The 72,089-nt window shown below is 45.9% G+C and overlaps 2 protein-coding genes across 2 annotated transcripts; both read left to right on the top strand.

Annotated features, from left to right (window-relative positions):
• Positions 1–37,866: 37,866 nt before the first annotated feature.
• Positions 37,867–38,883, top strand: LOC119849070 (olfactory receptor 52R1-like). Its single transcript, XM_038385708.2, has one exon. The coding sequence runs from the start codon at positions 37,885–37,887 to the stop codon at positions 38,881–38,883; it is 999 nt and encodes a 332-aa protein (XP_038241636.1). The 5' UTR covers positions 37,867–37,884.
• Positions 38,884–61,411: 22,528 nt separating this feature from the next.
• Positions 61,412–62,464, top strand: LOC119861233 (olfactory receptor 52R1-like). The gene is given in 3 exon segments (XM_038416074.2): positions 61,412–62,155; positions 62,157–62,372; positions 62,375–62,464. Coding segments are annotated over 3 exon segments (999 nt in total). The 5' UTR covers positions 61,412–61,462.
• Positions 62,465–72,089: the final 9,625 nt, after the last annotated feature.

Raw genomic sequence — 72,089 nt, 5'->3', positions numbered from 1 at the left:
CAACTTCTGTACCCAATGACTGGAAGATAGCTAATGTAATGCCAATATTTAAAATGGGCTCTAGAGGTGACCCTGGCAATTACAGACCAGTAAGTCTAATGTCAGTACCGGAAAAATTAGTTGAAACCATAGTAAAGAATAAAATTGTCAGACTCCTAGAAGAACATAAATTGTTGGGCAAAAGTCAATATGGTTTCTGTAAGGGAAATCGTGTCTTACTAATCTATTCGAGTTCTTTGAAGGGGTCAACAAACATGTGGACAAGGGGGATCCAGTGGACATAGTGTACTTAGATTTCCAGAAACCTTTGACAAGGTCCCTCACCAAAGGCTCTTATGTAAATTATGTTGTCACGGGATAAGAGAGAAGGTCCTTTCAGGGATTGAGCACTGGTTAAAAGACAAGGAACAAAGAGTACGAATAAATGGCAAATTTTCAGAATGGAGAGGGGTAACTAGTGGTGTTCCCCAAGAGTCAGTCCTAGGATCAATCCTATTCAACTTATTCATAAATGATCTGGAGAAAGGGGTAATCAGTGAGATGGCAAAGTTTGCAGATGATACTAACCTGCTCAAGATAGTTAAGACCAAAGCAGACTGTGAAGAACTTCAAAAAGATTGCACAAAGTGGAAGAACCAACTGGAGGAACCAACTAGGGGCAGAGCTCTTCTTGACCTGCTGCTCACAAACCGGGAAGAATTAGTAGGAGAAGCAAAAGTGGATGGGAAACTGGGAGGCAGTGACCATGAGATAGTCGAGGTCAGGATCCTGACACAGGGAAGAAAGAAGAGCAGCAGAATACAGACCCTGGACTTCAGAAGAGCAGACTTTGACTCCCTCAGGGATCTGATGGGCAGGATCCCCTGGGAGAGTAACATTAGGGGGAAAGGAGTCCAGGAGAGCTGGCTGTATTTTAAAGAATCCTTATTGAGGTTACAGGGACAAACCATCCCAATGTGTAGAAAGGATAGTAAATATGGTAGGTGACCAGCTTGGCTTAACAGTGAAATCCTTGCTGATCTTAAACACAAAAAAAGAAGCTTACAAGAAGTGGAAGATTGGACAAATGACCAGGAAGAGTATAAAAATATTGCTCGGGAATGCAGGAGTGAAATCAGGAAGGCCAAATTACCCCTGGAGTTGCAGCTAGCAAGAGATGTTAAGAGTAACAAGAAGGGTTTCTTCAGGTATGTTAGCAACAAGAAGAAAGTCAAGGAAAGTGTGGGCCCCTTACTGAATGAGGGAGGCAACCTAGTGACAGAGGATGTGGAAAAAGCTAATGTACTCAATGCTTTTTTTGCCTCTGTCTTCACGAATAAGGTCAGCTCCCAGACTGCTGCACTGGGCAGCACAGCATGGGGAGGAGGTGACCAGCCCGCTGTGGAGAAATAAGTGGTTCGGGAATATTTAGAAAAGCTGGACGAGCACAAATCCATGGAGCTGGATGTGCTGCGTCTGAGAGTGCTAAAGGAGTTGGCAGATGTGATTGCAGAGCCATTGGCCATTATCTTTGAAAACTGATGGCGATCGGGGGAGGTCACGGACAACTGGAAAAAGGCTAATGTAGGGTCCATCTTTAAAAAAGGGAAGAAGGAGGATCCTGGGAACTACAGGCCAGTCAGCCTCACCTCAGTCCCTGGAAAAATCATGGAGCAGGTCCTCAAGGAATCAATTCTGAAGCACTTAGAGGAGAGGAAAGTGATCAGGAACAGTCAGCATGGATTTACCAAGGGCAAGTCATACCTGACTAATCTAATTGCCTTCTACGATGAGATAACTGGCTCTGTGGATGAGGGGACAGCAGTGGACATGTTGTTCCTTGACTTTAGCAAAGCTTTTGACACGGTCTCCCACAGTATTCTTGCCAGCAAGTTAAAGAAGTATGGGCTGGATGAATGGACTATAAGGTGGATAGAAAGCAGGCTAGATTGTCAGGCTCAATGGGTAGTGATCAATGGCTCCATGTCTAGCTGGCAGCCGGTACCAAGCGGAGTGCCCCAAGGGTCGGTCCTCGGGCCGGTTTTGTTCAATATCTTGATTAATGATTTGGAGGATGGTGTGGATTGCACCCTCAGCAAGTTTGCAGATGACACTAAACTGGGAGGAGAGGTAGATATGCTGGAAGGTAGGGATAGGGTCCAGAGTGACCTAGACAAATTGGAGGATTGGGCCAAAAGAAATCTGATGTGGTTCAACAAGGACAAGTGCAGAGTCCTGCACTTAGGACGGAAGAATCCCATGCACCGCTACAGACGAGGGACTGAGTGACTCGGCAGCAGTTCTGCAGAAAAGGACCTTGGGATCACAGTGGATGAGAAGCTGAATATGAGTCAACAGTGTGCCATTGTTTCCAAGAAGGCCAATGGCATTTTGTGAACTATAAGTAGGGACATTGCCAGCAGATCGAAGGATATGATCATTCCCCTCTATTCGACATTGGTGAGGCCTCATCTGGAGTCCTGTGTCCAGTTTTGGGCCCCACACTACAGGAAGGATGTGGAAAAATTGGAAATGTCCAGCGGAGGGCAACAAAAATGATTAGGGGACTGGAACACTTGACTTATGAGGAGAGGCTGAGGGAACTGGGATTGTTTAGTCTGCGGAAGAGAAGCATGAGGGGGGATTTGATAGCTGCTTTCAACTACCTGAAAGGGGGTTCCAAAGAGGATGGATTTAGACTGTTCTCAGTGGTAGCAGATGACAGAATGAGGAGTAATGGTCTCAAGTTGCAGTGGGGGAGGTTTAGGTTGGATATTAGGAAAAACATTTTCACTAGGAGGGTGGTGAAGCACTGGAATGGGTTCCCTAGGGAGGTGGTGGAATCTCCTTCCTTAGAAGTTTTTAAGGCCTGGCTTGACAAAGCCCTGGCTGGGATGATTTAGTTGGGGATTGGTCCTGCTTTGAGCAGGGGGTGGGACTAGATGACCTCCTGAGGTCCCTTCCAACCCTGATATTCTGTGATTCTATGAATCTATTCTATGAGTCTATCATTGGGCAACAAAATGGCAAAAAGAAATTTAATGTGGATAAATGTAAAGTAATGCACATTGGAAAAAATAACCCCAACTATACATACAATATGATGGGGGCTAATTTAGCTACAACTAATCAGGAGAAAGATCTTGGAGTCTTCGTGGATAGTTCTCTGAAGATGTCTATGCAGTGTGCAGCAGCAGTCAAAAAAGCAAACGGGATGTTAGGAATCATTAAAAAAGGGACAGAGAATATCTTGTTGCCCTTATATAAATACATGGTATGCCCACATCTTGAATACTACGTACAGATGTGGTCCCCTCATCTCAAAAAAGATATACTGGCATTAGAAAAGGTTCAGAGAAGGGCAACTAAAATGATTAGGGGTTTGGAATGGGTCCCATATGAGGAGAGATTAAAGAGTCTAGGACTTTTCCGCTTGGAAAAGAGGAGACTAAGGGGGGATATGAGAGAGGTATATAAAATCATGAGTGGTGTGGAGAAAGTGAATAAGGAAAAGTTATTTACTTGTTCCCACAATAGAAGAACTAGGGGCCACCAAATGAAATTAATGGGCAGCAGGTTTAAAACAAATAAAAGGAAGTTCTTCTTCACTCAGCGCACAGTCAACTTGTGGAACTCCTTGCCTGGGGAGCTTGTGAAGGCTAGGACTATAACAAGGTTTAAAAGAGAATTGGATAAATTCATAGAGTTTATGTTCATTAATGACTATTAGCCAGGGTGGGTAAGAAATGGTGTTCCTAGCCTCTATTTGTCACAGAGTGGAAAAGGATGGCAGGAGAGAGATCACTTGATCATTACATGTTAGGTTAACTCCCTCTGGGGCACCTGGCATTGGCCACCGTTGGTAGACAGGATACTGGACTGGATGGATCTTTGGTCTGAACCAGTATGGACATTCTTATATTCTTTTGAAATGGTAGACTGTTTACTGGATATGAGTCAGCAGTGTGCCCTTGTTGCCAAGAAGGCCAATGGCATTTTGGGATGTATAAGTAGGGGCATAGCGAGCAGATCGAGGGACGTGATCGTTCCCCTCTATTCGACACTGGTGAGGCCTCATCTGGAGTACTGTGTCCAGTTTTGGGCCCCACACTACAGGAAGGATGTGGATAAATTGGAAAGAGTACAGCGAAGGGCAACAAAAATGATTAGGGGTCTAGAGCACATGACTTATGAGGAGAGGCTGAGGGAGCTGGGATTGTTTAGTCTGCAGAAGAGAAGAATGAGGGGGGATTTGATAGCTGCTTTCAACTACCTGAAAGGGGGTTTCAAAGAGGATGGCTCTAGACTGTTCTCAATGGTAGCAGATGACAGAACGAGGAGTAATGGTCTCAAGTTGCAATGGGGGAGGTTTAGATTGGATATTAGGAAAAACTTTTTCACTAAGAGGGTGGTGAAACACTGGAATGCGTTACCTAGGGAGGTGGTAGAATCTCCTTCCTTAGAGGTTTTTAAGGTCAGGCTTGACAAAGCCCTGGCTAGGATGATTTAACTGGGACTTGGTCCTGCTTTGAGCAGGGGGTTGGACTAGATGACCTTCTGGGGTCCCTTCCAACCCTGATATTCTATGATTCTATGATTCTATGATCTGTGCTTGTCAAGGGTCAGCCAGAAAGTGATTGATGTATTACCAGCGGTATATTTTAATGCAGTGTTTCAATCCTGTACGTGAAGTTAACAATAATGCTTCTGTTTATTGTTGCTTGTGTTTTAACAAATATTTCCTTGAAAGGAGGCACCCCCTCTACTCCAGCCAGGCGTCTCCACCAGATAAGAAAGAGCACAAGACGGAGCAAGGAAGATATGTTCCGGGAGTGCGTCAGCACTTAGAAGCAGAAAAGATGGAAAGCAGGAAGTGGATGGAATATGACAAGCAGGAAAGAAAAGGAAATGAGGCATGCCCTATGGATGCAGTGGAGAGGCTGATAAAAGTTATGGAGTAGCAAACCAACATGCTGCAGTCCCTTGTAACCCTCCAGACTGAGCAGATGTGTGTCTGCCCTCCCTTCAGCATATTCAGAGCTTTTTCCCATGCCCTCCCCGAACTCCACCCGAACACTACTTTCTGATTTCTGGGACTTCACACTTTCCCCTACACTCTACCCCTGCAAACAGCTTTTTAAACGACAGCTGGAAGTACGCTCAGCTCTAAAATCAGTCTTCCCCTGGTACCTTCCCCTCCTAAGAATGTGAGTTTGTCTCTTTGTGTATGCCTGGTATTGTGTTTTTTGGCAATAAAAAACATAGTTATTTGAATAATAAGCACTCTTTATTTCTTTCCATGGACGTTATGATAGCAGATGGCAGCAGTAAACAAGCAAGCGAAAGCCTCCCTGATTCAAATTTTCTGCCGTTGTGCCCTCTAATAGCCTTGGTGTCTGGCTGCTCAAATCGGCAGCCAAGCATCATGTCTCAGCAGACCACCTCTGTGCAAGCTTTTTGCCCTTTCCTTCACAAATATTATGCAATCTGCAACACATGACTACGACCATGGCAATATTTTCCTCATTGAGGTCTAACCTGCCAGAATGGCCTCGCCAGCATGCCTTTAATCTGCCAAATGCATATTCCACAGTCATCCTACACCTACTCAGCCTATTGTTGAAATGCTCAACAGGTTTCCCATGTACGGCTTTCATAAGTCCTGGCATTAAGGTGTACGTCGGGTCTCCCAGGATCACTATGGGCATTTCGACAACCCTATGGGGAACCTCTGGTCTGAAAAGAAAGTCCCCTTTTGCAGCTTTCTGTAGAGGTTGGTGTTCCGAAAGATTCGTGAATCATGCAATTCTCCGGACAACCCTGCGCTGATGTCAATTAAATGCCCACGGTGATCCACAAGCACCTGTAACACCATGGACAATTACCCCTTATGATTGATATACAATATCGAAAGGAGGTTTGGTGCCAAAATTGGAATATACATGCCATCTATCACCCCTCCATGGCTAGGGAAACCCATTTCTGCAAAGCCATCCACAATATTACGCAACCCCAAAGGTCGATTTTCCGACCGCAAACTGATTTGTGACCAACCGGTAGCAGCCTGGAGTCATCAGCTTCCACACTGTGGTTACCAAGTGCTTCTCCACCAAAAGGGCAGCTCTCCTTTGAGTGTCCCTGTGCCACAGGGCTGGGGAGAGCTCAGCACACAGTTCCAGGAAGGTGGCTTTCCTCAATCCGAAAGATCTGCAGCCACTGCTCATCATCCCAGACCTGTGTAACGATGCGATCCCACCATTCAGTGCTAGTTTCCTGAGCCCAAAAGTGATGTTCCACCATGTTCAGCTGTTCTGTGATTGCTAAAAGCAAGCTAATGTTGCTGCTATCCATGTCAGACAGTGTGTCAGACAACAGTGACCCCCATTGCCTTCGGAACTTCAAGATTGATTCCCCTGCCATTCGCGATGTGCTACTGACAGCTAGCAGAGCAGTGAGGGATCCATTCTTGTAGCTAGAGGTGGTGGGCTGAGCAGAAAACAAGGGACGTTAAAATGTGCCATGAACCGGAGATGGGAAAACATGGAATGCTGGGACAATGCATCATTGAACATTAAGCCTGAACCCATGATGCGCTGTGATCCACTCCACCTTCCCACAACACCTATTGGCACAAGACGGAGAGCTGAACTGTGGTATAGCTACCAACCGTGCATTGCTCTCACTGTCGCTGCGACCACCCCATATGTGGACGCACTATGCTGAAAGATAAAGACAGTGTGAACATGCAACAATGATTGGTTCTAAAGGCTTTTTGGTCATTGACCAAACTTTTGGCAAAAATATCTGCCAATGTACACATTGTCTTAATGCAATGAAATCCAGGCAGGACAGTACATGCTCTAAGGAGTTTCCTATTCGCCTAGTTACTGAAAATCTGAGAGGGAAAAAAAGCCAAACCTTTGCCAAGACATGTGCCAAGGGAAAACATCCCAACTCGAACACATCTTAGGGGAAAGTATGGGCATCATTGATAGCAGCTAAACAGAAACTCCTGCTTATTTGCAGTAGTGGCCAAAACCGAGACAATGTTTGGTTGCCTAAGGAATGGGATGGCCAATAACCTGCTCTGGATAGGTTTCAGAGTAGCAGCCGTGTTAGTCTGTGTTCGCAAAAAGAAAAGGAGTACTTGTGGCACCTTAGAGACTAACAAATTTATTAGAGCATAAGCTTTCGTGAGCTACAGCTCACTTCATCGGATGCATTTGGTGGAAATGCATCCGATTATGTGAGCTGTAGCTCACGAAAGCTTATGCTCTAATAAATTTGTTAGTCTCTAAGGTGCCACAAGTACTCCTTTTCTTTCTGCTCTGGATAATCACTCAATGTTTTTCACCAAGTCTCTAACAGATAAAGCAGACAGAAAGGGGATTTCCAAGACAGGCTCTCAGTATGGGGGGAGGCTACCATATGCGGACTGAAAAGTCTGGGATTGCTTAGTTTAGAGAAGAGACAAAGGACGGAGCATATGATAGAGGAGAACAAAATAAAAGAATGGAACTGATTACATTCAAATAGACAAACAGAGAACAGTTGCCAACCATTAATAGCTATCTACAGATACAAATAAAAAGGGCTAATTCCCCAAAGCTGAGGAAATTTATCAGCAAAACTGATTGGGAGGAAAATATTAGAAAGGAAAATGGGAATGAAACTTGGGAGTTCGTTAAGAAGAGTTTATTGAATAGCTAAAAAGTCACGATTCCACAGTCAAGGAAGTGGAGAACTTTGGCTAAAAACCCTTTTCAATGGCAAAGTGAAGGCAGCATTTATGTTGGAAAAAAACAATATATACAAATGTGGAAAAAAAGGAAAAAGAGATAGCAATCCATAGAAATGGGAAGTTATGAAAATTCATAAGGGATGTTAAAGACATCAGGGAAAAATCCATAATTGGCAGAGCTAAGGATAACAAAACGGAGGTTATTAAGTGCATTAAGAACAAAACAACTTAGAAAAGGTTTAAGCCAATTCCTAGAGAGAGAAAGGAAACTTCTTAATGTTGCAAATAACATACATGTGTTGCAGAAATAGTTTTGTTCTGCATTTGGAATGAAGCAGTATGAGATACTTATATCACATGAAGTGAAGAAAAGTCTCCAGTCCATTAGGTGCCAAGGAGAATGTTATACATCATCTACAGTAGAACCTTAGGGTTACAAACACCAGAGTTACAAACTGATGGATCAACCACACATCTCATTTGGAACCAGAAGTACGCAATCTATCAGCAGTAGAGCCAAAAAAACAAAACAAAACAAAAAAAGTAAATACAGGACAGTTCTCTGTTAAATGTAAACTCTTTAAAAAATGAAGGGAAAGTTTAAAAAAAAGAGTTGACAAGGTCAGGAAACAGTGGAAAAGCTGGTCTGGGATTAGTTCAAAAAAAAGTCTAGGAATAAAATTAATGCCAGTCAACAACATGGTTTATGGAAAACAGGTCTTGTAAAATAAAACTGATTATATCCTTTAATGAGAGTGCAGGTTTGGTTGATCAAGGATACTGTGCAGATGCAAGAAACTTCAATTTCTCTGATGCATTTGATTTAGTAGGGAAAGACATTCAGATGAACACTCCACATTATGGAGTCCTTGTGGCACCTAAGAGACTAACAAATTTACTTGGGCATAAGTTTTTGTGGGCTAAAACCCACTTCCTCAGATGCCTGGAGTGAAAAATACAGTAGCAGGTATATATACACAGTACATGAAAAGATGGGAGTTGCCTTACCAAGTGGGGGTTCAGTGCTAATGAAACAATTCAATTAAAGTGGGCTATTCTCAGCAGTAGAATACCAAAGGAGGAAAAATCACTTTTGTAGTGGTAATGAGGGTAGCCCATTTCAAACTGTTGACACAAAGATGTGAGTAATAGTAGGGGGAAAATAGATTTTGTAATGACCCATCCACTCCCAGTCTTTATTCAGCCTAATTTGATGATGCCCAGTTTGCAAATTAATTCCAATTCTGCAGTTTCTCATTGGAGTCTGGTTTTGAAGTTTTTTTGTTGAAGAATTGCCACTTTTAAGTCTGTTATTGAGTGACCGGGGAAATTGAAGTGTTCTCCTACTCATTTTTGAATGTTATAATTCCTGATGTCACATTTGTGTCCATTTATTCTTTTGTGTAGAGACTGTCTGGTTTGGCCAATGTTCATGGCAGAGGGGCATTGCTGGCACATGATGGCATATATCACATTGGTAGATGTGCAGGTGAACAAGCCCCTGATAGTGTGGCTGATGTGATTAGGTCCTCTGATGGTGTCACTAGAATAGATATGGGGACAGAGTGGGCAATAGGGTTTGTTACAGGGATTGGTTCCTGAGTTAGTGTTTCTGTGGTGTGATGTGTAGTTGCTGGTGAGTATTTGCTTCAAGTTGGGGGGCTGTATGTAAGCAAGGACTGCTTGCCTCCCAGGGTCTGTAAAAGCGAGGGATCATCCTTCAGGATAGGTTGTAGATTGTTGATGATGCATTGGAGAGGTTTTAGTTGGGAGCTGTAGGTGACAGCTAGTGGCGTTCTGTTACTTTTTTTTTGGGCCTGTCTTGTAGTAGGTGAATTCTGGGTACCCGTCTCACTCTGTCAATCTGTTCATTCACTTCACGAGGTGGCTATTGTAGTTGTAAGGATGCCTGATAGAGCTCCTGTAGTGTTTCTCTCTGTCTGAGGAATTGGAGCAAATGCGGTTGTATCGTAGAGCTTGGCTGTAGACAATGGATGGTATGGTGTGGTCTGGATGAAAGCTGGAGGCATGTAGGTAAGTATATCAGTCAGTAGGTTTCCAATATAGGGTGGTGTTTATGTGACCATCACTTATTAGCACTGTAGTGTCTAGGATCTCTTCTGTGGACTGGTCCAGGCTGAAATTGATGGTGGAGTAGAAATTGTTGAAATCCTGGTGGAATTCCTCAAGGGCTTCTTTTCCATGGGTCCAGATGATGAAGATGTCATCAATGTAGCGCAAGTAAAGGAGGGGTACTAGGTGACGAGAGCTGAGGAAGCGTTGTTCTAAGTCAGCCATAAAAATGGCATACTGTGGGGCCATGCGGGTACCCATCACAGTGCCGCTGATTTGAAGGTATACATTGTCCCCAAATCAGAAAACCATTCTCAAGGGGCCAGTCTCAGTAAATGGGGCCGTTCCCAGTGGGGTTCTGCAGGGATCAGTTTTAGGTCTGAGGCTATTCAATATTTTCATCAAGGATATCGAAGCACATAGAAAATCACTGCAGATAAAATTTGTGAACGACTCAAAGATTGGCAAGGTGGTTATAATACAGTCAAATCAAAAATGATCCACTCGGAATGGGGAACGCAGGCCCGGCCCATAGACTAGGGCACTGTATTATGGAATGCAGGGACCCTGAAAAGGATTTAGGGGTCTCTGTGGACGCTAAACTCATCATAAGCTCCCACTGTGATGATATGGCTAAAAGGGCTGATCATAGAATCATAGAATCATAGAATATCAGGGTTGGAAGGGACCTTAGGAGGTCATCTAGTCCAACCCCCTGCTCAAAGCAGGACTAATCCCCAATTAAATCATCCCACCCAGGACTTTGTCAAGACTGACCTTAAAAACTTCTAAGAAAGGGGATTCCACCACCTCCCTAGGTAACCCATTCCAGTGTTTCACCACCCTCCTAGTGAAAACGTTTTTCCTAATATCCAACCTAAACCTCCCCCACTGCAACTTGAGACCATTGCTCCTTGTTCTGTCATCTGCTACCACTGAGAACAGTCTAGATCCATCCTCTTTGGAACCCCCTTTCAGGTAGTTGAAAGCAGCTATCAAATCCCCCTCATTCTTCTCTTCCGCAGACTAAACAATCCCAGTTCCCTCAGCCTCTCCTCATAAGTCATGTGTTCCAGCCCTCCAATCATTTTTGTTGCCCTCTGCTGGACTCTTTCCAATTTTTCCACATCCTTCTTGTAGTGTGGGGCCCAAAACTGGACACAGGACTCCAGATGAGGCCTCACCAATGTTGAAAAGAAGGGAATGAACACGTCCCTCAATCTGCTAGCAATGCCCTACTTATACAGCCCAAAATGCCATTAGCCTCCTTGGCAACAAGGGCACACTGTTGACTCATATACAGCTTCTCATCCACTGTAACCCCTAGGTCCTTTTCTGCAGAACTGCTGCCTAGCCACTTGGTCCCTAGTCTGTAGTGGTGGGATTCTTCCGTCCCTAGTGCAGGGTCTGCACTTGTCCTTGTTGAACTACATCAGATTTCTTTTGGCCCAATCCTTTAATTTTTCTAGGGCCCTCTGTATCCTATCCCTATCCTCAAGCGTATCTACCTCTCCTTCCAGTTTAGTGTCATCTGCAAACTTGTTGAGGGTGCAATCCACACCATCCTCCCGATCATTGATGAAGATATTGAATAAAACCGGCCTGAGGACCAACCCTTGCAGCACTCTACTTGATACCAGCTGCCAACTAGACATGGAGCCATTGATTTCTTCCCGTTGAGCCCGACAATCTAGCCAACTTTCTATCCACCTTATAGTTCATTCATTCAGCCCATACTTCTTTAACTTGCTGGCAAGAATACTGTGGGAGACCATGTCAAAAGCTTTGCTAAAGTCAAGGAACAACACGTCCACTGCTTTCCACTCATCCACAGAGCCAGTTATCTCATCGTAGAAGGCAATTAGATAACTCAGGCATGACTTGCCCTTGGTGAATCCATGCTGACTGTTCCTGATCACTTTCCTCTCCTCTAAGTGCTTCAGAATTGATTCCTTGAGGACCTGCTCCATGATTTTTCCAGGGACTGAGGTGAGGCTGACTGGCCTGTAGTTCCCAGGATCCTCCTTCTTCCCTTTTTTAAAGATGGGCCCTACATTAGCCTTTTTCCAGTCATCCGGGACTTCCCCTGATCGCCATGAGTTTTCAAAGATAATGGTCAATGGCTCTGCAATCACATCCGCCAACTCGTTTAGCACTCTAGGATGCAGTGCATCCGCCCCCATGGACTTGTGCTCATCCAGCTTTTCTAAATAGTCCTGACCCACTTCTTTCTCCACAGAGGGCTGGTCATCTCCTCCCCATTGCATCTGGGAGCTGACCTTGTTCGTGAAGATAGAGGCAAAAAAAAGCATTGAGTACGTTAGCTTTTTCCACTTCCTCTGTCACTAGGTTGCCTCCCTCATTCAGTAAGGGGCCCACACTTTCCTTGACTTTTTCTTCTTGTTGCTAACATACCTGAAGAAACCCTTCTTGTTAATCTTAACATCTCTTGCTAGCTGCAACTCCAGGTGTGATTTGGCCTTCCTGATTTCACTCCTGCATGCCCAAGCAATATTTTTATACTCTCCCCTGGTCATTTGTCCAGTCTTCCACTTCTTGTAAGCTTCTTTTTTGTGTTTAAGATCAGCAAGGATTTCACTGTTAAGCCAAGCTGGTCGTCTGCCATATTTACTATTCTTTCTACATATTGGGATGGTTTGTCCCTGTAACCTCAATAAGGATTCTTTAAAATACAGCCAATTCTCCTGGACTCCTTTCTCCCTCATGTTATTCTCCCAGGAATCAAAGTCTGCTTTTCTGAAGTCCAGGGTCCGTATTCTGCTGCTCTCCTTTCTTCCCTGTGTTAGGATCTTGACCTCGACCATCTCATCGTCACTGCCTCCCAGGTTCCCATCCATTTTTGCTTCCCCTACTAATTCTTCCCGGTTTGTCAGCAGCAGGTCAAGAAGAGCTCTGCCCCAAGTTGGTTCCTCTAGCACTTGCACCAGGAAATTGTCCCCTACACTTTCCAAAAACTTCCTGTATCGTCAGTGCACCGCTGTATAGCTCTCCCAGCAGATATCAGGTGATTGAAGTCTCCCATGAGAACCAGGGCCTGCGATCTAGTAACTTCCATGAGTTTCTGGAAGAAAGCCTCGTCCACCTCATCCCCCTGGTCCGGTGGGTCTATAGCAGACTCCCACCACGACATCACCCTTGTTGCTCACACTTCTAAATTTATTCCAGAGACTCTCAGGTTTTTCTGCAGTTTCATACTTGAGCTCCTGAACACTTTATATCTATCCATGATAGTACTTCAGTCATGTGAGTTATCCCACCAAGTCTCTGATATTCCAGTCACATCCTAATTCCTTGACTGTGCCAGGACTTCCAGTTCTCCCTGCTTGTTTCCCAGCCTTCTTGCATTTGTGTATAGGCACTTGAGATAACTCGCTGATCATCCCTCTTTCTCAGTATGAGGCAGGAGCCCTGCCCTCCCATGCGCTCCTGCTCGTGCTTCCTCCCAGTATCCCACATCCCCACTTACCTCAGGGCTTTGGTCTCCTTCCCCCGGTGAACCTAGTTTAAAGCCCTCCTCACTAGGTTAGCCAGCCTGCTTGCGAAGATGCTCTTCCTTCTCTTTGTTAGGTGGAGCCCGTCTCTGCCTAGCACACCTCCTTCATGGAACACCATCCCGTGGTCAAAGAATCTAAAGCCTTCTCTCCGACACCACTTGCGTAGCCATTCATTGACACGATTTGACGGTCTCTACCCAGGCCTTTTCCTTCCATGGGGAGGATGGACAAGAACACCACTTGCACTTCGAACTCCTTTATCCTTCATCCCAGAGCCAAGTAGTCTGCAGTGATCCGCTCAAGGTCATTCTTGGCAGTATCATTGGTGCCCACGTGGAAAAGCAGGAAAGGGGTAGCGATCCCAGGGCTTGATGAGTCTTGGCAGTATCCTTGGATGCACAAACAGGGGAATAGAATAGGAGTACTTGTGGCACCTTAGAGACTAACAAATTTATTTGAGCATAAGCTTTCGTGAACTACAGCTCACTTCATCGGATGCATTTGGTGGAAAATAAAGAGGGGAGATTTATATACACACACAGAGAACATGAAACAATGGGTTTTACTGCATATTAATTCCAATTCAGCAGTCTCTCGTTGGAGTCTGTTTTGGAAGTTTTTTTGTTGAAGGATAGCCACCCTCAGGTCTGTAATCAAGTGACGGGAGAGATTGAAGTGTTCTCCAACTGGTATTTGAATGTTATAATTCTTGACGTCTGATTTGTGTCCATTTATTCTTTTACGTAGAGACTGTCCAGTCTGACCAATGTACATGGCAGAGGGGCATTGCTGGCACATGATGGCATATATCACATTGGTAGATGCGCAGGTGAATGAGCCTCCGATAGTGTGGCTGATGTGATTAGGCCCTATGATGGTGCTTCTGTCAACGTGCACGAGCTGAAATTGTGGAAAAGCAGCATCACTTGCCCCATAACCTCAGCCGTGCAGAACACAGTGCCATCCACAGCCTCAGAAACAACTCTGACATCATAATCAAAAAGGCTGACAAAGGAGGTGCTGTCGTCATCATGAATAGGTCGGAGTATGAACAAGAGGCTACTAGGCAGCTCTCCAACACCACTTTCTACAAGCCATTACCCTCTGATCCCACTGAGAGTTACCTGCATTTGCTCAAGAAACTCCCTGAAAAAGCACAAGAACAAATCCGCACAGACACACCCCTGGAACCCCGACCTGGGGTATTCTATCTGCTACCCAAGATCCATAAACCTGGAAATCCTGGACGCCCCATCATCTCAGGCATTGGCACCCTGACAGCAGGATTGTCTGGCTATGTAGACTCCCTCCTCAGGCCCTACGTTACCAGCACTCCCAGCTATCTTCGAGACACCACTGACTTCCTGAGGAAACTACAATCCATTGGTGATCTTCCTAAAAACACCATCCTGGCCACTATGGATGTAGAAGCCTCTACACCAACATTCCACACAAAGATGGGCTACAAGCCGTCAGGAACAGTATCCCCGATAATGTCACGGCTAACCTGGTGGCTGAACTTTGTGACTTTGTCCTCACCCATAACTATTTCACATTTGGGGACAATGTATACCTTCAAATCAGTGGCACTGCCATGGGTACCCGCTTGGCCCCACAGTGTGCCAACATTTTTATGGCTGACTTAAAACAGCGCTTCCTCAGCTCTCATCCACTAATGCCCCTACTCTACTTGCGCTACATTGATGACATCTTCATCATCTGGACCCATGGAAAAGAAGCCCTTGAGGAATTCCACCATGATTTCAACAATTTCCATCCCACCATCAACCTCAGCCTGGACCAGTCCACACAAGAGATCCACTTCCTGGACACTACAGTGCTAATAAGCGATGGTGACATAAACACCACCCTATATCGGAAACCTACTGACCGCTATTCCTACCTACATGCCTCTAGCTTTCATCCAGATCATACCACTCGATCCATTGTCTACAGCCAAGCGCTACGATATAACCGCATTTGCTCCAACCCCTCAGACAGAGACAAACACCTACAAGATCTCTATCAGGCATTCCTACAACTATAATACCCACCTGCTGAAGTGAAGAAACAGATGGACAAAGCCAGAAGAGTATCCAGAAGTCACCTACTACAGGACAGACCCAACAAAGAAAATAACACAACGTCACTAGCCATCACCTTCAGCCCCCAACTAAAACCTCTCCAACGCATCATCAAGGATCTACAACCTATCCTGAAGGACGACCCATCACTCTCACAGATCTTGGGAGACAGGCCAGTCCTTGCTTACAGACAGCCCCCCAACCTGAAGCAAATACTCACCAGCAACCACACACCACACAACAGAACCACTAACCCAGGAACCTATCCTTGCAACAAAGCCCGTTGCCAATTCTGTCCACATATGTATTCAGGGGACACCATCATAGGGCCTAATCACATCAGCCACACTATCAGAGGCTCATTCACCTGCACATCTACCAATGTGATATATGCCATCATGTGCCAGCAATGCCCCTCTGCCATGTACATTGGCCAAACTGGACAGTCTCTACGTAAAAGAATGAATGGACACAAATCAGACGTCAAGAATTATAACATTGAAATACCAGTTGGAGAACACTTCAATCTCTCCGGTCACTCGATTACAGACCTGAGGGTGGCTATCCTTCAACAAAAAAACTTCCAAAACAGACTCCAGCGAGAGACTTAATTGGAATTAATTTGCAAACTGGATACAATTAACTTAGGCTTGAATAGAGACTGGGAATGGATGAGTCATTGCACAAAGTAAAACTATTTCCCCATGATATTTCTCCCCCCCCACCCCCCACTGTTCCTCAGATGTTCTTGTTAACTGCTGGAAATAGCCTACCTTGCTTGTCACCATGAAAGGTTTTCCTCCTTCCCCCCCCCCCCACCCGCTGCTGGTGATGGCTTATCTTAAGTGATCACTCTCCTTACAGTGTGTATGATAAACCCATTGTTTCATGTTCTCTGTGTGTGTGTATATAAATCTCTCCTCTGTTTTTTCCACCAAATGCTGTAGCTCACGAAAGCTTATGCTCTAATAAATTTGTTAGTCTCTAAGGTGCCACAAGTACTCCTTTTCTTTTTGCTGTAACCACAGTCTCTCTGTCACACCAACAGGGAAATGGACTCCCACTCTGACAGGGGATGTTCATTGGGTGCGATGCAGAGGAAAGCCTGGTATAGGGATTCTGAACCTTCGCCATCCTCTGACGGTGAATCTGTGGTTTTCAGAACTAGCTGGGGTTTGTGAGCTCCCCGGTCCTGTGAGGTGTTGTCAGGGTTCCTTCCCGACTCTGAACTCTAGGGTACAGATGTGCGGACGCGCATGAAAGACCCCCTAAGTTATTCTTACCAGCTTAGGTTAAAACTTCCCCAAGGCACAAATTCCTTTCTTGCCTTCGGATCATTACTTCCCCCAAAACTATACCCCCTTTCCTGGGGAAGGCTTGAGCATATATCCTCACCAATTGCTTACAAAGGGACTACAGACCCAACCCCCTGGGTCTTAGAACAATGGAAAATCAATCAATCCTTTAAAAAGGATATTATTTACAGATAAAAAGGTAAAAGAATCACCTCTGTAAACTTAGGCTGGTAGTTAGCCTTACAGAATATCAGAAAATTCAAAGAGCCCAGAGGAACCCCCTCTAGCCTTAGTTTCAAAGTTACAACAAAACAGGGATAAAGCTCCCTCTAGCAAAGGGAAAATTCACAAGTTGAGAAAACAAAGGTAAAGTAATACACTTTGCCTGGCTGTTACTTACAAGTTTGAAATATGAGAGACTTGTTCAGAAAGATTTGGAGAACTTGGATTGATGTCCGGTCCCTTTTAGTCTGAAGAGCGAATGGCCACAGACAAAAAACAAACAAACAAACAAAACCCCACAAAGCCTCCCCCACTCCCAGATTTGAAAGTATCTTTTGTCCCTATTGGATCCTTTGGTCAGGTGCCAACCAGGTTACTTGAGCTTCTTAACCCCTTACAGGTAAGGAGGAATTTTAGGCTACCCCTATAGTTATGACAGGTGTGAACTCCGGGACTCCATTTCCGCTCCCACTCAGAAACCTGCCAACGCATCACAGTCACTGGGGTCACTTCGGGGGAGCAGACTCAGTTGTTCCTGTGGATAGAGGGCAGCTGGGGGCCTGTCCCGGGGACACAGGTCCTCACCCCCTAAAACTGCTGTGGAACAAGGGGGGCCTTATAGGCAGGATAGAGACTGATTCAGTGTTTGCATTGGATTAGTTCTTCCCCTGTCAGTTCATTTCCTCCCAGTTTCTCCCAGGTGGAATTGAAATCAAATGTTCCAGGCTGAGTCAGACTTTCCAGCACGACCGGGCTGGAGGCTGCTTGGATTCCCACAGCTGAACTCTCTGCCTGCTCATCTGGCTCATCAGGGGTATTTCTCCAGTGCAGCGCAGCTAGGCTTTTAAGCCCTGGAATGAGACTGAACAAATTTTCCTGACCAAGCCGAACAGGGGCCCCGTGTCCACCTTTATTCAAGTTACTGACACTCTGTAGCTGGCAAACATGGTTTGATCTTTGTTTGTAGCTAAATGCAAAGGGGGTCTAGGCCCTTATTTGGCTGGATTATTGTGTTTAAAATTTATTATTATTATCTGAATTGTGGAAGCCTCCAGAGGCCCTGCTCCAGTTCAGGGCCCCTTGTGCTGGGCCCTTCGCAAACACAGAAGGAGAAACAGCCTCTGCCACAAGGAGCTTAGAAATCAAATTAAGACAAGACACAGCTTCTGTGCGTAACAAACCAGAAAGGGCAGGCAGGGAGATGGGGGAGTAACAGCACTCAGAATGGGTGGGTACATAGGCTGCTGGGTGGGTGTGAGACAGCAGAAATGCGCAGTCCTGCCCTGGCTGCTGGAAGTGTGTCCTGGGCCTTTAAGAGCAGATCACGTGTTCGGGGGAACTAGATTGGGGCTAATGAGAACGGGCCATTGAGTGGCGGCTGCACCAGACACACAGCTGGGAGCGCGAGGGTCTCCATTAGCTTTTGCAACTCTGCTTTAGTTCTAATCACGCCTCCCTTCTTTGAGTCCAGACTGAGCCTCCTTCTGATGAAGTGCAAAGACAACCCCTGGTTGGAGGGGAGACCAGAGGGGAGACCAGAGGAGAGGGCAGAGGTAACAGGGCTGTGGTGAACAATAAAGGATCCATGCTGGAGCTGGAACAACTGAGAGCCCCCAAGGAGTTGAAACTCTTGGGCAATGCAGCAGACTCCGGGAAGAGATTCAGACAGAGTTTTGAGACATGTCTATGCAAGCAGCTGGGTTTGGTAAGAAAGAGCAGTAGAGTACTGCAATTTTCTTAAACAGTGCAGGACTTGAGGCAGTGGACATCTTTATTCTAATGCAACTCAGCCTTTGTCTGCACCGGCACTTTTGTCAATAAAACTTTTGTCAGTCAGGGTTTGAAAAAAAGAACCTCTGGTAGCTATGGAGGATGGAAAACAGCAACCTAGTGACAGAGGATGTGGAAAAAGCTAATGTACTCAATGCTTTTTTTGCCTCTGTCTTCACGAACAAGGTCAGCTCCAGACTGCTGCACTGGGCATCACAGCATGGGGAGAAGATGACCAGCCCTCTGTGGAGAAAGAAGTGGTTCGGGACTATTTAGAAAAGCTTGATGAGCACAAGTCCATGGGGCCGGATGCGCTACATCTGAAAGTGCTAAAGGAGTTGGCGGATGTGATTGCAGAGCCATTGGCCATTATCTTTGAAAACTCATGGCAATCAGGGGAGGTCCCGGACGACTGGAAAAAGGCTAATGTAGGGCCCATCTTTAAAAAAGGGAAGAAGGAGGATCCGGGGAACTACAGGCCAGTCAGCCTCACCTCAGTCCCTGGAAAAATCATGGAGCAGGTCCTCAAGGAATCAATTCTGAAGCACTTAGAGGAGAGGAAAGTGATCAGGAACAGTCAGCATGGATTCACCAAGTGCAAGTCATGCCTGACTAATCTAATTGCCTTCTATGACGAGATAACTGGCTCTGTGGATGAGGGGAAAGCAGTGGACATGTTAATCCTTGACTTTAGCAAAGCTTTTGAGACGGTCTCCCACAGTATTCTTGCCAGCAAGTTAAAGAAGTATGGGCTGGATGAATGGATTATAAGGTGGATAGAAAGTTGACTAGATTGTCGGGCTCAGCAGGTAGTGATCAATGGCTCCATGTCTAGTTGACAGCCGGTATCAAGTGGAGTGCCCCAAGGATGATGGTAATGAACTTACCCTGGCCAGGCTTAGGACCAGGGCAGCACGGTGCAGCTCTGGGGTACAAGGCTGGGGAGCTGGGGGAAATTTTCTGGAGTCCCCCTGTTGTTAGGTTATGAGTGGCTGGGAGATTATTCATGTAACTCAGCTGGTGTGTCCCTGCCTGTGGATGGTTGTGTAAGCACAATACCTGCCAGAGGTTTGTGGCTTGATTCAGCATCACAGTGAGAGAGGGATATGCCAGGTTGGTGGGACAGAGGGCTCAGTGGTCCCACAGTCCTGGTTACACCCTGGTGACCCCATCCCAGGAGGTCTCTTTTGGGGCTAGTCCCAGAAAACACAGGGACTCTCCAAATAAACCCTGGCTGTGCAGGTAGTTCAAAGCCAATGGGGCTGGCTGGCGATGCTTGGAGGAAACAGCCAAGTTCATGGACGTCCACCTCTCACTTTAAAAGAACTCCTTCCTCCTTTATTTGTACAAGGAGCAAGCTCCCTGCAGCAAAACAGATTTTTATCTGCTCTTCCTGTCCTCCAATGGCTGTAGTGTCCCAGCTGCTTGTCCTGCTACATCCGGGGCAGTGCCCCTTCCTTACATGGCTAGCAGCTGTAGCACTGTAGTGGGACGAGAACATGGTGTGATGCTGTATGATTGAATATGACCATTTTTATCATTGTTGATACTGTGGTTATACAACTGCAACAAATCTTGTACAAAGTATGTCCTGCCAGATGTCAATGGAAAAGTTACGATTTGCTCTGTATGACTATCCTGTTTATGTGCATGTATCATCATTGTGTCTGAAGCTATGAGTATTGGCGATGTACTGGTATCTTACCCGTGTTGTACTGGGTAACACTCCTTAGGTAGAATTTTCAGGAAGGTCAGACAGCTATGTGTTATTACCCCGTCAAGGACACTTAGTTCTGACAATGAGCCACAGAAGAAACACACCTGTTCAAGAATATGGGCAATGGCTGCCCCTATGAGTCATCAAAGCGTGTAAGGACACGCTCATGTGACACTGCACTCCATCTTGGGCCGATAATTTTCCACACACAGAGTCTGTGAGCTTTGTTTGGGACAGTAAAATTGCATGCACACAGTAGAGGATATAGAAGGACCCCTGAGACATCTTCTTGTCTTCATTTCCTGCTACATTTCTCTGGACTGGGTTTTTAACAATGAAGTTCTGAACAAGAACCGATGACTGTGAACCTCTTAGGGTAATTTCCAGAGAGACTTTTGCAAGTGAGCAGTTTATTCCATCATTGCTGTGGTCCTGATCTCTGAACACTGAAAAATCACTTGGATGTATCTGATCTATTAACCATTTATAACTCTTCTACTTTTATTATTAAACCTTTAGTTTTAATAGCTAACGGACTGGCAGCAGCATGATCATTAGATACAATCTGCCTTATATACTGACCTGGTGTAGTAATGGGGCCATTGCCCTCCCCATCTGGCTCAGAAGGAGGCCTTTCTGTCTCACTACGTGACTGCCCAGTTCTCTCTGGCTGCCCTGTTGGGTGGAGCGCTCCCTGGCTGCTGCCGCTGTGCGGAGGGCCCTGCTGGCCTGCCCCTGAAGGAAATCGAGGACCCTCCCCCACCATACCTGGGTCTCTCCAGGCTGGTTGGACATTACGTGCTTGCTGCTGCTTCGGTACCTGGACTTCAACACAGAGTGCTTCCGCAGACATGCACAGGCTGAAATTGTGAACAAAAAGCATCACTTGCACTGGAACCTCAGCCATACAGAATGCAACACCATCCACAGCCTCAGAAACAATTTGACATTATAATCAAAGGGGCTGTCAAAGGAGGTGCTGTAGACATCATGAACAAGTTGGATATGAACAGGAGGCTGCCAGGCAACTCTCCAACACCACATTCTACAGACCACTATCCTCCAATCCTGCTATGGAGTACCAAAAGAAACTATGCCATCTACTCAAGAAACTCCCTGCTATAGCACAGGAACAAATCTACAAGGCCATACTCCAAGAGCCCTGACCAGGGGTATTCTATCTGCTACCCAAGATTCATAAACCTGGAAACCCTGGACACCCCATCATCTCAGGCATTGGAACTCTTACAGCAGGATTATTTGGCTATTTAGACTCTCTCCTCAGACCCTACTCTACCAGCGGTCCTAGCTATCTTTGAGACACCACTGACTTCCTGAGGAAACTACAATGCATTGGTGATTTTCCTGAAAACACCATCCTAGCCACTATGGATGTAGAAATTCTTTACACCAATATTCCACATGAGGATGGACTACAAGATGTCAGGAAGAGTATCCCTGATGAGGCCATGGCACACCTGGTGGATTTCAGATTTGGGGACAACTCATACCTTCAAGTCAGCGGCACTGCTATGGGTACCCACATGGTCCCACAGTATGCCAACATTTTTAGACTTAGAAAAACGCTTCCCCAGCTCTTGACCCCAAGTGCCCCTCCTCTATTTGTGCTACATTGATGACATCTTCATCATATGGACTCACGGGAAGGAGGACCTTGAAGAATTCCACCATGATTTCAACAATTTCCATCCCACCATCAACCTCAGCATGGACCAGTCCACTCAAGAGATCCACTTCCTGGATACTACAGTGAAAATAAGTGATAATCACATAAACACCACCCTATACTGGAAACAATACCCACCTGGGGAAGGGAGGAAAAATATCGACAGAGCAAGATGGGTACCCAGAAGTCACCTACTACAGGACAGGCCCAACAACAAAAATAACAGAAGACCATTGGCTATTGAAATTTAATAGTGAGAAGTGTAAGGTTATGCATGTAGGGATTAATAACAAGAATTTTAGTTATAAGTTGGGGACGCATCAATTAGAAGTAACGGAAGAGGAGAAGGACCTTGGAGTATTGGTTGATCATAGGATGACTATGAGCTGCCAATGGGATATGGCTGTGAAAAAAGCGAATGCGGTTTTGGGATGCATCAGGAGAGGCATTTCCAGTAGGGATAAGGAGGTTTTAGTACCATTATACAAGGCACTGGTGAGACCTCACCTAGAATACTGTGTGCAGTTCTGGTCTCCCATGTTTAAAAAGGATGAATTCAAACTGGAGCAGATACAGAGAAGGGCTACTAGGATGATCCGAGGAATGGAAAACTTGTCTTATGAAAGGAGACTTAAGGAGCTTGGCTTGTTTAGCCTAACTAAAAGAAGGTTGAGGGGAGATATGATTGCTCTCTATAAATATATCAGAGGGATAAATACAGAAGAGGGAGAGGAATTATTTCAGCTCAGCACCAATGTGGACACAAGAACAAATGGGTATAAACTGGCCACCAGGAAGTTTAGACTTGAAATTAGAGGAAGGTTTCTAACCATCAGAGGAGTGAAGTTTTGGAATAGCCTTCCAAGGGAAGCAGTGGGGGCAAAAGATCTATCTGGTTTTAAGATTCTACTCGATAAGTTTATGGAGGAGATGGTATGATGGGATAATGGGATTTTGGTAAGTAATTGATCTTTAAATATTCAGGGTAAATAGGACTAATCCCCTGAGCTGGGATATTAGATGGATGGGATCTGAGTTACCCAGGAAAGAATTTTCTGTGGTGTCTGGCTGGTGAATCTTGCCCGTGTGCTCGGGGTTTGGCTGATCGCCGTGTTTGGGGTCGGGAAGGAATTTTCCTCCAGGGCAGATTGGAGAGGCCCTGGAGGTTTTTCGCCTTCCTCTGTAGCATGGGCCATGGGTGACTTGAGGGAGGCTTCTGTGCTCCTTGAATTCTTTAAACCATGATCTGAGGACTTCAATAGCTCAGACATAGGTAAGGTTTTTCGCAGGAGTGGGTGTGTGAGATTCTGTGGCCTGCGTTGTGCAGGAGGTCGGACTAGATGATCAGTATGGTCCATTCTGACCTTAGTATCTATGAATCTATGAATCACATACAGCCTCCAGTTAAAACCTCTCCAGCATATCAACAACGATCTTACACCTATCCTGGAAAATGATCCCTCACTCTCACAGACCCTGGTAGGCAAGCCAGTCCTTGCTTACAGACAGCCCCCACAACCTGAAGCAAATACTCACCAGCAATTACACACCACACCACAGAAACACTGACCTAGGAACCAATCCCTGTAACAAACCCTGTTGCCCAATCTGTCCCGATATGTACTCTATCAACACCATCAGAGGACCCAACCACATCAGCCACACCATCAGGGGCTCATTCATTTGCACATCTACTAATGTGATAGATGCCATTATATTCCAGCAATGCCCCTCTGCCATGTACATTGGCCAAACCAGATAGTCTCTATGTAAAAGAATAAATGGACACAAATCAGACATCAGGAATGGTAACATACAAAAGCCAGTCGGAGAACACTTCAATCTCCCTGGACATTCAATAACAGATTTAAAAGTAGCCATCCTTCAACAAAAAACCTTCAAAGACAACTTCAAAGAGAAACTGCAGAGCTACAATTCATTTGCAAATTTAACACCATTAGTTTGGGCTTGAATCGGGACTGGGAGTGGCTGGCTCACTACAAAAACAATTTTCCTTCTCTTGGTATTGACACCTCCTCATCAATTATTGCGAGTGGACCACATCCACCCTGACTGAATTGGCCCTGTCAGCACTGGTTCTCCATTTGTGAGGTAAGTCCTTTCTCTTCATGTGTCAGTATATTTATATCTGTAATTTTCACTCCATGCATCTGAAGAAGTGGGTTTTTTACCCACGAAAGCTTATGCCCAAATAAATCTGTTAGTCTTTAAGGTGCCACCGACTCCTCATTGTTTAAGTGTCTATAGATATTACTGGTTGGGAATTGTTCTCTGTTTGTCCAGTTGAATGTAATCAGTTCTATTCTTTATATTCCTCTCCTTTATCATATGCCCCCTTCTTTGTCTTGTCTGTAAACTAAACAGTCCCAGAGTTTTCAGACTGTCCACATATGGCAGCCTTCCCCATTCTCAGAGCCTGTCTCAGAAATCCCCTTTGTAATGCTAGGTTTCAGAGTAGCAGCCGTGTTAGTCTGTATTCGCAAAAAGAAAAGGAGTACTTGTGGCACCTGAGAGACTAACAAATTTATTAGAGCATAAGCTTTCGTAAGTGAGCTGTAGCTCACGAAAGCTTATGCTCTAATAAATTTGTTAGTCTCTCAGGTGCCACAAGTACTCCTTTTCTCTTTGTAATGCTGTATCCTTCTTAGAGACTGGATGACCAAAACTGAGCACATATCAAGAGCAGGTTATTCTCCATACCATTTGTTAGACATCTAAACCTTATTTTTGATTTGGCCACTACTGCAAATGAGAAGTGTTTCTGTTGAGCTGCTATCAATGACGCCCAGGTCTTTTCCCTGAGGTATGTCCTACGTGGGATGTTTTCCCCTGGCACGTCTTGGCAAAGGTTTGTTTGTTTTTATACTCTCAGATTTTGAGCAACTGGATGAATGGGGAACTCTCTACAGCATGGATTCCCTAGCCTGGCTTTCATTGCATTAAGGAACAATGAGGAATACCCAGTATCTACACTCATGTTTCCTGCTGGTGCCTCTTAAGGTTTCCCACACCATGATGTGTAGGAATTTTTGACGCATGGAGCAGCATCAGACATGGAATTGGCATTAGTAGGGTCAGTTGTTCATAATTAATTTCTTTGAATAATAAAAATGTTATTTTTCAGTGCATGAAGAGCGACCGATCTGCTTCCCCCAAGAGAATAGCCTCCAGTAGTGCATGTAGTGTCTCATATTAACATTATCTCTATATCCAGGCATTTGTACTGTGACCATCACCCTAGAGCCTGGGCACATACAGAAAGTCTGATGAAAGTATGGTACATGAAGGAGACACCATTCTGCCTCAGAGTTGGACACCTTCTCCCCTACTCCATGTCAGATTCCAATACAACCGACTTCACCAACCCCTCCACTTTCATCCTGCTGGGCATTCCTGGCCTGGAAGTGGCCCATGTCTAGATCTCCATCCCCTTCTCTGCCACGTATGCTGTAGCTGACTTGAGGAACTTCACCAACCTTTTCATTGTCAAGAGGGAGCAGAACCTCCATGGGTCCATGTACTATTTCCTCTGCATGCTGGCCGTCGTCAACCTGGTCCTGTTCACATCATAGAATTATATAATATTAGGGTTGGAAGAGACCTCAGGAGATTATCTAGTCCAAGCCCCTGCTCAGATCATCCCAGTCAAGCTTTTGTCAAGCTGAGCCTTAAGAACCTCGAAGGATGCAGATTCCAGCACCTCCCTAGGGAACCCATTCCAGTGCTTCACCACCCTTCTAGTCAAAGAGTGTTTCCTAATATCCAACCTAGACCTCTGCCCTGCAACTTGAGACCATTGCTCCTTGTTCTGTCACTGCCACCACTGAGAACAGCAGAGCTCCATCCTTTTTGGAACCCCCCTTCAGGTAGTTAAAGGCTGCTATCAAATCCCGCCTCACTCTTCTCTTCTGCGGACTAAATAACCCCAGTTCCCTCAGTCTCTCCTTGTAAGTTCTGTGTCCCAGGCTTCTAATTATGTTCGTTGCCCTCCGCTGGACTCTCTCCAATTTGTCCACAACCCTTCTGTAGTGGGGGGACCAAAACTGGACACAATACTCCAGATACGGCCTCACCAGTGCCGAATAGAGGGGAATAATCACTTCTCTCGATCTGCTGGCCATGCTCTTACAAATACAGCCCAATAAGCCGTTAGCCTTCTTGGCAACAGAGGTACAGTGCTGACTCATACCCAGCTTCTCATCCACTGTCACCCCCAGGTGATTTTCTGCAGAACTGCTGCTTAGCCAGTCAGTCCCCAGCTTGTAGAATTTCATGGAATTCTTCCTTCTTAAGCGTAAGACTCTGCCCTTGTCCTTGTTGAACCTCATAAGATTTCTTTTGGCCCAATCCTCCAATTTGTCTAGGTTACTCTGCACCCTATCCCTACACTCCAGCATATCTATCTCTCCCCCCCAGCTTAGTGTCATCTGCAAACTTGCTAAGGGTGCAATTCATCCCATCATCCAGGTCATCAATAAAGACGTTGAACAAAACCGGCCCCAGGACATACCACTTCGCACTCCGCTTGATACCGGCTGCCAACTAGACATCGAGCTGTTGATCACTACCCATTGAGCCCGACAATCTAGCCAGCTTTCTATCCACCTTATAGTCCATTCATCCCATCCATATATTTTTAACTTGCTGGCAAGAATACTGTGGGAGATCGTATCAAAAGCTTTGCTAAAGATATGTCTCATCCACCACTTTCCCTATATCCACAGAGCCAGTTATCTCACCATAGAAGGCAATCAGGTTGGTCAGGCATGACTTGCCCTTGGTGAATCCATGTTGACTGTTCCTGATCACCTTCCTCTCCTCCAAGTGCTTCACAATGGATTCCTTGAGGACCTACTCCATGATTTTGCGGGGGACTGAATTGAGTCCATCCTGCCTAAAACACTGAGCATCTTCTGATTCAATTCTAGGAAGACTGATTTTAATGATTTTTTAATGCTTCTTGGTGATGGAGTCTGGGATCTTTGTGGCCATGGCTTTGGATCACTACGTGGCCATCTGTGACCCCCTGAGACATTCCACCATCCTGACAAACCTCGTGGTGGCTAAGATCGGTTTGTCTGTGATGCTACATGGTGGTATGTTCATACTGTGCTATCTCCTGCTGGCGAGGCAGTGGCTATATTGCAGAACCAACATCCTCCATATGCACTGTGAGCACATGGCCATGGTGGAGCTGGCCTGCACTGACACCCACATTAGTAGTTGCTACTGTTTTTGCTATTCTCTGTAATCAGTCTGGATGTGTCTTTTATCACCTTGTCATACACCCAGATCCTCAGGGCCATCTTCAGCCTCCCCACAAAGGACACCCAGCTCAAGATGTTTTGGACCTGCATCTCCCACCTCTGTGCCATTTTAACCTTTTATATCTCAGCTATCTTCTCCTCCCTCACGTACTGGTATGGCCACAATGTGGCCATGTTTTTCCATGTTCCCATTGCTACCTGCTCGTGCCCCCCATGCTAAACCCCATCATCTATGGGGTGAGGACCAAACAGATCCAGCTCTTTACTCATAAAGGGACCTAAGTTTTCTCCTGGTGCTCTGGCTTTCAGACCGAGCTCCATGCAGAGCTGGCTGGTGACATGGTGCTGGGCCCTCTTTCCTGAATCACTGATTGGACAATCAAAGTGACATGAAATCCCTATGATGCCAATGAGGGAGTGATGAGTCCGGGCGTCCCATCCTTTGTGTGAGCTGGCGCTGCCTGGGCCAGAGCGGGGCCGAGCTAAGGGGAGAGCAGGAGTCACAGAACTCACCTTACTTGTGTCTTCTAAGGTGAAACTTTTACCCTTTGAATGTTTTGCTCTTTGAGCTACTTAAGGCTCTTCAAATATCTGCAAAACGTATAGTAACCTGCTCCCTGAGGCCATGTCTACACTACACACCTTACAGCGGCACAGCTGTATCGCTGCACGTGCCCCGCTCTCCTGTGTAGCTGCTCTATGCCAATGGGACAGAGCTCTCCCAGTGAGTGTCTCCTGCTTACATAGCACTGTCCACACCTGCGCCTTTGTCAGTCAGGTTTTTTTTTTCACTCCCCTGACCGACAAACCTTTCCCTGACAAAAGTGCCAGTGTAGACAAAGCCTGAGTTGCATTATAGTAAAGACATCCACTGCCTCAAGGCCTGCACTGTTTAAGAAAATTGCAATTTTCTGCTGGTCTTTCTCACCAAACCCAGCTGCTTGCATAGACATATCTCAAAACTCTGCCTGAATCTCTTCCCGGAGTCTGCTGCATTGCCCAAGAGTTTAATCTCCTAAGGGGCTTTCAGTTATTCCATCTCCAGGATGGCTCCTTCATTGTTCACCACAGCCCTGTTATCTCTGCCCTCTCCTCTGGTCTCCCCTCTGGTACCAGGGGTTGTCCTGGGAACTCATCAGAAGGAGGCTCAGTCTGGACTCAAAGAAGGGAGACGTGATTAGAACTAAAGCAGAGTTACAAAAGCTAACGGAGAGCCATGCGTTCCCAGCTGTGTGTCTGGTGCAGCCAACACTCAAAGGCCCGTTCTCATTAGCCCCAATCTAGTTCCCCTGAACACATGATCTGCTCTTAATGGCCCAGGACACACTTCTCACAGCCAGGGCAGGGCTGTGCATTTTTGCTATCTCACACCCACCTAGCAGATTACGTTACCACCCATTCTTAGTGCTGTTACTCCCCCATCTCCCCACCTGCCCTTTCTGGTTTGTTACACAGAGTCACTGTGTCTTGTCTTAATTTGATTTCTAAGCTCCTTGGGGCAGGGGCTGTTTCTCCTTCTGTGTTTGCAAAGTGCCCAGCACAAGGGGCCCTGAACTGGAGCAGGGCCTCTGGAGGCTTCCACAATTCAGATAATAATAATAAATTATAAACACAATAATCCAAGCAAATCAGGGCCTAGTGACCCCCCGCCCCCTTTGCCTTTAGCTACAGAGGAAGGTCAAAGCACGCTTGCCAGCTACTGAGTGTTAGTAACTTGAATACTCCTGGACAGGGTGCCCCTGTTCAGCTTGGACAGGATAATTCATACAGTCTCATTCCAGGGCTTAAAAACCCAGGTGCTCCACACTGGAGAAATACCCCAATTAGCCAGATGAACAGGCAGAGAGTTCAGCTGTGGGAATCCAAACACCCTCCAGCTGGGGCCATGCTGGAAAGTCTGACTCAGCCCGGAACATTCGATTTCAATTCCACCTGGGAGAGACTGGCAGGAATTGAACCGAGAGGAAGACAACAAAGCCATTGCAAACACTAATGCAGTTTCTATCCTGCCTATAGGTACATCCTTGCTCCACAGCAGTTTTGCGGGGAAGGGGAAGCCATTGTCCCAGGACAGGCCCCCAGCAGTCCTCTGTCCACAGGAACATTCTGTTGGTGTTGCTTTTACTGTGTCCGCTCCCCTGAAGTGACCCCAGTGACTGTGATGCATTGGCAGGTTTCTGAGTGGGAGCGGAAGTGGAGTCCCGAAGCTCACACCTTAGAGGAGCAGGGAGCTCACAAACCCCAGCTAGTTCTGAAAATCTCAGATTCACCTTCAGACAATGGCAAAGGCTCAGACTCCCACTACCAGACTTTTCTCTACATCCCACCCAACGGACAGCCCATGCCAGAGCTGGAGTCCATTTCCCTGTTGGTGTGGTGGAGAGATTGTGCTCATGGCAGGACATCAGGACTCCTGGGTTCTGTCTGTCATCCTGCCACTCAATCTCTGTGAGACCTTGGCCACTTCACCTCTCCTCATACCTCAGTTTACCTAACTGCATAATGGCGATATGTTTATACTAACTTTCCTTTGCTAGGTGTTTTGAACATCCTTCAATTAAAGGTGCTGTCCAATATGGTCACAGTTATAGATGAGAATTATTGAACTCTAATCCCTTAGCAACAACCCCGTGTGCCTGCAGGGACTGCTTGTGTCTCCCCTCAGTCGTCTATCTCCAGACCTGCCTGTCTACAATCTATCCAGCTATCCTGGGTATTTACAGGGTATCAGACCCTTGGGAGATCTAGGCATTATCGCTAGTTTTCTTACTAATCAACTATAATTTTTAAAAATACACAAATGCACAGAGATGCCAATTCCTCTCTGACTCAGCACGGAACCCCAGAATTCTCATCTCCCTTTGGGAAAGTCCCTTAATTACTGTTTACTCCTAAAGATACATAAAGAGCACAGAAGTGCAGACATGGAAAGAGAGACATTGCCTAGAGTGTCTCTGGTCTCCAGCCTGTTTATATCCAGATACCACTTCGCCTCTAGAGGCTGAGCAAATCCCCCTGGGATTGCACAGAGCTATATTATAAATGGTGCACATCCCTGTGTGAGCTCTCCATGTGAGATGCTGCTGCAGATGCTGGGCTGAGAGAGGTGTGGGACTCGGCTACCTGAAGGGGATTCCCAGGGAAGACACTTCCATCTCAGGATTCACAGGTACCCATCTCTTGCTGAGGAGCTCACCTGCTCGACAAAGCCAGTGCAACATGGACGTGATGGGACAGAGAATAGGTCTGGGGTCCTTGGGATCTTGCGACAGGGGATGAGTTTGCTCCAGTATCATGGACCAAAACGTCCCTCTTTGATGTGCCTCCCTGGCTGATGGCCTCCAGCCCCGAAGTGACTGCATTTCTGTGTCACAGGGGATCCTTCAGGATGAAAGGTGTCAGTAGATGGACAATACAAGGCCGAATTCTGAGGCCATAGCCCATACATGGCTGTGGCCCCACTGAGGCAAAACTCCCTGTGAAGTAAAAACTGATTAATGACCTCAGGAGCCAGCTGTCTGTTAATGCACAGACACTGTCACCTCCTGCTCTTGAATCTCAGGGCTCTGACTGTTAACAGATGGGGCTGTTACCTGACTTTTAATTTCTGGTAAGCATGGAGCTGCTAGGGCTCCTCACTGGAAAAACTGTAAGAATTTTTTAAACATGGGCAAGACATCGTCTCTCCTAGCTTCATTCGAGAAGTTGGCTGAACTGCTATGTCTGAAACTTTCAAAAGCAATTCAGCTGTAAGCAAACACCCAGTGTGGGTAATTTCAGTCCAAATGCTTAAAGATTGGCAAACTTATAAGCAACTGAAAATCAGGTCTCCTAACTGAAGGTATCAGAGAAGCTTATCTAACCATGGTGCCACCAGCATCATGAACAATGACCAATCCGTTTGTGAATCCCATTCAGCTAAACTCTTTGCTCCAGTAGCGTCTGTGGCAAGGAGTTCCACAGGCCAACTATGGATTATGTAAACAATTTTCTTTCATCAGTGTTAAACATTCAGACTCTCGATGTAACTGAATGTTCCCTTGTTTGTGTGTTGTGAGACAGAGTAAATATAAATGCCTGATCTACTTTCTTTATTCATAGATTCCAGGGTTAGTGGCCAGAAGGGACCATTACATCATCCAGTCTGACCTTCTGTATAACACAGGCCACCAAAGTTCAGCCAGTTACCCCTGTATTGAGCCCAATGACTTGTGTTTGACTAAGGCCTGGTCTACACTACGATTTTACATTATAGAATCATAGAGGCATAGAGGGTGAGAAGGGACTGCAAGGGTCATCTAGTCTGACCCCTGCCAAGATGCAGGATTGGTTGTGTCTAAGCCATCCCAGACACATGACTATCCAGGCTCCTTTGGAAAACCTCCAGGGAAGGAGCTTCCACAACCTTCTGAGGAGACAGTTCCATTGTTCTCTTGTTCTTACAGTTAGGGAGTTTTTCCTGAGATTGCATCTAAATCTGGTGTGCTGTAGTTTCATCCCATCGCCTCTTGTACTGCCCTCTGTGAAAAGAGAGAACAACTTTTCCCCATATTTTTTATAGCAGCCTTGCAAGGATTTGAAGACCACTGGCATGTCCTCCCTCAATCTCCTCTCTTCCAAACTAAACATACCTGGTTCCTTCAGCTTGCTCATATGACTTGCATTCCATCTCTTGGATCACCTTTGTCAGTTGCCTCTGGATCCTTTCCAGTTTCTCTACATCCTTCCTATCCCTTAGTGACCCAAACTGGACACAAAAAGAAAAGGAGTACTTGTGGCACCTTAGAGACTAACAAATTTATTAGAGCATAAGCTTTCGTGAGCTACAGCTCACTTCATCGGATGCTCACGAAAGCTTATGCTCTAATAAATTTGTTAGTCTCTAAGGTGCCACAAGTACTCCTTTTCTTTTTGCGAATACAGACTAACACGGCTGCTACTCTCAAACTGGACACAGTGCTTCAACTGAGGCCTAAACAGCACCGAGTAGAGTGGTAGTATCACCTACCGTGACTTGCATGCTATGTCTCTGTTAATGCAACCCAAAATTGCATTTGCTTTGTTTGCAACAGCAAAATCACCCACGCCCTGAATGATGTCGCTATATGAACCTACCCCCTTTGTAGACAGCATGAGGTCAACAGAAGTATTCTTCCATCAACCTAGCTACCACCTTTCAGGGAGGTGGATCACCTACACTGCCAGGAGAGCCCCTGGCATTGGTGTAAGTCGTGTCTACACTGAAGCAGTATGGCAACACAACTGTAGTGTTTTAAGTGTAGAGAAGCCCTCAAGCAGATCTTCCAGAAAATCATCCAGTCTGGCGCTCCAGACATGCAGAGTTTGAGAATCCACCAGTTCCCTTCAGTTTGTTCCAATGGTTAATCACCCTCAGTGCTAAACATTTGGCACTGATTTCCAGATGGAATTTGTCTGCCTTCAGCTTCCAGCCATTGGGTCTTGCTCTGCCTTTCTCCGCTTTACCAATGGTTTTCACCCCATGAAAGTCTCTGCTTGATCATCTTTTTGATAAGTTAAATATCTGATGCCCTTCGAGTCTCTCACTGTCCAGCATTTTCTCCAGCCTCCCATCATCTTGTGGCTCTTTTCTGCACCCTCTCCAACTTTTCAACAGCCTTTTTGAAATGTGGACCCCAGAACTGGATGCAGACGGTTTCACCAATGCCCTGTGCAGAGGTAAAATCCTGACCCTGCTACAACTCACCACTCCCCTGTTTATACATCCAAGGATCGAATCAGCCCTGTTAGCCACAGCATCACACTGGGAGCTCACAATGAGTTTGGCATCCACAGCAACCCCTAAATCCTTTTCAGGGTCCCTGCATCCATAATACAGTGCCCTAGTCTGTGGCTCGGACCTGCATTCCCTGTTCTGAGAGGATCACTTTGCATTTGACTGTTTTATAAGCACTCTGCCAAACTTTGGGTCGTCCACAAATTTTATCTGCATTGATTTGCTATTTGCTTCCAGATCCTTGATGAAAATATTAAATACCATCGGGCCTAGAATTGGTCCCTGCAGAACCCCGCTAGGAATTGTCCCATTTGCTGACACTGGCCCCTTGACAGCGGATTTCTGAGATCTGTCAGTTAACCAGTTTTTAGTAAATTTTACCTGTGCTCTAATGATATTGCAGAGTGTTCACCTGAATGTTTTTCCCTACTAAATCAAATGCCTCAGAGAAATTGAAGTTTATTGCATCTGCTCAGTACCTTTGATCAACCAAACCTGCACTCTCATTAAAGGATGAAATCAGGTTTATTTGACAAGACCTCTTTTCCATAAACCATGTGTTTACTGGCATTAATTATTTTCTTAGAATTATATTCCCATACCAGCCTTTCCATTGTTTCCTAACCTTGTCATTCCTTTTTTTTAACTTTCTCTTCATTTTTTAATAGTTTACTTTTCACACAGAACTGTCCTGTATTTGCTTTTTTCTTTTTTTTCTTTTTTTGGGGGGGGTTGTACTTCTGACAGATTGCGTACTTCAGGTTCCAAATAAGACGTTTGGTTTATCAGTCAGTTCGTAACTCTGGTGTTCGTAACCCTAAGGTTCTACTGTAGATGATGTATAACATTCTCCTTGGCACCTAATGGACTGGAGACTTTTCATCACCTCATGTGATATAAGTATCTCATACTGCTTCATTCCAAATGCAGAACAAAACTATTTCTGCAACACATCTATGTTTTCTGCAACATTAAGAAGTTTCCTTTCTCCTTCTAGGAATTGGCCTAAACCTTTTCTAGGGATTTGTTTGGGGTTTTTTTGTTCTTTTTTGTTGTTGTTGTTCTTAATGCACTTAAGAGCCTCCTTTTTGTGATTCTTAGCCCCGCCAAACATGGATTTTTCCCTGATGTCTTTAACGTCCCTTATCAATTTTCATAACTTCCAATTTGTATTGCTTGCTAACTATTTTCCCTTTTTTCCCATTTGTATATATTGCTTTTTTCCCATATAAATGCTGCCTTCACTTTGCCATTGAAAAGGGTTTTTAGCCAAAGTTCTCCATTTCCTTGACTGTGGAATTGTGACTTTTTAATTAGCCAATAACTCTTCTTAAAGAACTCCCAATTTTCATTCCCCTTTTTTCTGTCTAATATTTTCCTCCCAATCAGTTTTGCTGATACTTTTCCTCAGCGTTGGGGAATTAGGCCTTTTGACTGGTATCTGTAGATAGCTATTAACAGTTGGGAACTGTTCTCTGTTTGTCTATTTGAATGTAACCAGTTCCACTCTTTTATTTTGTTCTCCTCTACCATATGCTCCGTCCTTTGTCTCTTTTCTAAACTAAACAGTTCCAGACTTTTCAGTCCACATATGGCAGCCTCCCCCATTCTCAGAGCCTGTCTCGGAAATCCACTTTCTATCTGCTTTATCTGTTAGAGACTGGGTGACAAAAACTAAGCGTGTGTCCAGAGCAGGTTATACTCCATCCCTTTCCTTAGGCAACTGAACATTGTCTTTGTTTTGGTCACTACTGTAAAGAAGCAGGTGTTTCCATGGAGCTGCTATCAGTGATGCCCAAGATTTTCCGTGAGGTGTGTTCTAGTTGGGATATTTTCCACTGGCACATGTCTTGGCAAAGGCTTGGTTTTTTTCCACTCTCAGATTTTCAGTAACTAGGTGAATGGGAAACTCCCTACAGCATGGACTGTGCACACATTGGCAGATATTTTTGCCAAAAAGCCTTTAAAGAAAATCATTGTTGCACGTTCACACTGTCTTTCTCTTTCAGCATAGCAACACTGAGAGCAATGCACTGTGGGTAGCTATCCCACAGTTCAGCTCTCCTCCTTGTGCCGAAGGTGTTGTGGGAAGGTGGAGTGGATCACAGCACATCATAGGTTCAGGCTTAATGTTCCATGGTGCCTTGTTTTCTGTCCTAGCATTCCATGTTTTTCTATCTCCAGTTCATGGCACTTTTCAACGTCCCTTGTTTTCTGCTCAGCCTGCCACTTCTAGCTACAGGAATGGATCCCTCACTGCTCTGCTAGCTGTCAGTAGCACATCGCGAATGGCAGGGGAATCAATCTTGAAGTTCCGAAGGCAATGGGGGTCACTGTTGTCTGACACACTGTCTGACATGGATAGCAGCAACATTAGCTTGCTTTTAGCAATCACAGAACAGCTGAACACGGTGGAACATCACTTTTGGGCTCAGGAAACTAGCACTGAATGGTGGGATCGCATCATTACACAGGTCTGGGATGATGAGCAGTGGCTGCAGATCTTTCGGATGAGGAAAGCCACCTTCCTGGAACTGTGTGCGAGCTCTCCCCAGCCCTGTGGCACAATAACACCCAAATGAGAGCAGCCTTCTTGGTAGAGAAGCACTTGGTGATCGCAGTGTGGAAGCTGACTGCCCAAGGCTGCTACCGGTCGGTCACAAATCAGTTTGCAGTTGGGAAATCAATCTTTGGAGCTGCGTGATATTGTGGATGGCTTTGCAGAAATGGGTTTCCCTAACTGTGGAGGGGCGATAGATGGCATGCATATTCCAATTTTGGCACTGAAGTACCTTGCAATATTGTATATCAATCAATGAGCTGTAGCTTACAAAAGCTTATGCTCTAATAAATTTGTTAGTCTCTAAGGTGCCACAAGTACTCCTTTTCTTTTTACGGATACAGACTAACACGGCTGCTACTCTGAAACCAATCAGAAGGGGTACTTCTCCATGGTGTTATAGGTGCTTGTGGATCACCGTGGGCATTTAATTGACGTCCGTGCAGGGTTGTCTGGAGAATTGCATGATGCATGAATCTTTAGGAACACAGACCTTTACAGAAAGCTGCAAAAGGGTACTTTCTTTTCAGACCAGAAAATCCCTGTAAGGATGTCAAAATGCCGATAGTGATCCTGGGAGACGTGGCGTACACCTTACTGCCAGGGCTTACGAAGCTGTACATGGGAAACCTGGATAGCAGTAAGGAGTGTTCCAAACAACATTTTCCCAGTAAACCCAGTCAAACGTTTGGTGGTGGCAGTGGAAGTCCAAGGGCAAAGAGTAAAATAGTTTGTACCTTGGGGAAGTTTTAACCTAAGCTGGTAAAAGTAAGCTTAGGAGGTTTTCATGCAGGTCCCCGCATCTGTACCCTAGAGTTCAGAGTGGGGAAGGAACCTTGACAACCCAGCACACAGAAACACAGCCAGACTTGTACATTTCTCTTCCCTCAATGCATCTCCACATTTCACAAAACAAAATCACTTACCAGGGGTCTCCTCTCCAGCTTCTGGCTCGCCTAATTGTGACTGCTGAGACTGTCTAGACACCTCCAGAATGGAGAACTACTCCTGACTGGACGCAGCACTGGGCGAACCCGGCACGGGCTCCACGTCTTCTAATGTATTCAGCACTTCATCATGACTTCCTCCTCTGGATTAGGTCAAGTTTCTGTCAGTTCCAGCCCCGCCAAAGTATCCGTGGGGGTCTTGACCATGGAGCCGGGGTCGGCAGCAAGGATAGCATCCAACTCCTTATAAAAATGGCAGATCTGGGGCACAGCACCGGAGCGACCATTTGCCTCCCTTGCCTTCTGGTATGTGTGCCTCAGCTCCTTCACCCTTGTTATCCAATGCAGTGTTTTCCGATCACAGCCCTTTTCCCACAAGCTGTGCAAAATCTGTATGTAGGTATCGAAATTCCTACAACTGGAGCACAGCTAAAATTGCACAGCCTCCTCTCCCCAAATACTGAGTAGATCCAACAGCTCCACAGTGGTCCCAGTGGGAAAGTATTTGCTGCATGGATCCACCGTGGTTACCTAGGAACATGTGATGTGAGCTCTCAACAGGAAGAGGAATTTCAAAATTCCCAGGACTTTACAGAGTGTGTGTGTGCCTGGAAGGTGTTTATCTGGATGCAGGGTAGCAGAGTTGAAACTTTTGACCAGAGTGGTCAGGATGGGCATTGTAGGATGCCTTCTGGAGGCCTATTACTGTGATAAAATCAAGTGCAAGTGTCTACACTGGCATTTTTGAAAACAAAACTTTTGATTAAAAAGCCTTACAACTTTAGCCACAGTGGTTTTATAATCTCACTAAAACTGAGGAGTTCCATCATCCAAAGTGGCTTTGTAGAGTATACACCTCCATTGTTTCTTCACCAAAAGCTGCCTTTTGGTAAGAAACTTCCCAGTGTAGACAAGGCCTCAGGAACAAAGTTGGATAACCAATATCCACACTCATGTTTCCTGCTGGTTCCCCTTAAGGTGTTCCACACCACAATGTGTAGGAATTATTGATGCAGGGAGCACCATAAAATATGGAATTGACATTAGTAGGGTCAGTTCTTCATAATTCATTTATCTGAGTAATGAAAATGTCATTTTTCAGTCTGTGAAGAGCAACCAATCTGCTTCACCTATGATAACAGCTTCCAGTAGTGCATGTAATGTCTCATATTAACATTGTCTCTCCACCAGGCATTTGTACTGCGACCATCACACTAGATACATATAGGAAGTCAGGGGAAAGTACGGTACATGCAGGAGACACCGTTGTGCCTCAGCGTTGGACATCTTCTCCCCGCCTCCATGTCAGATTCCAACACAACTGACTTTACCAACCCCTCCACCTTCATCCTGCTGGGCATACCTGGCCTGGAGGCAGCCCATGTCTGGATCTCCATCCCCTTCTGCACCATGTACGTCATAGCCATCTTGGGGAACATCACCATCCTGTTCATTGTGAATATGGAGCCGAGCCTCCATGTCCCCATGTACTATTTCCTCAGCATGCTGGCCATCAGCGACCTGGTTGTATCTACATCCTTTATGCCCAAAACACTGAGCATCTTCTGGTTCAAGTCCAAGGAGATAGATTTTAGTGCCTGCCTCACCCAGATGTACTTCATTCACTCCTTCTCAACGATGGAGTCTGGGATCCTCGTGGCCATGGCTTTTGATCGTTATGTGGCCATTTGTGATCCCCTGAGACATTCCACCATCCTGACAAACCCTGTGGTGGCCAAGATCGGCCTGGCTGTGGTGCTGCGTGGAGGCATGCTTGTACTGCCCCATCTCTTCCTGGCAAGGCGGTGGCCATATTGCAGAACCAACATCATCCCCCACTCATACTGTGAGCACATAGCCTTGGTGAAACTGGCCTGCACAGACATCCATGTCAGTAGTTACTACAGCCTCTCTGCGGCTTTCTTGGTGACTGGTGTGGATGTGTCTTTTATTGCCGTGTCCTATACCCAGATTCTCAGGGTCATCTTCAGCCTCCCCACAAAGGACGCCCGGCTCAAAACTTTTTGGACCTGCAGCTCCCACCTCTGTGTCATCTTAACTTTTTACATCCCAGCTCTCTTCTCCTTCATCATGCACCGGTTTGGACACAATATGGCCCTACATTTCCATGTTCTCATGGCCAACGTATACCTCCTGGCACCCCCTATGTTAAATCCCATCATCTATGGGGTGAGGACCAAACAGATCTGGGACAGCCTGCTCCAGCTCTTTACTTATAAAGAGACCTAAAGTTTTCTCCTGGTTCTTTGACTCTCAGACAGAGCTCCATGCAGAGCTGGCTGGTGACATGGTGCTGGGCCCTCTTCCCTGAATCACTGACTGGATAGTCAAAGAGACATTAATCCCTTTCCTGGCCTTAATGTGCTCTGTAAGCATAATAAACTGGAGAATCGGTCTGTGTACAACTCATTAACTCATAAAGTTGCCACCTTTCTAACTGGACACTTGACACCACCTTGCCTTGCCTCTTCCCTCAAGTCCTTTCCCCCTTCTGTGCCATTTCTGCCAACAGCCTGCCCCTGTTGCTCCCTCATCCCCTCCCACCATCACTCGCTGGATCATCTCTACCTCCCACCCCACCAGCTGGCTTCCCTCAGCTCCAGGGCTGGGACAGAGCTGCTGCAGCCTGACAAGCAGCCTGCAGTGCGTGCAGTGAGGACACAGCAGTGGGGTGGACAGGCAAATCAGGAGCGGACTGGGAATCCGTATAAAAGCAGCTGAAGCTTGGGAACAGGGTTCTGTGGCAGGCAGGCGATACTGTGCATGATACAGCTTTTGGGCTCTTAAGCTCAGCTACAAAGTCCTGAGGGAAGAGATCGTTGTGTGGTTTATTTCTTTAGCTTTCGGCTCCCTTTTTCTCCTCCATGCTGGGAGTCTGTAGCAGGCAGGGTACCTGCAATGGGGATGGGCTGGGAGCCCTTTGCCCTGAGCCAGGCCTCAGGAGCAGGGCTAAGGGATCAGCTTTGGAGATAGGAGGATAACAGCTGAGAGAGACAGATGGATAAGACCCTGAGTTAGCTGAGAAAGCGGGATGCTGGGCAGAGGCTGGGGTGGCTTCGATAGCTTACAGGGCAGGATGTAAATTGTACACCTGTCATTAGCCAGCTATTTACACATGTACAGGGCACCTTATCTGGAACTACAGGGGCCCCATTGCCCAGGGGCTGACGCTGAACAAGGAAGCTGAATCTAACGTATGTTCTGCAGGACATTTCTGGTCACTACACAGAGGAGCACCCATGGAAAAAAATGAATGGGTGTTTAGCCCCTACCAGCAGCCAAGCTCCTCTCCCTCCCCCCAGCACCACTCACTCATCAGTGGTCCCGGGGATCAACTCCTTCCACTCTCTCCCTGTGCCTCCCACCTGCCACAGATTAGCTGTTCTGCAGCATGCAAGAGGTACTGGGAGGGAGGGGGAGGAACGGAGATGGGCCATGCTTGAGCGAGGGGCAAAAAGATGTGGGGAAGAGGTGGGGTGGGGGTGGGGCCTGGGGGAAGTGTTACCCGGTATTGTGAGAACCCCCAACAGGGGCAACTTTATTATTTCACTCCAGGTGGTGTAAGGAATAAATCAACAGGAACTCATTGATTCTGTCTCATCAAGGAGTAATGCAAGTAAGCGTGCTCTTTTCTCACACTGCAGTTTATTAGATTTAAGCACACACAAGCATAAGGAATAGGTTTAGAACATCCCAGATATTGCCCTAACATCTGGAATGGTATTGAGTAACAGTCATAAATATAAATGGAAGGGTAACAACCTCTATCTATGCAATAACATCAAATCCCTCCTGGCCAGAGGTACAGAATCCCCTTACCCGTAAGGGGTTAATCAGTTTCATTAACCTAGTTGGCACCTGACCAGAAGGACCAATGGGGAAAGAAGATACTTTCAAATCTGGTGGGGGGGGAGGTTTTGTTTGTGTTCTCTTTGTGTTCCCTCTTGAGACAAAGAAAGAGACCAAGCAGATAATCCAGCTCCTACTGAAATGATGCATCTAAAATTACAGAAATTGTAAGTAATAGCAAGGAAATGCGATAGATTATCTTTTGTTTTAGCTTGTGAATTTTCCCTATGCTAAGAGGGAGATTTATTCCTGTTTTGGAACTTTAAAGTTGAGCCTAGAGGGGAATCCTCTGTGTTTTAAATCTTTTTATTACCCTGTAAAATTGCCTTCCATCCTGATTTTGTAGAGGTGCTTCTTTTACCTTTTTCTTTGTAATAAAGTTCTTCTTTTAAGAATCTCATTGGTTTTTAGTGTCCTAAAAACCCAAGGGTCTGATCTGTGCTCACCTTGTTAACCTATTTGGTTGGTATATTATTCTTAGGCCTTCCCAGGAAAGAGGGTGAAGGGGTTTGGGGGGATATGTTTTGGGGGGATCATAGAATCATAGAATATCAGGGTTGGAAGGGACCCCAGAAGGTCATCTAGTCCAACCCCCTGCTCAAAGCAGGACCAAGTCCCAGTTAAATCATCCCAGCTAGGGCTTTGTCAAGCCTGACCTTAAAAACCTCTAAGGAAGGAGATTCTACCACCTCCCTAGGTAACGCATTCCAGTGTTTCACCACCCTCTTAGTGAAAAAGTTTTTCCTAATATCCAATCTAAACCTCCCCCATTGCAACTTGAGACCATTACTCCTCGTTCTGTCATCTGCTACCATTGAGAACAGTCTAGAGCCATCCTCTTTGAAACCCCCTTTCAGGTAGTTGAAAGAAATAGGATAGGGCTCCAAGTGTCCCCTTCCTGAATGTTTGTTAGAGAGGAACTCAGCACTTATGCAATAGCTAATGAGCTGCTCAGAGTCTTCACTCAGACTTCAGTTCTGGTGGGATTCTCCAACAAGGTATCCCCCACAAATCTCCCCAGCAGGCCCAATCGGTTAGGAGTTTTCAGACCAAGCCTCCTAGATGGAACCTTGCAGGTCGGGAATATGTGTGTGCACGTGCTCCTTGTGTGTTTTTATGCATATGGAGATGTGTGTGGTGTGCACATGGGGGTATGTGTGTATGTGCATCTGAATCGGTGTGTGTGTGTGCACTCATGGGACTGTGTGTGTCTGCATTTGCGTCCATGTGTGTGCACCTCCAGAATATCCCATAGCCCAGCAGTTTAGCACCCTCACCTGGAACATGGGAAACACAGATTCAAATCCCTGCTCCACTGAAGGTTTATTTGTACAAAATGGAACAGCTCCAGACAAACAGACTGAGAGCCCCACCCAGAATAGCCATTTGCGTGGTGCTCAGGGCACTCACATGGGACTTGGGAGACCTGTGTTTAAGTCCCTGCTCTAAATCAAGTAGAGCAGAGATTTTGTATCTGGGTCTCCCACATCTCTCTCAGGTCTCTCATGAGAAAGCACTGACCTGTCCTAGGCACCTAACTCCAGGAGAGGGCTCACAGCTGACAATCTCACAAGTAAATGGGCTCTTCTCTTCAGCCCATCAGCCAATATCCTAGACACCAGTGGGACTTAGGTGCTTAAGGACTTTGGAGATCAGAGTGGCTGAATTGGAGGAGCTAAAGGAGACACAAGAGGTACATAGATGAGACTTTCCGGGACAAAGAAGAATGGTCCCACCCCTGGTCTGACAGCCTCTGTGCTGTTGAGGAGGATGAAAGTCCCAGAGAAGGAGAATGAAAGTCTCAGGGAAGGAGAACATCCAACTGGAGCAGAGGGAAACAATCCCATAGTTCGGACTCTCCTTCAAAATGATGTTGTGTTCTCTTCTTGCACCTAGGATACTTGAATTCTTCAGAATGCTTTGCTCTGCTCCCCAGCATCACTTCTGTCTTGCTTGGGTTCAGCTTCAGCCAGCTGTTGTGTCCAAGAACTGGGCCATCTTGGTGATAGTGGGGTGGTTGTACGGGAATGATAGGAGGAGCTTGGTGTCACCTGCATATTGCTGGCATTTGAGTCTATGTTGTGTGACCAGTTCCCAAAGTGGATGCATGGCGATGTGAAAATCCCCAGAGGGAGAACTGATCCTTGTGGGACTCCACCAGGGAGGGGTCTAGTGCTGGAGGTGCAGTTGCCCATCACTGAAAATTGGGTGCATCCATCAAAGAAGGATTCAGACCAATATAGTGCATCCCTCTGGACCCCTGCTGCCTCTTAGGGGCAACAGCAGTATCTCATTGCCAACAGTGTTGAATAATGCCACGAGTTCCAGGAGGCTGAGCATAGATGTCTGCCCCCCATCCATTGACAGGAGGAGATCATCTATCAGTGCCTGTAAAGCAGGCGAAGTGGATAGCAATTGATAGAAATGAGAAGTTATGAAGTATAGAAATGGATAATGGAAGCAAAAGTCACTGGAGATAAATCCACGGCTAGCAAGGCTGAGGAAGATTTTTACGTATATTAGAAACAAAGGAAATCCTAAGAGTAGTATAGGCCTTTACTAGATGAAGATGGTAAAACAGTTAATGATGCTGAAAGGGCAAAAATGTTCATTAAACCTTTCTCTGCTGTATTTGAAAGAAGCAGAATGCTGTACTCATGAACTTCTTTGCAGTCCACTGGTAGCTATGAAGGATGGAAAACAGCACCTACTAGGGATCAATATTTTGAAATCAGCAGCCCCAGATATCTCGCACCCAGAGAGTCCTAAAAGAGCTGTATGAGGAAATCTCTGCCCCACTGATGTTAATTTTTAATAAATATTAGAACATCAGGGTTATCCCAGAAGACTGATAGAGTACTAATGTTATGTCAATATTCCAAAAGGGATGATTTGGGTTTTAAATGCCTGGTAGCTTGACATCAGTCTTGGAGATAAAAATTGAAAAGCGGATGGGGGACTTTGTCAATAAAGAATTAAAGGATAGGACTACAATTTATGCATTTTTTAGTCAATAGCAATTTTGAGTGATAAAGGGAACTGGGGAGTTGGAATAGACTTAGACCATTGCAAGTTGTTTGAGTTAGTACCACAAGACAATCAGATTAACAAACTAGCTCTAGACGGTATCACTAGAGCACTCATTAGATGGAGTGAGACTGGCTAACTGATATATCTCAGAAAGGGGATGTTCACAGGGTCCATAAGCAACTAACTCCAAGTGATGTGGGTGTGACGTTCCCCTCTGGTCTTATCTGGACCAGTGATCTGCTAGGCCATACCAATCTTTGACTCTGGGAGCCAGCCTTACCCTGCTCTGCTGTGAGAACCTCCACTCCTGGGCTGTTCATGCACAGCCTCTGGCATATCAGCTGCTCCCAGCTACTTGCAAGCGAATGACACTAGCCAATATTTCCAGGCCCAGATACACCCTAGGAACCTCCGTCTTGCAGTGTCCAGTTATGCCCACTGGATGCTGCAAGCTTATATGAATTTGTCAATTTAACAAAGAATTTGATATGCACGAGGCTTGTTATCCCAAGGGCAGTCTCTGCCACACTTCAAACCAAACGCACTGCTTCAGGTAGAATAAACAAACAAATTTATTAACTATAAAGGTAGATCTTAAGTGATTATAAGTCAAAGCATAACAAGTCAGAGTGGTTACCAAAATAAAATAAAATCCAAGCATGCAGTCTAAACTCTCAACCCTATTAGACTGGGCAGTAACTAGATGAAGCAGTTTTTCTCACCCCACTGGATATTGCAGTCCTTAGTATATAGGTTTGTTCCTTAAACCTAGGCCAATCTCCTGTGTTGGAGTCTTGTCTTCTCCTCTGTGTCTTGGTTGCTTGCAGCATAGGTGGGGGTGGGGGAAGGGCCCAGTAGGTATCCACTCTGTCTGTTTTATACCCTCAGTCCATGTGCTTGGAGAACACAAGTGTGTGTGTGACATTGCTGAGTCTCTCTAAGCAAGGTTGAGCAATTCTCCTGGTGGGGCCTCATGCAGGTGAATCATTGCATTGTAGCTTCCTTGCTGCACAATGGCTGTTGATGGGTTCTTCAACACCCCACCCCGGTGTTGGTTACTTTCCTTGCTGTTGCATCTGCAGATCTAATATCTGGCTGATCCCCAACTTACAGCATGTTTTAGTGACCACCATACTACATAATTCTCATAACTTCATATGTATTAATGATACACATATACTGATAGCAAAAGGACTTTCAGCAGATCATAACCTTTCCCCAAGGCATGCTTTATATGTGAGATCACAATTATATGAAAATGAAGAATATGGGGGTATAGAATGTCACACCTCCCTCAATGTAGAGGGAAATGTGCAAAGTTTTTGCCCCCTTCCCCCACCCCATGAATTGCCCAAACTGCGTTTTGAAATAAACAAGAAATAAGTTTATTAACTACTAAAGATAAATTTTAAGTGAGTATAAGGGATAGCAAACAGAACAAAGCAAATTACTGAGCAAATAAAACAAAACACACCACCTAAGCTTAATTCACTAAAGAAACAGGTTACAAAATGTAATTTCTCACCCTAAATGTTGTTTAGGCAGGTTGCAGAGTTTCTGCAGCTTAGAGTTCTAGTTTTTTCTCTTTACAGACTAGACCCCCATCTCAGCCTGGACTGAGCCCTTGCCTTTCCCCAGCTTAGTTCCTTTGTCTCTTCAGGTGCTTTCAGCAGTTTGAGTGGGAAGGCAATGAAGAAGAGCCGTATCATAAATAGAAAGGGAAGGGTAAACACCTTTAAAATCCCTCCTGGCCAGAGGAAAAACCCTTTCACCTGTAAAGGGTTAAGAAGGTAGGATAACCTCGCTGGCACCTGACCAAAATGACCAATGAGGAGACAAGATACTTTCAGAGCTGGAGGGGAGGAGAAACAAAGGGTCTGGGTCTGTCTGTATGATGCTTTTGCCGGGGACGGAACAGGAATGGAGTCTTAGAACTTAGTAAGTAATCGAGCTAGAGATGCGTTAGATTCTGTTTTGTTTAAATGGCTGAGAAAATAAGCTGTGCTGAATGGAACGGATATTCCTGTTTTTGTGTCTTTTTGTAATGTAAAGGTTTTGCCTAGAGGGATTCTCTATGTTTTGAATCTAATTACCCTGTAAGGTATTTACCATCCTGATTTTACAGAGATGATTCTTTTACTTTTTCTTCTATTAAAATTCTTCTTTTAAGAACCTGATTGCTTTTTCATTGTTCTTAAGATCCAAGGGTTTGGGTCTGTGGTCACCTATGCAAATTGGTGAGGATTTTTATCAAGCCTTCCCCAGGAAAGGGTTTGGGGAGGATTTGGGGGGGAAAGATGTTTCCAAGCAGGCTCTTTCCCGGTTATATATCTGTTAGACGCTTGGTGGTGGCAGCAATAAAGTCCAAGGGAAAAAGGAAAATAGTTTGTACCTTGGGGAAGTTTTAACCTAAGCTGGTAAAAATAAGCTTAGGGGGTTTTCATGCAGGTCCCCACATCTGTACCCTAGAGTTCAGAGTGGGGAAGGAACCTTGACAAGCCCTGATTGACTCACTTCCCAGCCTTAAGTAGAATCTACATAAGGCAGAAATCCTTTGTTTCCAGTGGAAAAATACCAGTATTGTCCAAGGTGGTACTCCGTACCAGGTGACATCATCGGATGCCCCTGCAGTGTCAAAGCAACATCCCAGGGAGCTCCTCAGGAAGGTGGGAGATTAGAATCTTCAAAGTTTTATTGTTCTTCTTAAATGGATCATTCAGGCTGATTGCCTACTGTCTGGTTAGCATTCCCCCAAATACACACACAGTTATAATTGTTAATAGTCAATATTCCTAACTTCAGATACAGAAATGATACATGTTTACAAATTAGATAAATACATTCAGCAAATCATAACCTCTCCAGTGATACCTCACATGACGCAGCTTCCATAAAACATATCTTAGTTATGCCATATGCATATCATAACAATATTTCTATGAAGAATATGGGGTGTGGCGTCACACTGGGTGCTCGTTCATGGGAAGTGTGCAACTCGAAAGGCACAGGATCAGCACCTCACCCTCAACGCGAAGGGGAGGAGGCCCCCCACAAGATAATGAGGGGAGCCACGGCTGCTGAGACTTCCGCCACACCCCCTGATAGAGCTCAGCAGGTGAAGCTGGTTGCGGACACTATGGAAGCAAAGGGGAGTGGCATCGCCCCCCTCTTGGAGTCCCTTCCCAAGGAGGCCTCGGATGGAGCCCCCCAGTCCCCTTGTCATCTGTACCCCTGTCAATGTCAAGGCAATTGCTGTCTTGGTTGCTAGCGGGGAGGACTCTGGGGTTGCGGGCGGAGACCTCAGCTCCATCTTTAAGGAGATTGAAGCCCTGGGTCTGACCCTAACCACCCAGGGGGAGAACAACCCCTTGCCAGAGGGCCTCGATCTGGGTGGCGGCTTGGTATGGTGTCCCCTCCTCCTCTCTCCTCCTTACTTCAGGCTGCTGCCCCCACTCTCCACCTTGGGTGCCCCGGCTTTGTCCACATGCCCGGTTGCAGACGGCACCTCACTCGTGGCTGCTTAGCCCTAGTGGAGACAGCCGGTGTCAAGGGACCGGGTCCCGAGCCCTTGGGTGTGCCCCCTTCTGAGGCGGAGCTGCCACCTCCCCTCTCAGTTGGGGGCCCACCATGCCCGATGCCATAGTTGCGGGTGCTTAGCTCATTGTCATGCCCTGGCCCAGCATCACTGAGGGCCTCCATCCCATCCCCATCCCCATCCCCATCCCCTCGGCTCATATACCCAGTTGAGAGGTGCTGCACCCTGGGAGCTCATCTGCCAGCGATCCTGATCCCACTTCCACCCCTGACCCTACTCGTGATCCCATTCCTCGCCTCAACCCCGCTCCCACCTCTGTCACATTGCCCGCCCCTTACCCCTCAACCTCCCACACTGTTGCCGCCCTGGGGGTTATCTCATTCCCTCTATGTTTGGACAACCCTCAGGGGGTGGTTTTCTTTTCTCCCATCCCCGACCCTTTAGGGGCTGCTCTCTTCCCTCCGCTGCCCCCTGCCTTGCTGAGGATAGGGACGGGTTGCGCTGCACCACCAAGGCAGACGCCATGCTGGGGATCTTCCCCGTTTGCCTGTCTCCGTGGCCCATGGGGTCATCAGCAATCACAAATCCATAAATCCATCCCACGCTGTGCGGTGGGATGAGCTGCGCCACTTCCTGGTGGACACCAGTGGTTTCAAGGGTAAGGTGCAGCTCACTCTCCTGCACTGGTGGGGACAGCCCAGGACCAAGCACTAGCTAGGATCCAAGGTGCCAAGAAAGGCGATCGCCTGCTGATAGAAACGTATCTGCTCTGGGCCTGAGTTTGGAGTGTAGACGTTGACTAAATTCAACGTCAGTCCCTCCACACAGGCCCAGAGGTGCAGCAGGCGACCCGGCATGACCTCAGCCACCCCCAGCACTGTAGGGGTGTAGGTTGTGGGTGTTAGGATATAGATATTCAGGCCTGTCTGTAAAGGCCTAGACTCTAGGAATTTAGGTGTATTCTTATCACTTGGCTAGTTCTAGAGGGATAAAAGAAAGAATCAAAATCACTGTCTGCCGGTGCAAGGGCCTCATCTCCCTGCGACGGTCGGAGGCCCGGTGCTCAGGCTAAGATCTCTGGCTAAGCAGCAGGGGCAGCCATAAGCTGGGAAGTGACCGGTCACTTCCTCACATTCCCAACTAGTCAATACGGGGTTGTTAGAAAGGGGATCCGATCTATCACCTCCAGAGAAAGGGAAGAGCCTAGAGGATGTAAAAGGAAATTTAGTTTGATAGTTTTCTGTCTGGTAAGAACTCACTTATCAATAGACACAGCTGGGAAACGCTTATGTCTTTACAGATGTAGTTGTGAAATCCTCACTTCTGTATTGTTTTGTCATTAGAGTTCCCACTTTGCTGTTGTTTATTTGCATGGTCTCTGTTTGGTTCTGTGATTATTTCTATCTGCTGTATAATTAATTGTGCTGGGTGTAAACTAATTAAGGTGCTGGGATATAATTGGTTACATAATCATGTTACAATATGTTGGGATTGGTTAGTTAAATTTCAGGAAAATGACTGGTTAAGGTATAGCTAAGCAGAACTCAGAACTCAAGTTTTACTATATAAACTATATACTATATGCAGTCAATCAGGAAGTAAGGGGGGAATGGGGGTGGGGAAATTGGAATCATGTTTTGTTAAGGGTGTGGGAATGGGAAAAGGGACACAGGTGTAAGGCTCTGTGGTGTCAGACCTGGGAATGGAGACACTAAGGAAGGAAATTGGAATCATGCTTGCTGGAAGTTCATCCCAATAAACATTGAATTGTTTGCACCTTTGGACTTCAGGTATTGTTGCTCTCTGTTCATGGAGAAGGACCAGGGAAGTAAGTGGGTGAAGGAATAAGCCCCTAACAGTGGGAAACAGGGTGGCTTCCCTTGCCAAATGAGCACTGAGGTAGCTAAAGTACACACAAACCCCCCATTCCAGCTGCCAACTAGCCTCAGTAGCTGAATCTATGTAGGTCTCCTGCAGAAAAATCACAGAGTATCCTCCCTCCTGAAGAAGAAGAACACCTGGCACCTGTGGAGACCCACCCTACGGCCCCGGGTGTTCAAGGTGGCAAAGATGGTTGGTGTCATAGTGAGGACTGGGGAGGATCTTCACTGGCAGCAGTGCCAGAGACCCCCCAGCGGGCCTCACAACAATCCGTGACTGACCCTGAAAGCCAGCAGACAGTCACAGAAGTTGCAGGCCTGCTGGAAGGCTGCAATATCCTGCCTCCTGGTCTCCCTCCCCTCCTCCAAATCGGCCCTAATAAATCTCCAGGTATGGATGGGTTGACCGTGGAGTTCTGGGACGTCCTCAGCCCGGAACTTGTCACCGTTTGGGACAAGTCCTTGAGGAGCAGGTTCCTCCCTTTGTCATGCAGGCTTGCTACCAAAGAAGGGGGACCTCCGTGACTTTCAGAACTGGCACCCCGACTTGCTCCTCAGCACGAACTACAAACTCATACTGAAGGCCATCTCGCTTCAGCTGGGGTCTGTGCTGTGGACGTGGTCCATCCCGACCCAACTTACATGGTCCTGGGCTCCACCACCTTTGATCATTTCTATGTGTTCCGGGACCTCCCGGAGCTTGGGTGTAGGGTTGGTCTGTTGTTCACTCTCCTGTCCCTGAACCGGGAGAAAGCGTTTGACAGGATGGACCATACGTATCTCATGGGTACTCTGTGGGTGTTAGTCTTTGGACCCCAGTTTGTGGTTTCTCCAGGTGCTGTATGCCTCCGTGGAATGCTTCATCAGGCTAAACTGGACCGTGACCGAACCGGTCAGCTTCGGGTGAGGGGTATGTCAGGGGTGTCTGCTGTCAGGCCAGCTGTATACTCTGGCAGTAGAGACCTTCCTCTGTCCCAGAAGTTGACAGGGTTGGTGCTCCGTGAGCCGGAGTTGTGGCTGGTGCTGTCAGTGTAAGCCAATGAGGTGCTCCACTTGGTCCAGGACCTGGGCAACCTGGTGCAGGTGGAGGCCTGTCGGGCGATCTACTCAGCGATCTTCCTCCAACCAGGTTAATTAGGTCAAGAGCTCTGGCCTGATGGTCGGGGACAGGTGGCAGACGAGTTCCCCTGAACATGCACTTGAAGCCATTCAGTGGAGCACGGGTCCACTGCTCTATCTCAACATATAACTTTCCACCACGCATCCTTCTCCACTGGAGAACTGGCAGGATTTTGAGGCCAGGGTGGGTGAGCAGCTGTGGAGATGGACAGGACTTCTCCGGTGCCTTTCTCTGTGGGGGTGGGCACTGGTGCTCAACCAGCTAGTCCTGTCCATGCTTTGGCACCAGCTGCACACCCTGAGCCCAGCCCTGGCTCCGGAGGGTAGCTCTGGAGTTCTTCTGGCCAGGACTGCACTGGGTCTCTGCAGGGGTTCTGAATCTTTTCTGACTGCCGCTGCACATTGAGTGGATGTTTTCAGAGAACTATCCAAAATGACTCCATGATCTCTTTCTTGAGTGGTAACAGCTAATTTAGACCCCATCATTTCATATGTATAGTTGGGATTGTTTTCCAATGTGCACAAATTTCTCCTCACCAGCCTGGAGCATACTTTGGGAAGTGGTCAGAGCCCTCCAGGGCATCTAGGGATCACCTCCTGCAGTTCATGGCTTCTCCTCCAGCTTGAGTTTGTCTCTCTGCTGCAGCCATAGCCCTGCAACCAAAGAGCCCCCTATGCCACCCTTGTGCCTCTCTCCTGTCCCAGCTTCTTCTGGCTTATCTAGTCTCTGTGTTTTTAAAGGGATGGACCAACTCCTCATCTCTCTGTTCCCTCTTCTGAGGAGGTTCCATTCCTTCCATGCCCAGGAGTCCACAGAGAAGCTGCAGAAAACAGGTTTTATCTAGAATGTAATTACTCCTTTCTTCTGTCTGGGCGAGATCTCGTTAGGGCTGGTCATTATTGACCCACCTATTTATAGACAGATGCCTCCAACCCAGCCTCCTGCCCCTTAGGACAAGGAGCATGAGTGAAGAGTTCAGGAAAAGCCCAAAGATATAAGGATACAGATAGTTCATACAATCTAATGTGAGTTGACAGGGTTAAAACATCTGCTCAAAGTGCAGTGGCAATCAAACAAACAAACAAAATGTTGGGAATCATAAAGAAAGGGAGAGATAATAAGACAAAAAATATCATATTGCCTCAATATAAATCCATGTTACATCCGTGTGCAGAATACTGAATACTGCGTACAGATGGTTGCCCCATCTCAAAAAAGATATATTGGAATTGGAAAAGGTACTGAGAAGGGCAACAGAAATGATTAGGGGTATGGAACAACTTCTATATGAGGAGAGATTAATAAAACTGGGACTTTTTAGATTGGAAAAGAGACAACTAAGGTGGGATATGATAGAGGTCTATAAAATCATGACTGGTGTAAAGAAAGTGTTATTGACTCCTTCTCATAACACACAAACTAGGGGTCACCTGGTAGAATTAGTCGACAGCAAATTTCAAACAAACAAAAGGAAGTATTTCTTCGCAGTCAACCTGTGGAACTCTTTGCCAGGGGAAGTTGTGAAGGCCAAAACTATAACATAGTTCCAATAAGAACTAGATAAATTCATGGAAGATAGGTCAATCAATGGCTATTATCCAGGATGGGCAGGGATGGTGTCCCTAGCCTCTGTTTGCCAGAATCTGGGAGTGGGCAACAGGGGATGGATCACTTGATGATGACCTCTTCTGTTCATTCCCTCTGGGTCACCTGCCACTGGCCATTGTCAGAAGATAGGATATTGGGTTATATGAACCATTGGTCTGACCCAGTATGGCCATTCTGATGTTCTTATAGAGACCCAAGATATATTGCCCACCCTACCTCCTGCTGCAATGAACTAGACCCCACTCTCCTCCCAGAGCTGAGATAGAACCCAGGAGTCCTGCTGGGGTCTCTCTCTCTGAAGAGTTCGTAATATGTATATATATATATATATATATATATATATACACATTAATATTTTAAACCTAACTTAAGTGATTTGGCACAAGATATCAGAACATGTTAATATCAGAGCTGAGAGGGTCTAATATTTGTTCAAGTTTCTTTCTTTTATATCAGAATTAGATACATAGCTCCTGTCAGCTAATTGCTAAGTTATTGGCCAAGAAACCAGAGTTGTGAAGACCCTAAGTAGCCCTTGGAATCACAGTTAATGATGCCTCCTGTCAAGGTTCCTTCCCCACTCTGAACTCTAGGGTACAGATGTGGGGACCTGCATGAAAACCTCCTAAGCTTACTTTTACCAGCTTAGGTTAAAACTTCCCCAAGGTACAAACTATTTTACCCTTTGCCCTTGGACTTCCACTGCCACCACCAAACGTTTGACTGGGTTTACTGGAAAAACGTTGTTTGGGAACATCTTTCCCCCAAAAATCCTCACCAAAACCTTGCACCCCCCTGCCTGGGGAAGGCTTGATAAAAATCCTCACCAATTTGCATAGATGACCACAGACCAAACCCTTGGATCTTAAGAACAATGAAAAAAGCATTCAATTTCTTACAAGAAGAATTTTAATCTAAGAAAAGGTAAAAAGAATCACCTCTGTAAAATCAGGACAGTAAATACCTTACAGGGTAATTAGATTCAAAACATAGAGAATCCCTCTAGGCAAAACCTTAAGTTACAAGAAAGACACAAAGACAAGAATATTCATTCTATTAGCACAGTAAGTTCTAAGACTCCATTCCTGTTCTGTCCCCGCAAAAGCATCACCCCGACAGACCCAGACCCTTTGTTTCTCCCTCCCCCCAGCTTTGAAAGTATCTTGTCTCCTCATTGGTCATTGTGGTCAGGTGCCAGCGAGGTTATCCTAGCTTCTTAACCCTTTACAGGTGAAAGAATTTTTCCTCTGGCCAGGAGGGATTTTAAAGGTGTTTACTCTTCCCTTTATATTTATGACAGCTGCCCTGGAACAAGGGGGGCCCTACAGGCAGGATAAAAACTGGATTAGTGTTTGCATTGGATTTGTTCTTTCCCTCTTGGTTCATTTCCTCCCAGTCTCTCCCAGGTGTAATTGAAATCTAATGTTCAAGACCGAGTCAGCGTTTCCAGGACTGCCCTGACTGAAGGGCACTTGGATTCTCGTAGCTGAACTCCTTGCCTGCTCATCTGGCTGACCGGGGTATTTCTCCAGTGTGGAGCACCTGTGTTTTTAAGTACTGGAGTGAGACTCAACAAATTCTCCTTTCCAAACTGAACAGGGACCCCGTGTCCACCTGTATTCAAGTTACTAACACTCTGTAGCTGGCAAGCATGGTTTGATCTTTATCTGTCGCTAAAGGCAAAAGGGCTAGGCCCTGATTTGGCTGGATTTCTGAGTTTATTATTTATTATCATTATTTGTATTTTGGAAGCCTTCAGCAGCCCCACTCCAGTTCAGGGCCCATTCACACACACAGAAGGAGAAACACCCCCGCCCGAAGGAGCTTATAAATTAAATTAAGACAAGACACAGCTACTGTGAGTAACAAACCAGAAATAGAATAGTTGGGGAGATGAAGGAGTAACAGCAATAAGAATGGATGGTTACATAGGCTGATGGGTGGTATGAGACAGTTAAAATGCACAGCCCTTCCCTGGCTGTTAGAAGCATGTCCTGGAGCTTTAAGAGCAGATCACCTGTTAGAGGGAACTAGATTAGGGCTAGCTAGAATGGGCCAATGAGTGATGGCAGCACCGAACACACAGGTGGGAGCACGTTGCTCTCCGTTAGCTTTTGCAACTCTGCTTTAGTTCTAATCACGCCTCCCTTCTTAGAGTGCAGACTGAACCTCCTTCTGATGAATTCACAAGACAACCCCTGGTACCAGATGGAAGACCAGAGGAGAGGACAGACTACCTGAAGGGAGGTTCCAAAGATCTTCGCTGATGTTCAATATCTTCATTAATGATCTGGAGGATGGCCTGGATTGCACCCTCAGCAAGTTTGTAGATGACACTAAACTGGGAGGAGAGGTAGATACGCTGGAGGGTAGGGATAGGATACAGAGGGACTTAGACAAATTAGAGGATTGGGCCAAAAGAAATCTGATAAGGTTCAACAAGGACAAATGCAAAGTGCTACATGTAGGATGGAAGAATCCCATGCACCGCTACAGACTAAGGACTGAGTGACTAAGAAGCAGTTCTGCAGAAAAGGACCAAAGGGTTACAGTGGACGAGAAGCTGGAGATGAGTCAACAGTGTGTCCTTGTTGCCAGGAAGACTAACAGCGTTTTGGGCTGTATAAGTAGGGGCATTGCCAGCAGATTGAGGGATGTGATCGTTCCCCTCTATTCGGCACTGGTGAGGCCTCATCTGGAGTACTGTGTCCCAGTTTTGGGCCCCACACTACAAGAAGGATGTGGAAAGATTGGAAAGAGTCCAGCGGAGGGCAACAAAAATGATTAGGGGACTGGAACACATGACTTATGAGGAAAGGCTGAGGGAACTGGGATTGTTTAGTCTGCGGAAGAGAAGAATGAGGGGGGATTTGATAGCTGCTTTCAACTACCTGAAAGGGGGTTCCAAGGAGAATGGATCTAGACTGTTCTCAGTGGTAGCAGATGACAGAACAAGGAGTAATGGTCTCAAGTTGCAGTGGGGGAGGTTTAGGTTGGATATTAGGGAAAAAAATCACTAGGAGGGTGGTGAAGCACTTGAATGTGTTACCTAGGAAGGTGGTGGAACCTCCATCCTTAGAGGTTTTTAAGATCAGGCTTGACAAAGCCCTGGGTGGGATAATTTAGTTGGCGTTGGTCCTGCTTTGAGCAGGGGGTTGGACTAGATACCTCCTGAGGTCCCTTCCAACCCTGATATTCTATGATTCTCTGACCCTCTTGCGAGTGTGGAGCTGCTGCTGAAGGATACAGAGCTTGTGCTGAAGCTTTCTTGTGTGGGCCAAAGCCTCACCTCTGCTACCTCACTGGCTGGTGACTCCCTTGTTGCTGCTGCTCCCTCAAGGGACCTTCTCCCCAGAGGGGGAGTGAGGGCCCCCACGCCTGTTGCTGCCATCACCTGAGGGGTCCCTCTTCCCTGGTTGCCAGACTGCCGGTTGTTGCTACTTCTGTATGTACAGTTATTTCAAATGTGTTTGCTCCTGGGTAACACCCACAAGGTAGATGTGCTGGGGACTTTTGCTTGGGAAAATGAAGTTCCCTCCACATGGAACAAACTATAACAGGTGGAAGTGACATCATCACTTGTCTTTATTCACCCTATTACTCAACATCTGAGTTTGTTGCTTGAAATATAAAAGGAAAATCTGCTCAGGGTAATAAACTTTCACTGGTCAGGGTTCTGTCCTGGGCAAAATAAGACAGCTCTGGAGTCCTAGGCTGGGGAGCTGTGATGAAATGGCTAGTGAAAACATTCATGTCACTGCAGCTGGGTGTGTCCCTGTCTGTACATGGTTCTGTAAATGCAAGACCTGAGGAGGATTGTCACAGCCTCAGAGTGTGAGAGGGTCCCAGACTAGTATGCTTAGCAGTACCCCAGTTTCATGTTGCATCCCTGTGATGTCCATCAAAATCATGCAACAATATGTCCTGCTACACCGGGGTGGGCAAACTGCGGCCCGTGGGCTGGATCCAGCCCATCAGGGCTTTGGAGCCAGCCAGCAGTATTGCCCCACACCGCTCCCGAAAGCAGCTGGCACCACATCCCTGCAGCTAATGGAGGAGGGAGGTGGGGCAGAGGGATCCATGCACTGCACTCGCCTGCAGGCACCACCCCCTGCAGCTCCCAGGTAAGTGGTGCCAGGCCAGAACCCGCACTCCTCCTGCACCCCATCCCCCTGCCCTGAACCCTCTGCCACACCCCACAACCCTTCTGCACCCTAACCCCCTTCCCTGAGCCCCCCATACACCCCACACCCCTCCTCCACCCCAACCCTTGCCCTGAGCCCCTTCCTGCACACTGCATCCCCCTCCCACACCCCGCACTCCCTCCCATACCCCAACCCCCTGCTCCAGCCCTACATTCATGGCCCTGCATGCAATTTCCCCTCCAAGATATGGCCCTAGAGACAAAAAGTTTGCCCATCCCTGTGCTAGATCATGTGTCCATTTCCCTCCTGTCATGCTCTCAGCTAGTGGTGGAGAGACTATGGTTATTACAGGAAAGAGAGGACCTCTCAGTTCTCTCTGTCATTCTCTTTGAGTCCTTAGCCAAGTCATCTCTCCCTGTGCCTCTGGTTACCTATCAATATAATGGAGATATATTCTTTATAACTTTCCTTTGCTAAGTTTTTTTTGAAAATCCTTCAATGAAAGGCACTACACTGTATGTTGATAGCTACTCATTAGATAACTGATCTCTTAGAAACAGCCCTGTGTATCTGCAAATAGTATTTGTTTCTCCTCTGAGGCTTCTTTCTCCAGATTGATCTGTCTATTATTTAACCAGCCGGCCTGGGCATTTAAAGGGTAGGCATTATCCCTAGTTTTCTTATTAATCAACTATAATTTTTAAATATATGCAGAGCATCCAATTCCTCTTTGACTGAGCACAGAGTCCGAGTGTTCTTATCTCCCTTTGAGAAGGTCACTTAATTACTGTTTACTCCTAATGGATAATTAGCACAGAAGCAGGGACAGGTTGGTCTCCTGCCTGTTAACATTCAGATGCCTGATTCTCCAATAGCGGCTGAGCAAACCCCACTGGGCTATATTATAAATGGTGTGTTGGCTCTCGGCGTGAGATGTTGCTGCAGATGGTGGGGTGTGAGAGGTTTGGGACACAGGAAGCTGAGAGGGATTGCTAGGGAAGATATTTCAGTCTCACAATTAACAGGTACCCCATCTCTTGCTGGGAAGATCACCTGCTCGACAAACCCAGTGCAATGTGCAGGTGATGGGTTAGAGTCTCTGGTACCTTTCTGCTCTTCACAGCCATTAAACATCCCAGGGCCTTTCCAGAGATCATGAGTTTGCTTCAGTGTCACTGGCCAAAATGTCCCTCTTCTGTGCATTCCTGCCCTCCCTGGCTATTGGCTGTCAGCCCTGAGGTGACTGCATTTAAGTGTCACAGGGGATCCTTCAGCAGGAAAGGCAAAATTCTGAGTCTGTGGCCCATAGTTTGCTCAGGCCCTTTTCAGGCAAAACTCCCCTTGGAGTAAGAGACCACCGCAGCCAACTGTGAGTTAATGCACTGACACTGTCACCTCCTCCTATGGGGAAGATATCTGCTCTCCTAGCTTCACTCAAGAAGTTGGCTGAACTTGTATGTCTTATTTCAGAGTAGCAGCCGTGTTAGTCTGTATCCGCAAAAAGAACAGGAGTACTTGTGGTACTTTAGAGACTAACACGTTTATTTGAACATAAGCTTTCGTGAGCTACAGCTCACTTCATCGGATGCATGCAGTGGAAAATACAGTGGGGAGATGTATATACACAGAGAACATGAAACAATGGGTGTTACCATACAGACTGTAACGAGAGTGATCAGGTAAGAGCTCTTGGAGTCATTGTGGACAGTTCTCTGAAAACATCCACTCAATGTGCAGCGGCAGCCAAAAAAGGGAACAGAATGTTGGGAATAATTAAGAAAGGCATGATAATAGGACAGAAAATATCCTATTGCCTCTATATAAATCCATGGTACACCCACATCTTGAATATTGTGTGAGGATGTGGTTGCCCCATCTCAAAAAAGATATATTGGAATTGGAAAAGGCTCAGAAAAGGGCAACAAAAATTATTAGCGGTCTGAAACGGTTTCCGTATGAGGAGAGATTAATAAGACCGGGACTTTTCAGCTTGGAAAAGAGACGGTTAAGGGGAGATATGATTGAGGTTTCTAAAATCATGACTGGTGTAGAGAAAGTAGATAAAGAAGTGTTGTTTACTACTTCTCATAACACAAGAACTAGGGGTCATCAAATGAAATTAATAGGCAGCAGGTTTAAAACAAATAAAAGGAAGTATTTCTTCACACAATGCACAGTGAACCTGCGGAAGTCCTTGCCAGAGGACGTTGTGAAGGCCAAGACCATAACAGGGTTCAAAAAAGAGCTAGATAAATTCATGGAGGACAGATCCATCAATGGTTATTAGCCAGGATGGGCAGGGATGGTGTCCCTGGCCTGTGTTTGCCAGAAGCTGGGAATGAGTGACGCAGGATGGATCACTTGATGATTACCTGTTCTGTTCATTCCCTGGTTTCAGAGTAGCAGCCGTGTTAGTCTGTATTCGCAAAAAGAAAAGGAGGACTTGTGGCACCTTAGAGACTAACAAATTTATTAGAGCAGAAGCTTTCGTGAGCTACAGCTCACTTCATCGGATGCATCCGATGAAGTGAGCTGTAGCTCACGAAAGCTTCTGCTCTAATAAATTTGTTAGTCTCTAAGGTGCCACAAGTACTCCTTTTCTTTTTGTTCATTCCCTCTGGAGCACCTGGCACTGGCCACTGTCGGAAGACAGGATACTGGGCTATATTGATCTTTGGTCTGACCCAGTATGGCCATTCTTATGTTCTTATTTTCTTATAAAGTTTAGCAAACTTGTAAAAATGAGGTCTTCTTACTGAAGTTGTCAGCCCAAATAGAAGGAGGCACCACCAGTGCCACTTATCATAGAATCATAGAATCATAGAATATCAGGGTTGGAAGGGACCCCAGAAGGTCATCTAGTCCAACCCCCTGCTCAAAGCAGGACCAAGTCCCAGTTAAATCATCCCAGCTAGGGCTTTGTCAAGCCTGACCTTAAAAACCTCTAAGGAAGGAGATTCTACCACCTCCCTAGGTAACGCATTCCAGTGTTTCACCACCCTCTTAGTGAAAAAGTTTTTCCTAATATCCAATCTAAACCTCCCCCATTGCAACTTGAGACCATTACTCCTCGTTCTGTCATCTGCTACCATTGAGAACAGTCTAGAGCCATCCTCTTTGAAACCCCCTTTCAGGTAGTTGAAAGCAGCTATCAAATCCCCCCTCATTCTTCTCTTCTGCAGACTAAACAATCCCAGCTCCCTCAGCCTCTCCTCATAAGTCATGTGCTCTAGACCCCTAATCATTTTCGTTGCCCTTCGTTGTACTCTTTCCAATTTATCCACATCCTTCCTGTAGTGTGGGGCCCAAAACTGGACACAGTACTCCAGATGAGGCCTCACCAGTGTCGAATAGAGGGGAACGATCACGTCCCTCGATCTGCTCGCTATGCCCCTACTTATACAACCCAAAATGCCATTGGCCTTCTTGGCAACAAGGGCACACTGCTGACTCATATCCAGTTATATCCATATCCAGTCATATCCATTATAATGGCCAGTCCATTTCAGAATCCCATTCAACTAAGCTCTTTGCTCCAATAACATCTGTAGCAAGGAGTTCCACAGGCCAAATTGATTATATAAGGAGCTTGCTTTTCTCAATGTTATATGTTCAGACTTTCAATGTAATTGAATGGTCCCTTGTTCCTGTGTTGTGCGACTGAATAAATATGAATGCCTTCTCTAGCTTATCGATAGATTCATAGGGTTCAAGGTCAGCAGGGACCATTATATCATCCAGTCTAACCTCCTATATAACACAGGATGTTAAATTTCAACCAGTTACCGTGGTATTGAGCCCAATGACTTGTGTTTGACTAAGATCTGGTCTACAGTAGGAATATACATCATTGAATCATAGAATCACAGCCTGAGAAGAGATCGCAAGGGCCAAGATGTAGGATATGTTGCATCTAAACCACCCAAGACAGATGACTATTAAGCCTTCTTTGGAAAACCTCCAGCGAAAGAACATCTGCTACTTCCCAAGGTGTCTTTTCCATTATCTTCCTATTCTTATAGTGAGGAAGTTTTTTCCTGACATTTCATCTAAACCTGCAATGAAATTGGATGTATTTGAAAAGACCATTTTTCGGTACACTCTGTTGTTGATTGGCAATTATATGCCTAGACTTTTTTTAACTAATCCCATACCAGTTTTTTTGGCGCTGTTGCTGCCTAATTCTGTACTTCCGGTTATAAATTAGATGTATGGTGGATCAGTCAGTTCATAACTCTAAGGTTCTATGGTGGTTGCTTTTTAACATCCCCCTTGACTGCTAATGTAGTGGAAATTATCTCATCACTTTTATATGATTATCTCAGAGTCCTTCTTTCCAAATGCAGAGCAAAACTATTTCTTTAACACATCTACCTTTTCTGCAACAATAGCAAGTTTCATTTCTGCCTGTAGGAATTCACTTTAACCTTTTGTAGGATTTTTTTTGTTTTTAATATACATAATAACCTTCTTCTTTGATCCTTAGCCTTTCCAAGCATGGACTTTTCCCTGATGTCTTTAACATCCCTTATCAATTTTTATAACTTCAAATTTGTATTCCTTGAGATTTTCCCTTTTCCCACTTAGTTCTATATTGCTTTTGTTCTCCATAATTGCTGTCTTCACTTTGCCAGGTTTTCAGCTAAAAGTGTCCACTTTTTTCACTGTGGAATTGTGGGTTTTTAGCTGTCTGGTAAACTCTCCTTAAAACACTACCAAGTTAAATTCACATTTTGCTGTCTAATTTTTTTCATCTCAATCAGTTTTGCTGATAATTAGCCTCAGCTCTGGGGAATTAGTCATCTGGAAGCATTACGTGTCTATAGATATTACTGGTTGGGAACTGTTCTCCGATTGTTCATTTGATTGTAATCAGTTCCATTCTGTTATTTTCCTCTCCTCCATCATATGTCCCCTTATTTTTCTCTTCTCTAAACTAAACAGTCCCAGACTTTTCACTCTGTCTTCATATGTCAGGCTCCATGATTCTCACAGCCTATTTCGCACATCCCCTTTTTATCTTTTATATTCTTTATAGAGACTGAGTGACCAAACCTGAGTGGATATCCAGAGCAGGTTATTCTCCATCCAATTTGTCAGGCATCCAAACATTGTCTTTGTTTTTGGCCACTGCTGTGAATGAACAGGTGTTTCCATGCAGCTGTTATCAATGACACCCAGGTCTTTTTCCAGTAGGAGTGTTCTAGTCAGGATCTTTCCCCCTGGCACATGATTGGGCAAGGTTTGTTTTTTTTTCCACTCCCAGATTTTGAGTAACTGGGTGAAGGGTTTCTTTGAATTAATGAACAATGAGAGATGACCAATATCCACATTCATGTTTCCTGCTGGTGCCTCTTAATGTTTGCTATAAGATGATGTGTAGGAATTATTGATGCATTGGGCACTGTCAAATATGGAATTGGCATTAATATGGTCAGTTATTCATAATTCATTTATCCAAATAATGAAAATATCATTTTTCAGTGTGTGAAGAGTGACTAACCTGCTTCACCCATGAAAACAGCCTCCAGTTCTGCATGTAGTTTCTCATAATAACATTGTCTCTCTGTCCAGGCATTTGTACTGTGACCATCACCCTAGATCCTGGGCACATACAGGAAGTCAGGAGAACATACGGTATATGCAGGAGACACCGTTCTGCCTCAGAGTTGGACACCTTCTTCCCTACTCCATGTCAGATTCCAACACAACTGACTTCACCAACCCCTCCACCTTCATCTTGCTGGGCATTCCTGGCCTGGAGGTTGTCCATGTCTGGATCTCCATCCCCTTCTGCACCATGTACGTCATAGCCGTCTTTGGGAACTTTATTATCCTGTTCATCATGAAGAGGGAGCCGAGCCTCCATGGGCCCATGTACTATTTCCTCTGCATGCTGGCTGTCACTGACCTGGTCGTGTCCATGTCCACCCTGCCCAAAATGCTGAACATCTTCTGGGTCAGTTCCAGGGAGATTGATTTCAGCACCTGCCTCACCCAGATGTACTTCATTCACTGCTTTACAGCAATGGAATCTGGGATCTTCGTGGCCATGGCTTTGGATCGTTATGTTGCCATCTGTGATCCCCTGAGACATTCCACCATCCTGACAAACTCCCTGGTGGCAAAGATTGGCCTGGCCGTGGTGCTGCGTGGCATAATGCTCAGACTGCCCCATCCCATCCTAGCCAGATGGTGGCCTTATTGCAGAACCAACATCATCCCCCAAACATACTGCGAACACATGGCTGTGGTGAATCTGGCCCGTACCGACATCCGCATCAGTAGTTACTATGATCTCTTTGTGGTATTCTCTGTGATTGGTCTGGATGTTTTTTTTTATTGTTGTGTCCTATATCCAGATCCTCAGAGCCATCTTCATTCTCCCTACAAAGAAGGCCTGGCACAAGACTTTTGGGACCTGCATCTCCCACCTCTGTGTCATCTTAGCCTTTTACATCCCAGCTCTCTTCTCCTTCCTCACACACCATTTTGGCCACAATGTGCCCCTGCATTTCCATGTTCTCATTGCCAATGTGTATCTCCTCGTGCCCCCCCCATGCTGAACCCCATCATCTATGGGGTGAGGACCAAACAGATACGGGACAGGCTGCTCCAAATTTTTACTTATAAAGGGACCTAAAGCTTTCTCCTGGCTCTCTGGCTCTCAGACCAAGCTCCATGCAGAGCTGGTCAGTGACATGGAGCTGGGCCCTCTTTCCTGAATCACCTGCTGGATAGTTAAAGAGACATTAAATACTTTGCTGACCTTATTGTGCTATATCAGGATGATAAACTGGACATTTGGTCTATGTACAACTCATTGGGCTGCCACCTTTTCTAATTGCCCCGAGGTTCCTCCCTTCTCCTCCAAGGCCTTGCCTTGGTGACTTGCTCCTCTCCTCCCTTCCCCCATCACTTGCTGAATCATCTCTGTTGGGGTATTCCTCTGGACACGACAGACAGACATGCAATTAGGGTATCCTATGTCTTCAGACATGACCAACGGAGAGACAGGAATGCACGGAGACTGGAGTCTTCAGTTACAGATGTGTATTTATTGTAGTAGGAGCTTAGCTACTCCCTGCAGAAGCATATCTGTGTCACTCGTTCCCCTCCCACACATCCAAAGGAGTGAGCCCAGATGTTTGTTAGGCATTTCCCTTTTGTTGTAAGCATTAACCCTGACCCTATCCAGGTGGGCAGTTCTGATCTTGGTCTTGGCCCAATAAACATTCTCTAATTATCCTGCTAAATTCTCCGCCCCATTTGGGTTTTCCTTTGTGTTATGCCTGTTGCATTATAAGGGCTATTGAGCACTCAATCATTGCTGACAGGTAGCTTTGCACCTTCTGTGTGCATGCATCATGGGACTTTCCATGCTCATTTCTTGATTCCTGCCAGACAGATCACCTGCAAGATTGTGAGCTTCCATTGGCAGTTTACCAGAGAGAGCAGATATCTGATAGCATTAAACACCCCCAATCTCTTTGAAACTCTGCACCCCAAAGCACCCCATATTCACCATGGTGATGGAATTATGCTTTCTATCATTCTAAATGTCTTGATCTGCTAAACATTGATATCTCACTGGGCTATATATGCTATCATTGTATTTGAAACCTCCAATGTGTGAGGCTGGAAACACCCAAAACCAGCATTTCAGGTAAAGCAATGGAGGTAGCCAGACAGACTTGAAGGGACCTCGAGAGGTTATCAAGTCCACTCCCCTGCACTCATGGCAGGACCAGAAGCATCAAGAACAGCCCTAACATGCTCTTAAAAATCTCCAGTGATGGAGATTTCACAACCTCCCTGACAGGAAGTTATTTCCTAATGCCCAACCTAAACCTCCCTTTCTGCAATTTCAGCCCATTGCTTCTGATCCTATCCTCAGAGGCTAAGGAGAGCAATTTTTCTCCCTCCTCCTTGTCACAATGTTTTAGGTATTTGAATACGGTGATCATGTCCCCTCTCAGACTTCTCTTATCCAGACAAACCCAATTTTTTCAATCTTCCCTCACAGGTCATGTTTTCTAGACCTTTCATCATTTTTCTTGCTCTTCTCTGGACTCTCTCCAATTTGTCCACATCTTTCCAGAAATGTGGTGCAAAAAACTGGACACAATACTCCAGCTGAGGTCTAATCAGCGCAGAGTAGAGCGGAAGAATTACTTTTTGTGTCTTCAATACAACACTCCTGTTAATGCAGGAGTCCCCAACGCAGTGACCGCAGGCACCATGGCATCTGCCGGGGCATTTTTGTGTGCCCGTAGGAAACCCCGCTGCCAAAATGCCTCCGAGAAGCGTTGCTGTTTCTCAGTGGCATTTCAGCTGCAATGCTTCTTGATGTTGCCGCTTTTCGGCCGTGGCATTTCAGTGGCATGGTGCCTGGCGCCCTCCACAGTTTTCTGGGAATAGCAATATGCTATTCCCACAAGAAAGGTTGGGGACCACTGTGTTATGGCATCCCATATGATGTTTGCTTTTTTTGCAACAGTGTTACACTGTTGACTCACATTTAGCTTGTGGCCCATTATGACACCCCGATCCCTTTCCACAATACTCCTTCCTCGGCATTTGTTTTCCATTTTGTATTTGTGCAACTGATTGTTCCAACCTAAATGGATTACTTTTGCATTTGTCCTTATTGAATTTCATCTATTTACCTCAGACCATTTATCCAGTTTGTTCAGATCATTTCTATTTTCCTCCGATCCCCCAAAGCACTTGCAAACCCTCCCAGCTTGGTATCATCCACAAACTTCATACATTTATTCTCTATGCCATGATCTAAATCATTGATGAAGACATTGAAAAGAACCGGAGCCAGAACTAATGCCTGTGGAACCCCACTCGTTATGCCCTTCCAGCATGACTGTGAACCACTGATAACTACCCTCTGGGAATGTTTATCCAACCAGTAATGCACCCACTTTATAGTAGCTCCATCTAGGTTGTATTTCCCTTTTTGTAAATGAGAAGGTCATGTGAGACTGTATCAAAAGCCTTATTAAAGTCTAGATATATCACATTTACCACTTACTTTTTTACTTTACTTTACTTTTATTTTATACCTTTAAAAAAAATGTAAGTGGTACCACACTATTTTAATCTTATGGTTTGAATCAGGGCTCATAGAAGGCATAGAGCAATTTGTCCCGAGGAGACTGAAACCAACGGGGAAAATCCAAACCCTGATGAAAATGGACAGATCCTTCAAATTGTCCTGGTGTTACCTGGGGACAGGGCAATAGAAAATATGGGTAACAAACTGTCAGCGTTCCCTCCCACACGCTGAACTCTGGGGTTCAGATGTGGGGGCCCTCATGAAAGACCCCCTAAGCTTATATTTTACCAGCTTAGTTAAAAACTTCTCTAGAGCACTAATTCCTTAGACTGATATTGCTGCCACCACCAAGTGATTTACACAAAATGTTCAGGGAAGGGTCACTTGGAATCCCTATCCCCTCAAAATATCCCCCTAAGCCCCTTCACCCCCTTTCCTGGGGAGGCTTGAGAATAAAGTACCAACCAGTTGCCCTAGCAATGTGAGCACAGACCAGAATCTTTGTCTTCAGGACACTGAAATCAATCGGGTTCTTAAAAGAAGAACTTTATTTATAATGAAAAAAGTAAAAGAATCACACCTGCAAAATCAGGATGGAAGGTAACTTTACAGGGTAATAAAAACATTTAGAACACAGAGGATTTCCCTTTGGGCTCAGCTTCACAGGTAGAAAAACAGGAATGAAACTACCTCTGTAGCATAGGAAAATTCACAAGCCAAAACAAAAGATAACCTAACGCATTTTTTTTGCCCTACTCACAGTTTCTGTAGCTTTAGATGGATTCCAGGCATATTTTCATGAGATATTGTACTTCCTTGGCTTCTCTCTCCAGTCTGGAGAGGGAACAACCCACAGAACAACAATAATCAAATCCTTTTCCCCCAGATTTGAAAGTATCTTCTTTTCTCATTGGTCTTTCTGGTCAGGTGCGAACTAGATTATTTGAACTGCTTAACCCTTTACAGGTAAGGCAATCCAGAACAGTTGCCAAGGATACATAAAGGGTGCTACCCTTCCCCCTATATTCATGATATGACCCCCCAAATCACAGACTGTGCTGGACAGCTAGTTCCATACTGACTATGATTTCTTCCTGAAGCTCGAGGAGAAAACAGAGTTAATAAGACACATGCACCTCTAAACATACTAGTGATTATATAAGAACTAACAGTATTTCCCATTTTTTAAGAATGATTTTAACCAGTTGATTCTGGGAAACTTTCATAGGAAAGTGCATCAGCCACTTTATTAGAAGCTCCTGAAATGTGTTGTATTTCAAAATCAAAATCTTGGTAGACACTTTCAGGCCACTTAGTGTCATCTCCTCCCTGGACTGTAAACTGAAAAACCTTTAATTCTCTGGAAAAAGGGCTTTAGAAAAGCAACATGGTAAACTCTAGGCTTTAGGTTTGAGATGGGAGATGCTATGAGATAGTTAAGAGCTCCCAGGTGCTCTTGGACTGTAAATGGCCCTTCCATGGTGCTTCCATCTTAAGGACCTGGAGCGCCTTCAAGATCATGACCTGGCCCCCACTTTGAAGGAACGGTCTCCGTCATGTTTATCATTCCAGGCCTTTTTCTCTTTCTGAGCATCTTTTAGATTTTCTCTAGCAAGGGCTAAAGAGTCTTGGGGGGTATTTTGTAGGTTATTTACAAAGTCCAGAATGTTAGTTCCTGGAGAAGATGTAAACCCCTCCCATTGCTGCTTCACCAACTGTAATGGCCTCTTAACCTCGCTGCCATACACCTTTCTGCCATACACAAGTTCAAATGATGAAAAGCCCAGACTGGGATGTGGTACAGCCCTGAAGGCAAAGAGCAACTGCTTCAACACTAGGTCCCAATCGTTGGAGTGCTCATTTACAAATTTATGTATCATGGCCCCCAAAGTTCCATTAAACTTCTCTACCAGGCCATTTGTTTATGGTGGTAAGGGGTGGCAACCAAGTGGTTCACCCCATGAGCTTCCCAAAGACATTTCATGGTCCCTGCCAAGAAATTAGTTCCTGCATCTGTAAGGATGTTGGAGGGCCAACCTACCCTGGCAAAAATGTCTGCTAGTGCCTGGCACACACTTTTAGCCCTGGTGTTGCTTAGAGCTACTGCTTCCGGCCATCGGGTGGCAAAATCCATGAAAGTCAGTATGTACTGCTTTCCTCTGGGTGACTTCTTTGGGAAAGGACCCAGAATATCCACAGCTACTCACTGAAATGGAACCTCAATTATTGGGAGTTCTGGTTCTGGGACTGGTTCTGACTGGGTCTCTGGGACTGGAGACTACCTAGGGTGTACTTCCTGTTAAACTTAGAGATGATTATGTGATTGGTTCTCTGTACTCTTTAATGAATATTATCATGTATAGTGTAAAGAAGTGGACATGGGATGTCAAATATGTTAAATGTTCTTTTATTAATTGTTAATGTGTTTTTATATTATATAAACATGATGATATATGTTCATAATATGGGGCCCATATGTACTGGTATGAATATTGTTGTGGCTGTGGCAGAATGTTAGCAAGGGGGAATGTAAAAGGACTTTTGACCCCTCACTAAAACTTTGTGAGACATCTCCTAGTACTAGAATGAAGGGAAAAGTCAATGGAAAACCAGGCCTCAGGGGCAATGGGGAGAGGCCAGCGCTCCTGGTCAGCGTGATTGACATGGGGGGTAGGTCAATGAGGGAGACAGGAGGTCATAGCATCATAGAACTGGAAGGGAACTTGAGAAGTCATCAAGTCCAGTCCCCTGCACTCATGGCAGGACCAAACATGATCTAGACCATCCCTGACAAGTGTTTATCTAACCTACTCTTAAAAATCTCCAATGATGGAGATTCCACAACCTCTCTGGGCAATTTATTCCAGTACCTAACCACCCCTGACAGTCAGGAAGTTTTTCTGTCCAACCAAAACCTCCCTTGCTGCAATTTAAGTTCATTGGTTCTTGTCCTATCCTCGGAGGTTAAGGAGAACAATTTTTCTCCCTCCTTCTTTTAACAACCTTTTAGATATTTGAAAACTGTTATCATGTCCCCACTCAGTCTTCTCTTTTTCATACTAAACAAACCCAGTTTTTTCAATCTTCCCTCTTAAGTCATTTTTTCTAGACCCTTAATCATTCTTGTTGCTCTTCTCTGGACTCTCTCCAATTTGTCCACATCTTTCCTGAAATGTGGCACCCAGAACTGGACATCATGGTCCAGTTGAGACCTAATCAGCATAGAGTAGAGTGGAAGAATTACGTCTCGTGTCTTGCTTGTGTCACTATGACCCCTAGATCCCTTTCTGCAGTACACCTTCCTAGGCAGTCAGGCTGTAGTTGGGGATGGGGTTCGGACTGGATCTGGAGCAGTCCAGTGCCTGATTTCATGAGCAGCTAGGAAGAGCGAGGGGGATTCTTGGCAGATGGCCCAGCACAGGGAGACTCTGCCAGACAAGGGAACTTTCAGGCTAGATTGAGGGGATCATAAACCTGATGGGTGGGTGCAACACTGGGAAGAAGGACCCTGCCACCCAGAGCCTGAGGGAATGTGGCCACCACCAGAGCAAGTGTCCGACCCCCAGAATCCCTGCAGCACAGCCAGGGTGTGGGCAGGGGCCTGGAAAATGTGAGGAACAGACTGTGAACTTCCTTTACCTTCCAAAGATGGCTGTTTGGAGTTCTCATATGCCCACATTGTGGAGTTACAGGTTTTCCATTAAACTTCCTCATTTTTTTCTTATTTTTAATTGGTTGCTGATTAATAAATTGTATTTGCTTGAACTACATGAAATGATCAGTGTGTCAGAGAAATGTGCAGAGCGGGGAGAGCATCCCAGAGTGGGGATACTCTAGCCTCTGTCCTAAGTGACCTCAAGAAGTTTGGGCGTTGAGCCCTCCAGGACCCAATGCCACACAGGAGAGTGGAAGGGGAGCCCTCATGGTCAGGGAGGCTCTAGGTAAAGGGAGTGGGAGTGAGAACTCTGATCCTTTCCATAGCCAATTCCACCAGGCTGGTGTATAATCCAGGAAAGTTCTCCCAATAGCTGGACCATTCCCACGCTTCCATTTGTTAGGCAAAGCTTAACTTGGATGATTTAGTTGGGGTTGGTCCTTCTTTGAGAAGGGGGTTGGACTAGATGACCCCCTGAGGTCTCTTCCAACCCTAATCTTTTCTGGTTCTCTGCACTGTACATTGGCTTCCCAGAGAATATCACATGATATTCAAGGTCTTGGTCCTTATCTTCACGGTACTCAACAGCCTGGGGAATCAGAGACCCTAAAGTTCCAGCAACTACATTTCTCTGGCACAATGGGGCTCTCAATAGCCAGGGTAAAGATCATCTGTGCTGGACACAGAACTTGGGGGCCAGTGCAAGGCTGCCCTAGATAAGTTTTTGGAAAGTGTAGGGGACAATTTCCTGGTGCAAGTGCTGGAGGAACCAACAAGGGGCAGAGCTCTTCTTGACCTGCTGCTCACAAACTGGGAAGAATTAGTAGGGGAAGCAAAAGTGGATGGGAACCTGGGAGGCAGTGACCATGAGATGGTCGAGTTCAAGATCCTGACACGGAAGAAAGGAGAGCAGCAGAATACGGACCCTGGACTTCAGAAAAGCAGACTTTGACTCCCTCAGGGAACTGATGGGCAGGATCCCATGGGAGAATAACATGAGGGGGAAAGGAGTCCAGGAGAGCTGGCTGTATTTTAAAGAATCCTTATTGAGGTTACAGGGACAAACCATCCCGATGTGTAGAAAGAATAGTAAATATGGCAGGCAACCAGCTTGGCTTAACAGTGAAATCCTTGCTGATCTTAAACACAAAAAAGAAGCTTACAAGAAGTGGAAGACTGGACAAATGACCAGGGAAGTATATAAAAATATTGCTTGGGCATGCAGGAGTGAAATCAGGAAGGCCAAATCACACCTGGAGTTGCAGCTAGCAGGGGATGTTAAGAGTAACAAGAAGGGTTTCTTCAGGTATGTTAGCAACAAAAAGAAAGCCAAGGAAAGTGTGGGCCCCTTACCGAATGAGGGAGGCAACCTAGTGACAGAGGATGTGGAAACAGCTAATGTACTCAATGCTTTTTTGCCTCTGTCTTCACGAACAAGGTCAGCTCCAGACTGCTGCACTGGGCAGCACAGCACAGGGAGGAGGTGACCAGTCCGCTGTGATGAAAGAAGTGGACTATTTAGAAAAGCTGGACAAACACAAGTCCATGGGGCCAGATGCGCTGCATCCGAGAGTGCGAAAGGAGTTGGTGGATGTGATTGCAGAGCCATTGGCCATTATCTTTGAAAACTCATGGTGATTGGGGGAGGTCCTGGACGACTGGAAAGAGGCTAATGTAGTGCCCATCTTTAAAAAAGGGAAGAAGGAGGATCCTGGGAACTACAGGCCAGTCAGCTTCACCTCAGTCCATGGAAAAATCATGGAGCAGGTCCTCAAGGAATCAGTTCTGAAGCACTTAGAGGAGAAGAAAGTGATCAGGAACAGACAGCATGGATTCACCAAGGGCAAGTCATACCTGACTAATCTAATTGCTGTCTATGACAAGATAACTTGCTCTATGGATGAGGGGGAAGCAGTGGACGTGTTGTTCCTTGACTTTAGCAAAGCTTTTGACACGGTCTCCCACAGTATTCTTGCCAGTAAGTTAAAGAAGTAAGGTGGATAGAAAGCTGGCTAGGTTGTCGGGCTCAATCGGTAGTGATCAATGGCTCCATGTCTAGTTGGAAGCCAGTATCAAGTGGAGTGCCCCAAGGGTCGGTCCTCGAGCCAGTTTTGTTCAATATCTTTTATTAATGATCTGGAAGATGGTGTGGATTGCACCCTCAGCAAGTTTTCAGATGACATTAACTGGGAGGAGAGGTAGATACACTGGAGGGTCGGAATAGGATACAGAGGGCCCTAGACAAATTAGAGGATTGGGCCAAAAGAAATGTGATGAGGTTCAACAAAGACAAGTGCAGAGTCCTGCACTTAGGACGGAAGAATCCCATGCACCACTACAGACGAGGGACCGAGTGGCTCGGCAGCAGTTCTGCAGAAAAGGACCTAGGGGTTACAGTGGATGAGAAGCTGGATATGAGCCAACTGTGTGCCCTTGTTGCCCAGAAGGCCAATGGCGTTTTGGGATGTATAAGTAGGGGCATTGCCAGCAGATCAAGGAACGTGATGGTTCCCCTCTATTCAACATTGGTGAGGCCTCATCTGGAGTACTGTGTCCAGTTTTGGGCCCCACACTACAAGAAGGATGTGGAAAAATTGGAAGGAGTCTAGCGGAGGGCAACAAAAATGATTAGGGGACTGGAGCACATGACTTATGAGGAGAGGCTGAGGGAACTGGGATTGTTTAGTCTGCAGAAGAGAAGAATGAGGAGGGATTTGATAGCTGCTTTCAACTACCTGAAAGGGGGTTCCAAAGAGGATGGATCTAGCCTGTTCTCAGTGGTAGCAGATGACAGAACAAGGAGCAATGGTCTCAAGCTGCAGTGGGGGAGGTTTAGGTTGGATATTAGGAAAAACTATTTCACTAGGAGGGTGGTGAAACACTGGAATGCGTTACCTAGGGAGGTGGTGGAATCTCCTTCCTTAGAAGTTTTTAAGGCCTGGCTTGACAAAGCCCTGGCTGGGATGATTTAGTTGGAGATTGGTCCGGCTTTGAGCAGGGGGTGGGACTAGATACCTCCTGAGGTCCCTTCCAACCCTATGATTCTATGTGGTTACCTTATTTTACCATCCCTACACTCATGTCCCATTGGTCTTTTTAGTCTGCGCATTCCCTCATCCAACTGAGAGGCAGATGTTAGTTTCCAATTAATTTTTAGTCCCTTATAGTGGACCTGGGAATGTTAGGCCTGGGAGCATGACTGAGGAATGTAGCATCATGATTAAGCCTTAAGTTTTCCCAAATTATTAATATATATGAATAATATGGATATGGCGTATATATTTGTAGCGTATATGGGCATCTATGTATAGTATGCATATGGGCATCTATGTATAATATGCATGTGTGCATATAACAGCACTTTATATCCAAGCATAACAATTCTTTTCCAATCTGTTGTTGTAGTTTGGCCCTTGCGGTACTGCAGGCAGCAACCCACTTTTATTCGGGCAATTACAATTGCCATTTGTATCATTAGTAGTAGTCGGCTGAGTGTTTTGAAATACTGGGATAGGGATTGTGATGATGTGTCCCACAGTGCTG

Source organism: Dermochelys coriacea, chromosome 1 (genome assembly GCF_009764565.3).
Source record: "Dermochelys coriacea isolate rDerCor1 chromosome 1, rDerCor1.pri.v4, whole genome shotgun sequence".
NCBI lineage: Eukaryota > Metazoa > Chordata > Testudines > Dermochelyidae > Dermochelys > Dermochelys coriacea.
Note: the sequence above shows the minus strand (reverse complement) of the source record. Positions and strands in the feature narration are given on the sequence as shown.

What these genes read in the sequence shown, in the direction of transcription:
- LOC119849070 (XM_038385708.2), top strand. Translation starts at nt 37,885, where the DNA reads ATGCAGGAGACACCGTTGTGCCTCAGCGTTGGACATCTTCTCCCCGCC.